This window comes from Lytechinus pictus, chromosome 2 (assembly GCF_037042905.1).
Source record: "Lytechinus pictus isolate F3 Inbred chromosome 2, Lp3.0, whole genome shotgun sequence".
Classification (NCBI taxonomy): Eukaryota; Metazoa; Echinodermata; class Echinoidea; order Temnopleuroida; family Toxopneustidae; genus Lytechinus; species Lytechinus pictus.
The window spans coordinates 57,020,310-57,084,538 of record NC_087246.1 but is presented as its reverse complement, the minus strand read 5'-3'; the positions used below and the strand labels follow the sequence as shown (position 1 = coordinate 57,084,538).

The 64,229-nt window shown below is 36.2% G+C and overlaps 1 protein-coding gene across 1 annotated transcript; it reads left to right on the top strand.

Annotated features, from left to right (window-relative positions):
* The first annotated feature begins 7,949 nt into the window (after positions 1–7,949).
* LOC129277204 (U3 small nucleolar RNA-associated protein 4 homolog) lies at positions 7,950–12,761 on the top strand. The gene is made up of 5 exons (XM_064095702.1): positions 7,950–8,063; positions 8,663–8,941; positions 9,887–9,985; positions 11,635–11,820; positions 12,594–12,761. Exons 1-5 carry the CDS (start codon positions 7,950–7,952, stop codon positions 12,759–12,761), a joined length of 846 nt encoding a protein of 281 aa, XP_063951772.1.
* The last annotated feature ends 51,468 nt before the right edge of the window (positions 12,762–64,229 follow it).

Here is a 64,229-nt window from a genome sequence, read left to right as displayed (position 1 = left end):
ACAACTCTTTGTAAGACGGGGCCCTGATTTCCAACATTTTTTAAGAACAAGTGACTTATTATAGACAACATTTCCTTCTTGATGAATTGTGTGTTTTTGCAATGAAATTGTTTATGATAAAATGAAAAAAAGTGTTGAATTTATTTTCATAGGAGTTAGACCATCAAAAGTGTATTTATCACCTTATTCTAGTGATCGCAGGTTGTGCCGTAATAGAATTCCATTCCCTATTGCACTGCAATAACAACAACCATAAAAGGTGCATAATGATAAGAAAGATACTAATTATGATAGTAGAACATTCTGATATTAAAGTACGCACTGGGAATTTGAGACATATTGTTGTTTTTTATGAAACCATCAAGGTTCAAGAAAAATGTGAGCTTCTTGAGGACTTTGCAAGCCCGTTTAAAAATGAAGTGGTTTTACTTTGAGAGCCTCCTTTAAGGAGTAGTCCACCCTAGAAAAGAAAGTGGATTTGAATGAAAAGAGAAAAATCAAACTAGCATAATACTGAATATGTGATCAAATTGGATGTAAAATAAGAAAGTGATAACATTTTAACATTTCACTTAATTTCACGTAACAGATAACCTTGGTGGTATGGAAATGTGAGAACCTATGATGACATCATCCACTATTTCTTTTATATTTTATTAAGTGAAATATGAAATATTGTAATTTTTTTTTCATAATTGAATTAAGGTTTGATTCCTCCCTTAAAAGGTGTAGTTGCCATTGTTGCCACCGACTGTTGGTCAAAGATAAGTTTCATCATCATCAAATATGTAAAAATTGAATTATTTCATATTTCATATAATAAAATACAATAGAAAGAGTGAGTGACATCATCAACCCGGGGGGGGGGGGGGGCACTCAAATTAGTTTTTGATGGGGGTGTGCCTCACGAAACTCTGAAATGGGGGTCTATTTAAGGAACTGACTAAAAGTGTAAAGAAAGGGGTCTTGGGAACTAGATATATACCGTGTGATGTGAAAAACAGGGTCTACGGAACGGGATCGCGGCACTGTAGGTACATTTCAAAATAGCGCTGTGCATGCGCTAGCCATGCATGGAGCGGCTACTAGTTATATGTAATGAGTTGCACAGCCGTATGTGCATCTCTCGCATGCGGTGCTTGCGCTTGACAATTTTGGCAGGGCTGGGGAACTGAGATGTCTCGTAACGGGGGGTCTTGCAAGCGGGGCTGGAAGGCTTCTAAACTTACTTTTGTCATTCGGAGTATCTAGAGAACTGAAAATTAGGTCTGAAAAAGGGGGTCATCAAAGCGGCAAGTCCCCGTACCACTTATATATGTGAGTGCCCCCCCCCCCCTCCACCGGCGCAACCCTCTTATTTGCATATCTCTTAGTTGTGCATTTAATTGTTTTGTGAAAAGTATTAAGTGGAACTTTAAAATGCTTCAAATTTTCTTACATTATATTGTTATGAAATATTCAGCATTATTCTTGTTTGATTTTTCTCTCTTCTGGGGTGGACTTGCCCTTTAAATACATCCATCTCACAGGAGAGGAAAGTGTAATCATGAATGTAGCGAGTTTATCCTTAGAATTCCTTGTACCTGTAAGGATAGAAAGTGATCAAGACATCAGCCATTGGTTTATCAGGCATCCCCCCACCCTGCAGCAGGCATTCGTGTTGATGGATTGAAGCACCGTAAGCGATTCCACCAAGACAAGACAACAGATAGATTGTGTGTCCTGATAAACAAAAACCCCTGTTCTATTGTGATGTATTCTTTGACGGGCAAGAGATTCGGTAGGAGAGGAGCACTCCTTTCCCTTTTCCTTTCTGTTCCTCTGGATTGCCTCGCTTCCTCCAATTTTCCAAAGAATCGCGCCTCACAGACAATCCCCAGGGACTCCCAGAAGTTACCAGATATGTTTTCATTACCGAGACATTGAGACTTGGGGAAGATCGTTCCATCAGCTGGGTTTTCCTTCCGCTCACACTGTCACTGTCATCCAAATTAGTAACTCAAGAAATTTATAAGAGAGTTTTGCTTGTCTTGTTGAGCATATCAGTGTGATGTTGGTCAATCATGACTATGACTCAGAATAAAAGTCATTATCAGGTGATTTGGATGTTAAATAATGTTTGGTGCGGATACTTTTCAAGGAATCAATGCAATATGAGACCATTTTTCAATCATTTTGATGATAATTGGCCTTAAACTCCCACTACTCTTCATTACCTGTTATCCCAAACTCCCTGGAAAGATGTCATTTTCTTCAGCTCTAGGCTACACAGGCGACAAATGCTTTTTCTTTAGTTTATCTTTTTTTACCATGCCAGATTTGTTGAAGTGAAAATCTTGTCAGGGAGTGAAAATTGCAGATTAATGTAAACCCAAGAAATTACAATTATAGCAGATCCTTCATTCTTAAGATTTCCTAGGGAGCATCAAAATGACAAATCAATGGACAGAAAATTACACAGCGAACATGAGGCTGCTTCTAATTATTTGCTCTACTTTTGTGTTTGTATTTCGTGTCAGCAGTGCGAAAAATATTTTACTTTCAGATCAGGAAGTGCTTTTATTATTAGCTGTTCGTAGGTGAAGAGCGACTTTAAGAACGACTGTTGAACCTTCGTACGCGCTAAGCCATAGCCAATGAATATCTTGGTGTACACCATTTACCACAAGAAATGATCACCAGTCGTTCTTAAAGTCGCTCTTAACTTACGAACAGCTTTATGAAACCCCAACCTGTGTTCACTGGAAAGTCATGGTCAAACACCCCTTCCCTTGATTGTAAAGAATTTTGTATTTGAGTCGTTGCTCACAGCAGCTAGTCAAGTTTGGTCATAAGACAAAGGAACACTTCAATGAAGAGATGAATGAGTTGCCTCAACTACTGCACATTACAACAGCTTCTATTTCAATTCAATTCTTGCTATAGAAAAAATTGCCTAATTCGAGACTGTACCATAGTCGGAAGAATATGAAACAGCACTTAAACAATTAGATTTCTCAAAGTAAATTTAATGTCTAAAATGATGAGTTTGCTTGTTCACTTTTAGCCATAAATCCCTTATATTTGAGAGTTGATATTGTGCATCATGATGGGGCATCTTATCATGCCATGTCTGGACAGTCATTACAGAGGTTTGCTTTGAATCAGATCTACTCAAAAGATTGTTCACTTTCTCATTCTCTCTCAAAAGACTTGAGGCATGATAGTGGATACCCTTCATAGCTGGTTCTTGCGGATGTTCTGAGGAGCATTTCATGAAACAGACTCTTACTGACTGTTGTTATAAGCTACTGAAATCCTTGTATCTGATTGGCGCAGAGAAAATTTGTCAGTTAAAATCACTGACAAGGTGCTTCATGAAACACTCTCATGATATGTTCATTCATCTTGGGTGAAGTCGCTCTGGGAGGAATTAGTCTAGATGCATATAGATAGGGAGTATAAAGCAAACTAGAAGAAGAGCATTACTGACTCAACACCTTCTTCTTTGTATATATATTTGACAAGAGTATTGTGCATCAGGAAATGAAATATGAGAATTTTATCCTGAAATTTTCATTCCTGTGTATCATGCTTGAGATTGTTAATACCAAAGTGAAATACGTATTGTGAAAATGCAGTGAGCCAATATTGTTAATTTTGATGTTGTGATACAGTGAAAGTTATGAAATTCCAAGGAAAGTCCAGTAAAAAAAAAACTGAAGGAGTGAGGAAATATCCTATCAAACCTCTTGACAGTGTTTGGCTTTTTTTCACGTGTTTTCTCCATGGAAACTTACATTTTTCAAAGATTTTTGCTATATATGTTTTGTACATGCCACTGTAGAACATGGAATATTTTAGAAAGTGGAAAACTGGAATCTCTACCCCAAAACCGAACTTTCTCTTTAAACCTGGCTCCATTCTGAACCCTGAATAATGTCATTCTAGCTGGGTAGAGTGGCGTTTGTCATAGCAGATATTATTTCTTCTGATTTCCCAGAAGTCACGACAGATAGACAAGGAATAGATTGCATGATTTCAGGGGTTATGTCTGTAACCAAGATGCTTTTACACCCACCCAACTATAAAAAAAGACCTGGGCAAGGAATAGATTGCATGATTTTAGGGGGTTATGTCTGTGACCAAGGTGCTTTTAACACCTAACTGACTTTAAAGGAAAATAAAGATCTAATCTAGCAGGTAAAGTACTCTTGATATTTCTGAAAGAAAATACATGCAAACTTTTCAAAATTATGAAAACTTTGAGAGATTTTTCCAATATGGTTGCAAATTAGGAGATTGTTTTTATGTGAAGCATGGAGAACGCGTATCCCTTGTATAGTGATATGCACTTTAAAAACTTTGATGTTAATATTGACACCACTTTGTCTTCTTAGATGACCACCAGCATAGGGTGTTGAAATTACACCCAAGATATTGAATAACACAGAAGAGTATAAGAGTAGCAATTAGCCAAAGGTGTTATGATAACACCCACATGTACTGAACAGCATTTAATGCAAGAGTTATGCAGTCTTCTATGAACACCAACTGACACCAGTCTTATGCTGTATGAGAGCCATTAGGCTGCTTTATAAAAGAAACTTTGTCTAGTTCAGGGTGGTGTGAAGATGTCAGATAAATCATTTGGTATTTGAGGCCTTAACCAGGTCTCATAATTTGAAGGTATTTTTGGAACAGGGCTGGTGTTAGTATGCCTATAGTGGACTTAGGGGAGATGAAATCAAGAAACTTTGTCAGGTTCAGGGATGTGTGGATGTGCAGATTGGGTATTTGAGGCCGGAACCAATTCTTGTGGTTTGAGGGTATTTTTGGAACAGGGCTGGTGTGAGAATGCCTAAAAGGGACAGAGGGGAGATGAAATGCATAATGCATGCAGCTCGTAATGGGGGGTTGTTTTACTTGATCACAGTATTTGCCCAGTGAGATCGCCCTATTCATTTACATGCAGACAATTGAATATTTTGTTACTGATGAAATACAGACTGAATATCTAAAAGGGAGGAGATGTCTGACGGTGTCTGTGAATATCAAATGAAAAATCAAATTTAGCATGCAGAGCAGACCATGCATGTGATCGATTTATATAGCCAAGATGGAAAAAAAAGTGAAATGTGGTCTCGAAGGAAAGTGTCATAAAAGCAAAAAAGAACAAAGAGAAACATTTTCACTTCATTGTCAGAAATTTGCCGTAAGTTAATATGTGCAAGAAGTCATTTGGAAGTGAGGAAAGTAAATTCACATTACCATTAGTATTTCAGTGACTGCTATTCCTCTGGTTATTATGATTAATCTTTTTTATAGTTATTTTTGTATGTTCATGCCTACATGTAAATCAATAATTTGATGGTGTATTTAATGAGAGTGGAGAAGTAGGATGGGGGGATTTATCAATCTTAAAGGAGAATGAAACCCTTGAAACCAGCTGAATCCATATCAAAGAGAAAAATCAAAGAAACATATTGTTGAAAGTTTGAGGAAGATTGAAAGACTAATAAGAAAGTTATGAGCATTTGAATATTGAGATCGCTAATGCCATGTAGATCCTCCCATTGGCAATGCGACCAAGATCTGTGATGTCACACACGTACAACTCCCTCATTACTTTAGTACTTATTTCACTTATATTCTCACTTTTATAGAGTCTATCACAAGGTGAGGTGTTCTCTTTATGAGAGGACAAGTACAGAGGTTTCACAACATTATATCATTGATGAATCATTTGTCATATCATTAGAATGAGCAAAAAGAGATGTTTTGGGATATATTTTCAGTGTCCAAAAGGGGAGAATTGTTCATCTGTGACATCATAGATCTTGGTCGCATTGCCAATGGGAGGATCTCCATAGCATTAGTGATCTCGACATTCAAATGCTCATAACTCTTCTATTGCTAGTCTTATTTTACTCAAACTTTTGTTGATTTTATTCTTTGATTTTTCTGCTTTCACAAAAGCTAACTTGCTCCAAGAGTTTCATTCTCCTTTAAAATCAATCTTGAAAATTAAATTTTGTTTGTGGGAACTCTGGATTTTTTAAAACCTATGATCTATAATAGGTATGAATTTTTCTTCACATTTGATTCTTTTAGGGAGTGTTTGATTAATCTTAAATCTTAAAGGGATTCATTAATCTCCCTGATCTGTCTTTATGAACTGGGCATTGAATTCATTCAGCTGGACAGGAAGCTGTGTCTAGACTGGATCTCTGTAGAAGGAAAGCCACACATAAATAATTGCTTTTTGGGAAGATTCTGATATTTTCCAGAACTTCAATATAGCAAGGTTTTCACTCTTCTTTGGTCTAAATTATCTATGTTTGGTACTTATCTTCATAAATAAAGGTTTATTTTATACTTGGATGTAGAGTTGTAATGCTTGCAGATTATTTGCCCCTCGTCACATTGGATATATAAGAAAAAAAGTTGGGTAAAAATTTTATTGGATTGTTTTTCCAGTGTCTCTCAATAGCCGTTTCGAACATGTTCACCTAAGATGCAGAAACTGCCTTTATTTATGTTTCTGATTAAAAATGTTAATATGGAGTGACATTATAAACGAGAAGCTTCTCTATACGCTGTGTGCTATAAATTCCAAAAATATCATTTTCTAAAAAATAAATGAAGATGAATTTACACATATTTGTTGGGAGATACGTCAACAGACACATCATTTTACACCCCCTTCTATAAGAAAAAATTCATATTCATGTTCATCTTCCATTAAAAATTGAAATTGATGGATTTTTTAATCATATAATATACCTGTTTGGGGAGCAGCTCACAAATGACATAAAAAATTAATCATTTTAAAACTAACTCTTTCTCATTCTTTGTTGTATTTTCATCAAACCCTTACCAGTATCATTCTCTATTTTTTCAGCTTTTGATAAAACTAACTTAACGTAAGGGTGAAATTTCCCTTTAAGAATCTTATCCATTTTGTCATACAACATTCGTGCGGCCGTTGAACCGAAATGCACATTACTCTCTCATCACTTTATTACCTATCTTTTACATATCTCTCTTCTGTATTTTGTATTATCATCAATCATTTATGCTCAATTAGGTGCATACTGGAAGATTTGTCTGGCAAAATGCATACAAATCCAACATTAATATTAATTATCAAGATTATCAGTTTTAGCTGAACATAACTGATGCTTTACACCTATCCAATTACAAAAAATACAAGAAACTGTTCAGGAGGGCTGTTGGCAGAGAGTGTTGCATTTTAACTCAAGAAAAAAAAATCAAGCTTAAGTCCCATATGCAAACTTCTAATTGGCTAAGAATCAAGTCTAATTTGATATTTGGAGTTGCGTTTGCTTGCAAACAACCCTATAATTATTTTCTGTTTTTCTACCAAATAAAGGTCTCATGATTGTGAGCCTACAAACGCACTATTCTTGACTCACCGCCCAAAATTAATTTTGAGATTTGATTGAACTTACAGGAGCACGTCCGGAGCTTTAAAGTGAGATAAAACTTGTCAAAAATGATCAACAATAACTAACCCACACTAGTACTTGTTTAAGTGGAGAAAAAAATCAGTGAACGTTAAAACGATAAAGGAAAAAACATGGATTGAGGTTATTGGTTCACTCAAGAATGATATGTATGCACTGTGCAAACTTGATGAAACTTCCACACATTCCACAAAAAAGTGATGTCAGCTCTTCTATCTTATCTTACATGTATATACAATTTGATATTTTGACAGTATGAAGTCAGATGAAGAATTATTCTGTCAGATAAGGTGATTTTATAATTTTTACTTTTGAAGATCAAATAACTATTGTATTTTGGCTATTTACAGGTTAGGGATGGCTGGTCATGTATTTCATTTTTTTATTTCTATTTAAATAATCTATTTTTAGTTATTTACATGGTAAGAGATGTGAAAACTTTAAGGAGTTTGATTTTCCTTTTTATCTTTGATACAGGGCATGGAACAGATCCGATGCAGCACCATCAGCAGCTGTGGAACATGGGTAGCGTATTCAGATGTGGAGAAAATCAGAGTCTATCATATCACGCACAACCCGTTGTCAATAAACAGGGTGAGTTGGTTACATGTAGTCATATATTTGATTTAACCACCAATCAACTTATGTGGGATAAAAACAACATAATAATGATAATAATTTAAAAAGCACCCAATAGAAAGCGGTACTAAGTGCTTCGTATTATTACCCCGGCTTAAGCTTGGCTACCCTGATGGGGTGCCAAAACATTCAAGAAATTTCTTCTACCTATTTACTACACCTGGGTGGAGAGTTGCAAATATAGATAAACGCCTTGCCAAAGGACGCAAGTGGTGGGATATAAACCGTGGTCCCAAGGGCGTAGGCTGGGGGTGCACTGGGTGCTAATCTTTTCTAATAATAATAATACACTGTCCCACATGTGCTTATCTGTTTCATGATTTCACTAAGTTTGGTTAATGTCTTTAAAGAATTTCTCTTGAAATCAGTGTTTACTTCAACTACAAACTTGATTGCATAGTTCAGCCATAGCTTTTATGGACAAGAAGCGCATATGTAGTGTGCTACCTAACCATCCATTCATGTCAAAGAAAACATGCAAGATTGCAAGGCTCCAGGGAAAATGAGATGATAGATATCTTCTTTTAGAACAACCTTGTTATCTTCTCGTCCAGGTGCCTACCATCCCTTCCAACCTGCATCCTGCGCATCATCTAGTCTTTACCTCCGATTCATCCAAGCTGGTCTCTGCATCAGGTAGATCATCGGGTCTTCAGGTCCTCACCGTTGACGGTCCAGATGGAGTGGACTGTCCCCAGCCCCTGGTCCAGTCCGTATCGGTAGCAGAGGTCCAGGGGCCGTACACGGCGCTGACGGTCAGCAGGGATGGAGAGAGGGTTGCTGTTGTGGGGTCAGAGGGCAAGGTGGCTGTCTTACCACTGAATTCTAACAAGGTAAAAACTAGGACCTTGTTCAACTTTGACACTTGGATGATGGTTATTAATCGTCAAAATACATTAGGTCCGAGTCATAATTTTTTTTTACCTGGCCTATAGGAAATATAGTTCTTAAATTGGTTCATTGTCACAGTCTTTGACCCTGTGAATTATGTATTTCATTGGTCCACCATTTTAGAGAGTTGCACCGATGACCTGCAGCAATGGCCAGGCACCAGTTGACCAACTGGTATGACTCGGGCCTATTTATGTATAGTCAAATATCCTATTTCATGGGAGAACAAACACTTATTAAAGCTTTCACATTTGGCAGATTACAAATATCACAAAATAAGGCTTAATATGGATGAACCTATAATCGCTCTCACTCAGACACAATTAAGAAACTTAGCAGAGAGAATTCTGATTTCATGCATAAATCTTGCATAAATTAGCATCGTCAATGAAATTTCACAATATCCTTGAAAAATTAATTTTGCTGTTTTGTGGATCGTGCCAAATTTCTGCGCATTTGTGCAGTTGGACAAGATCCTGAAGATGTGTGATGTCACAGTTGTACAACTCCATTTTTAAGTTTGTGTGTATTTCACTGAAATCCTACCTTTTTTATGGCCTATGCATAGATCACATGTTCTTTTCATGGGAGACATGAAATATAGGTTTCACCTGGGCAAGTTTGCAGAGTATAAAGGGTAGAGTTGTTCATGTTTGACATCATAAATCTTAGGCACATTGCCAATAACTTTGTTAATGTTTGTCCAATTATTCTGAAACTTTCATCTTTTTCTTTGATTTTTCTATTTCTAACTTGTTCCAATACTTTCATTCCCCTTTAATACAAGTTCTTCCACATTCTACTCAGAATGTAGAACTGAATGGGTTTTTTTTCTTCAATTTTTCATGTGTTCATGATCTGGTTATCAATTTGTGTCCCATTTGCAGATCAAATCAGTGGTCCTGCCTCACACCAAGGTCCATCCATGTTGTTTAGAATTCCACCCATCCAATAAGCAACTAGCAGTAGCTTATACTGACAGAAAAGTAAGTAGTCATCGTCTTAACAATCGCATATATGAGGTTTTTATTATCTATTCTCCTATTCAGTGGCACACAATATTCCCTCAATTTAATTAGCTCCAGCCATGATGCATTAAAGGAATGATCCTGCCAGGTATCCATTTAATAAAAAAAAAAATAATTTGTATAGCACACGCATCCACCTTGCTAGGTGCTCAAGGCGCTCCTATATTACCCCGGCTAAGCTAGTCTACCGATTCCAGTGCTCACAGCTTTTTGAGGAGTAAATTCCTGCTGGTACCCATTTACCTCACCTGGGTTGAGTGCAGCACAATGTAGGTAAATTTCTTGCTGAAGGAAAACATGCCATGGCTGGGAATCGACATCATGTCCCTCAGATTGAAAGAGGAGAGGCATAACCACTAGACCACGATGCTCCTCACCTAGGTTGAATGCAGCATGATGTGGATCAATTTCTTGCTGAAGGATATTATACCATGTCTGGGATTCAAACCCTCGACCCTCTGTTTCAAGTGCGAGCGTCAGAACCACCAGAGCACACCGTTCAAAGTGATTTTCTTTGATATGCAACGATCACAAATCAAATGGCAAGTCAATACAAAGCATTTTCATCTCATGAGATTTTTAAAGAATTTCAGATTGATGCTGATTTCTGTCTTATTTAAAGACATCTCACTTAGCATTTTTATCCAAGATATAAATGGTATCTTGGAGTCTATACAATTTTTGTCATAGATCATGATTGGGATCTCTAGTGGCTTGTAATTTCCTGTGGTAAGATTTTGACTCACATTGTGCTGCACTCAACCCTGGTGAGGTAGATGGGAAACTCAGCAGGAATTTATTCCTGAAACGCTTGTGTGCTGTAAAAGGCCTGCCTCGCTTAACTAAGGGTAATAAATATCCAAGTCCCTTTGGAAGCACATATAGAGAAATTATGGTATCTGATATGCACTATTCAAGAAGTGAGTATTAGTACTATTATTGCTTCAGGTGCTTTTTAGCAACATTGTTCTGCAGAATTTTGTAAATTGCAAACATTCTAGGGTAAAATTATGGTCGCTTGAAAGTTTTGTCAGGACAACACTAGGAAGATTATCAAGTCTGATGGTTTGGATTCAGTTCAATCCAGGGGGTCGTTTCATAAAGCTGTCGTAAGTTAAGAGCGACTTTAAGAACGACTGGTGATCCTTTCTTACGCGCAAAACCATCGCTAATGAATCATTTGCCATAAGCAAGGATCACCAGTCGCTCCTAACTTACGAACAGCTTTATGAAACATCCACCTGTATACTAGCAAGGATATACCAGAGCCTATCATAGTTCATCATATAGACTATCTTCATTCTATGTTAGCTGATCAATATTAAAGTTTTTCCTTTGAATGTTAGAGTGATTCGTGTAGTAGGTTTCACGGTACACCATGTATCTTTCTTGGGCATATGTTGGTCCTGAAAAGGATTAGAGTGATTCCTTTGCTCTATCCTCGAGATTGCAGAGTACAACTTCACTCCCTACAAGCGGAGTTCACTCTCTGGAGGAGGTCTGCCTACTAGCAAAAATGTCCCAGAGCCTATCATAGTTCATGTAAACTATCTTCATTCTACATTAGCTGATCAATGTTAAAGTTTTTCCTTTGCTCTATGCTCTAGATTGCGGAGTATGACTTCACCAAGCACGAGTACACACCTTGGAGCAGGGCTGTTCATAAACAAGGGCTCCATCAAGCGTGGATGGTCAAAACCAGCGTCATTCACCAGATGACCTTTGATCCTTTGAACCCTGACAGGCTTCTGGTCCAAGACGGAACCTGGTTGACCGTCATAGACAAGTCCAAGGTAGGCTTTATGTCTCTGTTTCAGTTTATATACACTTGGATTACAACCAGTGGGCTTCTTCTGAGATGGTCTAATTCAACATGGTCTAAACCTATTTGCCCAAATTCATAAAGTTGGTTTTTAAAATCATTGGTTGAACCCATGGTTTATGCAGATTTCCTGTATAGATAACGCTTATTTACTGCGTATATCAAAAAATGTCCAATGCTGATGGGCGCTTTTGTGACATTGCGCCAAATTGACGCCTGTTGCAGGGGTGTGAGAGATCAGATTTTTATCTGATTTCAGATTTTGTTGGTTTTGATTTTCAGCTTAATTTCAGCTTATTTTTGGCTTTCCTCTGTACAAAAGGTATGGGAGCTCTTTCTATTTCAGATTTTTTCAACACTCTTCAGCTTTTTTCAGATCTTTTTATTTGTGACCACTCACACCCCTGCTGTTGCCTTGGTTATCCACACTATTTTATTCATGAGTCCACTGTTTTGAATTAATGAGTCCATTCTTCAAATAGCGGACTCATGAATAAAATAGCGTACCTAACCATGACAACAGGCACTGTGACAAAAGCGCGCATCACCAATGGACATTTTTTTTATATACGCGATAAATAAGCGTAATTTATACAGGAAATCTGCATCAACCATGGGTTCAACTAATGGTTTTAAAACCACCTTTGTGAATTCGGGACAATTTGGTTTCCTATCATTTTGGTCTGATACCATTTGATCTACCCTACACATGGTCTAAACCCCCTTACTCTAATTCTCTTTCAGTCTAATGTCCAGTTGTTCTACTTCATCTACTTATTATTTACTCTGTCAAAGGAAAGTGTAGTGGTTTCACAGTACACAATTCTTTCTTTGGCATATGTTAGTCCTAAAAAAGGACCACCCAAACTTGACATTTCTACAAGTGTGTGCTTGTCATCTTCAGGAAAATGAGCAAAAGTTGTAAAAGCAGGCTATGTATACTCTGTCAAGGTGCCGTATGCCTTGTCTAAGGAAATTCTGACCACAAGCAGTATATTCAACTATCGTAGACTAATTGTGTTAGACCAGGGGGGTGTTTCACAAAGATTTAAGTATGACTTAGGTTGCACTTAAAGGGGAATCCAGCCTTGGCTATAAAATGTTGTGTTGGGAAGGAGAAAAATAAATTAAACAGAATGGTGAAAGTTTGAAAGAAATCGGACAAGCAATAATAAAGTTATAGCTGCTTTAAAATTGAGATCACTAATACTATGTAGATTTCAAATTGGCAACTGGGTAAGTAAATTATGACAAGGGGCAAGGACAACTTTCCCATAGGCCATGTACTTTATTATCAGGGATTTGTGGTTTTCTCCTAAGTACCCGTTCCCCTGGGGCAGTAATCTAAATATAACCCAGGTAGTATATTGTTTTATGTCCTCATGAAAGAGAAATATAATTTGAAATGAAACTTTTTGGAAAAATGACATTTTAGCCATAATATGTATTGGAGTACATGGAAGAGTAGTCCTTGCCTTACATCACTATGACATCATCCCATATGCGGCCAATTTGAAGTCTCCATTGGTATAGTGATTACCAATATTTACAACTTTTAAAAATTCATAACTTTCTTGTTGTTTGTCCGATATTGTTCAAACTTTTACCTATCACCTTGTCTGATTTTTCTTTTCCTTATAAAACAAGTTTTTATTTGGGTTGGATTCCCCTTTAAATGCCGACGCGTACATGATATGCAACGCGGAATCTTATTGATCAATATGCAGTAGTGCGCACCCTTTTAGCATGATCTGACCAATGCTGTTGTGCCTTTTATACCGCGCGCAATTAGACATATAAGTGCGACTCTAGGTCATGTTTGTGAAACACCCCCCCCCCCCCCCGGTGAATATTAGACAAAATGGGTATTGACTAAGTGGAAATTATACGAAATGATAAATAGGCTAAATGGCAATCGGACCAAAGTGTTTGGAGACAATGTAAGGATTAGACCGTGTGGCATAAGACCAAAGAGAAAATAGACAAAGTGGGTACAGACCAATGGACAATTCACCAGCTTTTCATTTCGTTCATTTCGGGTTCATTTAAAAAAAATTCCTTGTTAGAACAGTCAGGAGACTGATACAAACAAAGTAGCCTATACAAAGCAATCATAAATTCCTAATTTAACAAGTGAAGCAAAATAGTTAAATAATACAAATTATAAGGGGTTATTCAATATGCGTATTGCACTTACAGAGTATTGATTAAATATATTATATATAGATGGGAACAGTTTACAAAAAAGGTGGCATCAAAATTTATGGAAAAAGTGTACTATAAGGAGTTGATAAACATAATACAGGCATTGAAATTTAATAAACAAATCTATAAGTTGTAAATAAATTTGAGACAAGGATAGAATAGAAAAATCACAAGGAGAAAGGTTCTATTGAGAAATAGAACAAGTGATCATCATGGTATCATGTTGTTACAAAACTACTGCAAGATCAGGCAAGGACTAGGAAAGACATCCAACATTACTGAAAAACATTACCATTACTGTTATCATTTCCACAGTCATTGTGATTACCTTTATTATCATATATATATTTCAAAATAGCTAGCAAAGAAGAAAAAGGGGGGAAATACATTTAAATGTAAGTAAATAAAATCTGCAGATTTTTTTTTCGAGGCACTTCCAATAAAAACATGATCGTTTATATCAAGAACAATTGCTCTATACCTCCATTTATACAATTATTTCAAATTTTTTTAATTCTACATGCCAAAAAAATGACATTCGGCAGGTGCAAATTGATTTGTCTAAGCATCCTATATCCGCTTACGATTCATCATCATTTCTTCTGTCTAGTCTATTTGAGTGATATATTTCTTAGTTTGTTGAATAATATTGCCAGGAAATATTGGCACACAACACATAAGACTGTTTGGAACTCTGCAAGTAGGCTCATATTGTATAGTTCATCTTAAGCAGTGTCAGTGTATGTGAATTATACTGGAGTTTCATCTAACATTCTTATGAAGTATACCCATCGATATTGTCGATTCTCTGTGAAATTTGAAGCGTAAATTCTGGGATGGCTAGGCCTCCCTCTCGGTGATGTTTTTAATTTTCTTTAAAAAGGCTATTTTACCACTGACAAATTGAGCGATTATGTATTAGGGCCTACAGAAAAAGAGTACAATTTATCCTAAAATTTTCAGTCTATTTTATACTTCTCATACAAAGATTCTTGTAATTTGATTGGTTGAAAGCCATTCAATATTTGATCCATTTTGTGCTGCATGCAAATTTTATTTTCCATTGCCCAATGACCGTGCATTTTTTTATTTTTCCATTGCATGGTTGAGCTCTCTCCTCAGTGTGTACCACTGAGCATGTGTGTGTACATACATTTTGTATGTATGTGTGTGTGATTGCGCGCATCGAAGTAAGCCCATCAACAAGGCTGAACTGTGCGTGCATCCAAGTAAGCGCATCAACAAGGCTGAACTGTGCGCGCTCAAATTCATGAATCAAAGTGCCTCACAAAAGGACAAAAACAATTAACTGCTTTCATACACGGGGAAAATAGTAATATTTTCAGAGAAAATTAATTGTCGGACAAAAATATATATCTTAATTCCATCTGCTTTTGTTGTTTTTCTTCTCTTTTCTTGTCAAATAATAAAATCTAGAAAATTTGTTGTATAAACCAAATGATGCATGTCTTCATTCATCCATTATGACCTATCCACTCTTGTTGAGGCTGTGTTCACCCCATTGCAAGAAGCCATTAGGCTTCTTGCAATGTACTGAACAGAGCCTCAACTCGTGTGAGGATAGATCGCCTAATGAACTCTTGTGCATGCATCATATGTATACTGTGCTTTAGAACAGGTTCTATATTTTCATTTCATATCCTACACATCATAACTGTTTTAGGGCATACACTTTTATTTAATCTAGTACAATGAATTGGAATAGTGATACACATTTGGAGGGATTTACCAAAGCTAAACAAACAGGCTTTAAAGCATTAGTTTATTTTTATTTTTCAAAGTGTAACTTATATATGTACTGTATGGCTTTGATATTACCTTAAAGGACAAGTCCACCCCAACAAAAAGTTGATTTGAATAAAAAGAGAAAAATCCAACAAGCTTAACACTGAAAATTTCATCAAAATCGGATGTAAAATAAGAAAGTTATGACATTTTAAAGTTTCGCTTAATTTCACAAAACAGTATATACTGGCTGGTATGCAAATGAGGAGACTGATGACGTCATCCACTTACTATTTCCTTTGTATTTTATTATATTAAATATTCTAATTTTCTCCTCATTGTCAAGTGAAACAACAATGATTCCTCCCTGAACATGTGGAATTAGCATTGTTTAATACTATAATGGTTCATTCAAGTTGGTCCTTATTGTTAAATCTGTGAAAAATGAAATATCGTATAATTCAAACAATAAAAAACAAAAGAAATAGTGAGTGATGGACATCATCGACTGACTCATTTGCATGTCACTGAGTTGTGCATATCACTGTTTTGTGAAAAATAAGCGAAACTTTAAAATGCCATAACTTTCTTATTTGACATCCGATTTTGATGAATTTTTCAGTGTTATGCTTGTTGGATTTTTCTCTTTTTATTCAAATCAACAATTTCCTGGGGTGGACTTGACCTTTAAAGTGAATGATTGTTGATTTATTCCTGTTAGTCTTGACAATACGATCTATAAGGTCCAACTTGTGTGTGTTTGGTGTGCAAAAATTGTATCCTTTTTTTGGTTTTACATTTAGGCAATTCCATAAAATGTGTACGTCCGACCGCCTATATGTGGGACCTTCATGAAATTTTCTGTCTCAGATTTCTTGTTCTTCTGACAGTCTGTAATGTTCTCAAAGGACCATGACTTGCTAAGATTGTGAAGTGAAGTAAGACTTGAGAAAAATGGGGGTCAGGCGTACAAAAACGTTGATCATTTTATGGAATTGCCCATATTCAATTACTGTTTGTGCAGAATGGCTAAGTACCTGATATTTTGTGATTATTTGGTAGGTGCAGGCAAAAAAAAATTATTATTATTATTTTTTTTTTTTTTGGGGGGGGGCTACATTTCGCAACCTACTTTCTGTATCTTCAACATTAGAAAAGCTTTAACGCCTCAGTGAATAGGGATCTTCCCAGGCTCTTTTTTATTTCTAGGGCTCTTTTAAGCAATCTGGAGTGAAATTGCCCCGAGCCTCCATGTAATTTTTTTCCTTGGGTAGGTGTGAAATGGAAACACCCATTGCGGTAAAGGTACCCGGGTAAAATCTTGTCTGCTGACTGATATCAAGGTCAGACAATTGCCAAGTTTAGCTCACAGGTGTTGCGACACATGACAACAATGCCCCTAATCCCTCATTAAAACCCAGACATGCCGGATCATTCGTCCTGACATTTTTGGAAGCCTTTTATCACAAGGACAGCCCCTTGGTGTCCAAGTCTATCACGGAATGCTTTGTTCAAAGAATGACAAATAAAGATTGTTTGCAGGCGCAAGCAGTGGATCTGATATTTAAACTTTCACGGTAGTTTCATGCAATATAATATTGTGAAGCACAGCACAGTTTCTCACATTTTTTTTCTTAGAAAATTAGTTATGAATGCCTGCATGAATTTTTTTTTTTATAATCTTAATCTGCTGAAAATAAAATGCATAATTGAATTCCATGTATTAGTATGTAACATTTTTGTGAGAAAATGTCAGATTTGGACACAGAATTTGCTCAAATTTATATTCAATAGTAAAAATAGCAGTGTGATGTGCGTTTTGAATTGTTTGCACAAATCCCATTTGTGATTTCTTTTGTGCTGTGGTAATAGCAGTAGTAGTAATAGTCGTAGTAGTAGTGGTGGTGGTGGTGGTGGTGGTGGTGGTGGTGGTGGTGGTGGTGGTGGTGGTGGTGGTGGTGGTGGTGGTGGTGGTAGTGGTAGTGGTAGTGGTAGTGGTAGTAGTAGTAGTAGTAGTAGTAGTAGTAGTAGTTGTACTTGTACTTGTAGTAGTAGTAGCAGCAGCCTTGAAGTAAAAACATATGCAAGAAGCAGTTTTTTATGTTATACTGTGTTGCTATGGTAATGACATGTCAATAAATCAGGGTGAAGTCTTGAGGAGAGTAAACTACTCCCTCAGTTTAAGCCCAATACTCAGGAGACATAGCACATGTATATATTAGTATTGGAGTACAACAGTGTGAGATACAGTTCTCAAATATGTCAGATACTGCATTGCCCTGGTACCTCTTCTTTATCTAGAGCTCTCTCTCTTTAATTTTTTTTTTTTTTTAATTTTCCATTCCTTTAATCTTCTTTCCTTAAAGCCCCCTCACACCTGACTTAATGTAGGCGGACGAAGGGTGACGAATGGGAAAAATGCACGAAATGCATGCGAATTCAACAAATTCAAATAAAATTTCCGTCAATTCCTGCGATCAGTAACTATTGTCGAATTTTATAGATGAACGGTAAGCGAAGAATAAATATGACATGCGAAGGATATCGATTTTTCGGTTCACCTCTTTGAGTAAATTGCAGCCAAAGGCGAGCGAAGGGTTGATATAACCCAATAAGACGAACGAACACTGAGCAATGGTTTGATATGGCGTGCAATTAGAAATGAAGACGAGGGAATAGATCGGGTGTTTTTGTATGTTTGTGTCATCATGTTGCTTTGTTAAGGGTTCTTTCGAGATCGGTCCACTTTGGCAAAAGCGCGATGAGGGACTATGCGCTACAACAGGGCGCGACAAACCCGCTTGCCCGGGGCAAGTGAAAATGACGTGCGGGCAAGCATTTCTCAAAGTCAATTGCCCGATCGGGCAAGTGGTTGTTTTGAAAATGAAAAAGATAAATTGACAGTAAAGTTTAATAATTTTTTGATAAATTGCAATTATCGGCCAATTATCTCTCATACAATGTCATACCAGTAAAAAAACAGTGGAAACATGTCAAATCAGCGCCAATTTACCGACAAAAGGCGACAATTTATCACCAGCGGTCCCGTTCGATGGAGGCTGCCATCTTACTTTCTAAACTACAATGTGCGCATGCGCTACTAATCGACGAAGGAGCTAGCTGGGGAAACCCCTCTCTCGCCCTCTGAGCGCATGTACGGACGTACACGAGCGATCGCGATCGAGCCAGCCGAGTCTCGAGCTAGATCGCGCTGAATGCATGCAAGCTTCGGACTGACTCAGCCAGGACCAGACGTCCCGTATTTTATTCATTTTCTAAAACATTTTAGTTTTTTTTTTTTTTTTAAATATATAAAAAAAACACCAAATATCAATTATCATTAGGATTTTTGTTATATGATTGAATAGTTTTTATTTGCTTGAATTTTGAACTTTTTCCTCTTTCTTTCTTTTCTATCCTTCTATCTTAATTTTTCCTTCTTGCCCTTTTTTGTTACATATCTATTTTTTTTCCTGATCCTTTCTCTCTCTCTCTCTCTCTCTGTTCATTTTCTTTCTTTCCTTCTTTCTCTTACTTGCCTTCTTTATTACATTTCCTTTTATTTTGTTTCCTTCATTCCTTCTCCCTTCCATTCGTTTTTATTTTTCGTTCTATCTCTCCTTCCATTATTTCTTTTTTTTTTCATTCTGGCCTCCCTTCATTCTTTCCTCCCTCTCTTTCCTCCTTTCTTTCTTTCATTATTTATTTCATTTTGTCCTTATTCTTTTCCCTTATACTTTCTTTCCCTTTCTTCCTTCCTGTTTTCTTCTTTCTTTGTTTCTTTCTTTCCAAGAATGAAAGAAAATTTTCTTTCCTTCATTCTTTCTTTCCTCCTCCTTTTTTCTTACTTTCTTTTTGTCTTTCTCTTCTTTGTTTTGACTTTCACACATTTATTCATCTTCCCTTTTCTTTTTTTTTCTTTCTATATTCAATTCAAAGAATGACAGAAACCTTTTTATCTATTTTTATTCTCTCATCCTTCTTTTATTAGAACTTATATTTTTATTATTTCCTTCATTTTCCCCTTCATTTTTTCTTTCTTTCTTCTCAATTCATCTCTTTTCTTTCTCTACTTCATTCTTTCGTTCACCCTCCCTTCCAATTCTGTACTTTTTTCACAAGTCTAACACTGTGTAGCCTTCTTTCTTGATCTTTTTTTTTTTGTCGATTGTCCCGTATTTCATTTTGTGAAATCTGGTCACCCTGGCCAGGACTCGGCTTCAACTTCAAACCAAATAAACAATGAGTCGTCAGACTAAAATAGGCGACTTTTGTCGTCGTGATCGGCGGCCATAACAACTTGAACAAGAGTCAAGAAAAAGAAATGCCAAGGGCAGCGCCAGTAAATCAAGTTCAGCCAGGACCGAAAAGAATAATTAAGAGCAAATGAATATTTGAAAACAAATCGGGCAAGCAAATTTTTTTATCACTTGCCCGACATTATAGAGGCCTGGCTACAATAACACACTAAGGATAAACGAACGATTACCACAGACTAAATAAGAGATGCAAATTCAAACAGATGACCAACGATTTTTCAATTCGTTGGGAAATTTTAAACATGTTCAAAATTTCCGCGCGAATTTGAATAATCGCAGCTGTTAGTTCAGAAGGTGTACGAACCCAAACATAAAGGGTAAATATGATTTACTATCAGTTACCATTGAAAATTATTTTCGCCAGCCATCGCAAGGCATATTTCAGGCAATTAAGTTAGGTGCGAGGGGGCCTTTAAAAGGACAACTCCCATAGACTGCACTGCTATGACACATCATATGCAAAGGTTATTTGCATCAATAAAGAAGAGAGCTGCGGAACTGGAGGAGTGGGGGACTGGGGGCTTTTTTAAATAATCATGTCCAGAAACATAAAAATGACCATCCAACTGTGTGTATGTGTGTGTTTTTAGCATGGTCAGCTTCCCTCGTATTTTGTGGCAAAGCAATAATGCCACAGTCTCTCCCAGCATACTCAAATGCTACTCAGCCAGCCATCCTACCATCCCTGGATCAGTCTACCTCCCTCGCCTGCTGTAAGTCGGGATAGGATCGAGGGTGGATGTCTGTCTGCGGCATCACGTTTGGGATCTGGTAAAACCATTAATTAGTTGAGGAAAATGGGGACAAGGCTGCTGTCCCAATTACGCACCAAATGAGACTGGTTGGTGGCTAATTTGCTCTACCCAGACACTCGTTAGTGACAAGTTGAATGAACCCTCATGGGAACATCTCACCCTATATGCCATTTGTTTCTCTTTTTTCCCCCTTTCTAGCTCCCCCCCCCCCTTTGCTCCTTGCGCCTTGTAAATTTGTCAATTCCTTTTTTACTTGTTATTATTATTGAACCGTCTTTTGTCTGCAAATGTGGTAATGTCATTCACTGAGGGATATTAATTTTCTAGAAACAGACATTCTGCTCCCTCCCTCTCTCTCTCTCTCTTTTCTCGCTGTCTGTACATGCTCCCACCATTTCTACCTCTTTTCTTCTTGTTTACAAGTATAAATTTACATTTATACATGGAAGAAAGCCTTGCTCTGTCATTTCACAAGCAAGCAACCATCACCAACTTTGATAGACTAGGTACCAATTGAATTTGTATACAATTCAATATTAGAAATGTATTTGCCTCTTTAAATTTGCATTACTTTAAAGGTGAATAAGTAAAATATTATGATTATCATTAATTGAGAACATAGCAAATTGGACAAATTTGCCGTTCTGTAGCTGCTTCATGTACTAAATAAAAGCCTATAGATAAAACTAAGCGAACACAATTTGCAAATGTGTAGCAGTTTGTCAAAAGAGCTATAAAATGAGAGAGAAAGGGCTACAAAACGGCTTCTCACAGTGTAGTTTGCCATTTAAAAATTTGTGTGAATAAAATATAGCTTAAAGGGGTATTTTTCTCATTATTTTAACACATAGATGACACTGTCTTGAGAAAAACTAATGAACCACAGTATAAAATCTAGGGTATTAGGAGTAACACTAGTAGTAGACCGGCCAAACGTCAAAAAGGGCTCTTGGTAAGGATTCAACGGCAAAATTTGTTAATGCTTGGCATCCCAGCTAAAAGTCTTGCTAAAATACCCAGGAATAGCGTACGGCTGGATGCCAAGCACACTTTTGCGTGAAAGTGTCATTTTAGCGTGAAATCTGAAAGAATGTCGAAAATCATACATTTTTATATTTTGACGGAATAGGTTAAAAATTTTGATTACCTTTGATATGCGATCCTTTTTATTTGAATTTTCAAATTATAAGTCTGATAAATATACATTTCAAATTTGAATATTACACACACGTATATGGCGCAGTGAAACATAGAACCGCGATTTCCTCAAAATAAAAGTTTGTGAAAACTATCAATAGTTTGACGTTTTTTACACAACTTAAATTCTTCGATTTAAATGCGTTTACCCATTGAATGTATAGTAAATGTCCTAATGTTACAAATATTACAAGAATTTTCAATTAAGATGGAATATATCTCATTTTATGTTATCCGAAAAGGGTTTATGTATATTTTACCAGGTGCGCATTTTGAATTAAAAATTTAACATACCGTACATTATGTACATAATTACATGTATAAAGTACATACTAAGAGTTTTTATACTTTGGAAGTTTGGATAGCAAAATTTGTCATTTCTTGGCATCCCAGCTTAAAGTCTTGCGGAAATACTGAGGAATAACGTACGGGCAGATGCTAAGTGCACTTTTGTGTGAAAGTATCATTTTCACGTAAAATCTGAAAGAATGTCGAAAATCACTTTTTTTTATATTTTGACGGAATATGTTTAAGTTTTTATTACATTTTTTTATTTTGATGTGCGATCCTTTTATTTGAATTTTCAAATTAAAAGTCTAATAAATATACATTTCAAATTGGAATATTACACACACATATATGGCTATATGGAACACAAAATCGTGATTTACTCAAAATATAAGTTTGTGAAAACTATCAATAGTATAGAGTGTTTGTGTTCTGCATCTCAAATTTGTCCATTTTAACGCGTTCATCGAATAAACACATAATTGTTGTCGTGTCACATATAGCGAAAAATTGAAATAAGATGTAAGATATATCATTTTATGTGATCCTTGCATTGCAAGTTAAGATTTTTACCCAGTTCATTTTACTTGATTATAACAAATCTATGTTTACCTTCAATTTTCGCATTTGCTGTTATCCAAGGCTCGACATTAGCGGTGGCCGGTGGCCCGGGGCCACCAGAAATTCACCTCGGGCAACCATTATTGAAAAAATATTAAGTTTTGGTGGCCCAAATCGGGCAACCAATAATTCTCAGAATAGCGCAATTTTTCTCCCCATTTTGCACGCATTTATCAACTTTCTACAGTTCAAATTGCAAGCCAGTTCGTCATGCGCCCTTTTTGTTGATCTACACACAAAGTTGGCCTACCGCTATAGCATTAAGTAGCTTTTATCCAGCCGGCCGCGCCGGCCGGCTGGCTTGAGCTTTGCATATGCTTGAAGCAGCTGTGCGCGCGTTAGCAGCCTATTCAGACTCAGGGAGCTGCAATACGAAATGTTGCTGCTAAGAAATCTTCCACAGAACTGTGAAAATCCAAGTCAAAGTCACATTTTACACCAATGAAATGCCCTTCTACAGACCTTTTTGCAAAAATCTGGTGTATCCTGATTATTTGCAAGCATTAAAAAGAGGAATCATGACCTCTCTTTTGACTCAAAAAGACCGATTTCCAAATGAACATAATACACATAAAAACACATAGGTGAGTACATCACAGTCCCACATGTGCATTTGTATGTATGTTGATACTTGGTTTCTTTCGAAGCTGTGTCTTTTCCGGTCTTTTCTAGCCAAAAATAAACATACAGTTACTTTCATTCTTTCTTGTTTATAAATGACTTCTTAAACAACTCTTGAGAAAGTAAATACTTTGGGAAGGCATTTCATTAATATGAGATGTGAATTTTTCCAACATTTTGGCAAATTTAGGGAAGGAATTTTCTTACACTTTTTTTTGCCCTTTTATTATTTTCTTTCATTTTTTTTGACAGTGGTTAAACCATTTATACCCATTTATTCATTTTTAATGTTTTTCTTTATATTTTTCGGGCCACCAAACTTTAATATCGGGCCACCAAAAAAAAATTATTTGAAGGTTTTGGTGGCCCGAACGGGCCACCACCAAAAAAAGTTAATGTGGAGCCTTGTGTTATCATAGGTCCATGCTCATATATCGTAGTCTGAGACAGATAATACTGTACGTGCACTGTTAAAATTATACATTCAATCTATATTACAATATCTGTGCTGGTCTCTAGTCATTAGCCTTTAGATTTGTTTGTCATGATGGTCGTACGACTGCATTTCCCAACATGACAAGGCATGTGATGAAATGAGATTTGAAAAAAAAGGAGAATTAAAATGTGAACTCTAAGAGCCTACTCTTTGGGTATTTCCTCCACATATGAAAACTTTTAGCTCATTCAAATGGTTATAGACCGATCTATTTATTATTTCTGGTCTAATGAACTCACACTAAAGAAATATTGGGTAAAAGTGCCCCATGAGGGTAATTATGTGTCCAACCCAACATTGGGCATTTCTTTGGGGCATTTTTATTTATCCAGTATGATGAAAAAATTTTGCCCATTCTAAAGTAATTGCAATATTTCCTTATTGGTTAAAATACTGCCCCAAATTGATTGGACACATAATCCTCGTGGTTAAAATATTACCCAATATTTTTTACAGTGCTGATCAATTAAAAGAGACCGTAGTTGCATGAAACAATGCCTTCTAGATTCTAAAATCAGAAAATAGGGCTATGGACACTGACGTATGCCTTTTGATAAAGATGCATGGAAGTGAGGGGGAGGGGGGAAACTTGCCCAAAAAAGTTTCAAGAAAAAGCATAGAACAACAGAAGGAAAAGAATGGAGAGAGTTGGGGAGGGGTCAGTGGATTGTCTCGCTTGTCGATTTTGCTTCTCCAGCCCTGTGTTGTTTATCTCGCTTAATGTCGACGACTCGCTTATTTTCTAAAATTTTCTTTTAGCCCTTTCCTTGATTGCTTCTTATATCTGAACTCCAATATGAGGGTCTTGCTCATATAACTTTACAAACTATAGATAAACGTGTATTTTTTGTTTGCAAATTTATTTATTTATTCATTTATTTAAAATGACCTCAATTGAGCGTAATATTGTAATTTAAAACATTGATTTCTTATTGAACACAAATTCTGCCCTAAATTAAGGCTTTTGTTTAAAAGACTCGGTCACTCAGTACGCTCACCAGCAGTGAAGCTAGGATTTTGTCAGCAGAGGAGCACGGGAGGGGGGCGCTTGATATTTTGCAGGGGGTACCAAAATAGATTTATTCATCAAGTATTTATTATCAAGTACATATTAGCTTTATTCTCACAAACATGATTAGGTTTTTGAAAAGGCCTAATTAAATAATGAGAGCGCAAAGCGCAAGCAGATTTTTGTTGTATATACCATGAAATTTTGAGCTGAAAATTAAACAATACGTAGGTGTAATTATGAACATGATTCGTATCTAATTATCATATTGAAAACATTCAGAAATTTGTAATATTCTGACATGAAAACGGGGCATTTAATACATATTTTTTCAATAAGCACAATCTGATTTTTTTTATATTCCAATCTGTAAACTGGACAATTTAATGACGTTTTGAAATAAAGAACACTATGTATCTATTTAAAAAAAAACAGTACAAGCGCGAGCTGCTTTTTTTTTTTTAATAAGAAAGGAAACATTCTAAGGCGCGATAGCTCAATCGGTAGAGAGGGGATTCCGGTGACCTGGCTTCGATTTCCACTCGGTGCGCTTGTGCCCTTTGGTAAGGCATTTAAATCCACATTAAAGAACACTCAGAGAAGACCTTAAGCTGTCGGTCCTCTGGTTGCTTGCTTACAAGCATCCATGCTTAAATGAGGTAAAAAATTCACCACCAAATCATGAACATTATCAGTATCTGATTAAACGATTGATGCGAGCCCGAACCGTGAGTTGAAAATTTCAAATTAAAAACGGAGCATTTTAAACATTGTCTTTCATGGCAGAAAAGGATATAATTATATTTCACTAAACAAAAATGTCAGCGTGAAGCGCGAGCTAAAATTGGGAGAGACTGAGAGCTAAAAATTGGAAATGGTATCACATTTGTTTAATAATTAACTTGATGCGTATTTACCTAAACAATGCATGCGAGCGCGAGGGGCAAGCAAAAAACTTTGCATTTTCTAACCTGACAATAGCATGTCTATTAACAGATAGCAAGCTGTTTATCTCATTTGTAAAAGAAAAAATGCCAGAGTGAAGCTCAGGTTGAAAATTTATTCGGCATCTTTTTGTAATCCTGAGTAGGGTGCCTATCTCGCTAAACTAAAATAGAAAAAAAAAACCTCTAATATAGAACAGAATATCTTTGGAACCGATTATTTTGAAAACAGGATATTTTCAGCCCCATGTAATCCTTTCGGGCACTACACATGACCTTAGTCAGCGAAGGGGGGCATGGTCCTGGGAAGCGGGGGTGCTGAAGCACCCCCAAGATTTGACTGGGGGTGCTGCGTGTATTATTCTTCATTTGCAGCACCCCCTGGGATTCTAATGTAAATTAATAAATGTTACATAAAAGTGCCCCCCTTTCTCGGGACCAAAGTGACCTTCATTTTTTAGTGAAAGTTTTTTTTTTTTGCTTGTCAAATTTACATCAGCACCCCCAGTTAAAATATCGTTCCCAGGGCCCTGCCCAACCCCCGTGTATTTTTGTTTCTCTTGTACTCTAATCCTATATAGGGACTCTGAGGGCACAATCAGCACAATAGGCACCATCAGCTCAATGAAAGATTCTGAGCTCCAAGAACCAGTGACTAAATAGATATTTCTTTATTCGGATCAAATAGTTTAACAGAATGTTCTCGATTGCATAATACTAGTCCAGGGGCCTGTTGCAGAAAGTGTTGCCTTTAAAAACAACTAAAAATCAACCGCAAGTCACTAACCGTGCATCCCATTGGTTTAAAGTCAATTTCATGTTTGATTAATCACGTTTGATTAAAGATGTCATGCCAATCTTCTTAAACCTTCATTTTCCTTTTAAATTTAAGTATCGGCCCGCAAGTTGTGGGCCGAAAATCTAAAAAAAGGAACTAGATAAATAGTGAATGAAGACGTGATTGGGTGCGTACTTTATTCAACGCAATAACGAAACTTGGACTGAGAGGTTTTCTCATGAAATCTGAAGGAAGGCCCATCTCTCTTTGTTTAATGAATAATATCGTTTGAATCTCAAGCCAGTTGTATGAAAAAATGCTGATTTATGATTACATAAATTATATACAATAGGATTTAGTAATTTCACATTATACTCAGTTAAAGTGCCATTAACATGTTTGTGGGACACGCTGTAGTGTACAATGCTTGGTATGATCATGGAGCTACTCCGTGTCATGATCATCCTCTTTAAAACCGGCGGTGTAGTTTTAACATTACTGTTTTTGAAAAAAGCACACAAACAAATAATTCTTGTTGTGGCCGTATGCTCATGATTGACAACACTCAAAATCTGAAGAACAGAAAGTGGTTGTAAACAAAGTCCTAGATCATTGTGAAAACCAATTCAATTAAATCCACGTTTTATAAATATTTACAGTACAATGCACCCAAAAGTTCATAGCGAAACATTATATCGTCACTATTTTAATTTATCTTCTGTACATCTGCTATTTTAATCTGCTTTTATTGTGTCTAACTTATATGTTAATGTTAAATGTTTTGTACCCCACGGAAGACCAGCGTGACTGCATGTGCCAGTCACGCTGAATGTGAGCGATCCACCGTATTTTATTGTATATAATTGTGCTTTTAATACGGAAATAAATACTACTACTACTACATAATTATCATCATTGGTGTCTGAGCTTACAATCAGAGCAAAGAGTTCTGCAATTGTTCAGTTTTCCCTAGATTGAAAATTGCAATTAAGTAATTTCAGTATACACGGTAGAGCAAGGCATTGATATTCCAACAAGTAAAGTCCAAGAAGCAATTCGGACGGTAGTGTGCTTGTGACAAGAAACATTTCTTGTCACAGGCACACTGGTATCGTTTTAGAGCAATATCGAGTAATGTATTTTGACAATATACTTGTTATTTTCTTAAAAAGTTATTTTTTCCATAAAAATTCAAATATGGCCGTCATAATAGCAAATTCTTAATGGTCATCTGCAATGAAAACGTATAAATTAATTCGCTAGATACTTTAGGTTCTATATTTTTTAATGGTTAAAATGTAATGATACACCGGAAAACGGCTATTTTTGACTCAACTATTTTGGTAACGTCTGTAAAAAAATGTGAAGGTGATTATAAATAATCCACTTTGTCCGTTTATACTTATATGCAGGGCTCCACACTAACCCTTTTTTTCTACTGGTCCAACCTATTCATGTCGGACCAGTAGATACCCAGTTTTTCAATTTTTTACTGGTCCGAACCTAAAATCTACTGGTCCCAAAAAATAAAGAAAACATTAAAAAAAGGCGTGAGTTTATTTTGCTGTCCTTTCTTGTTACCCCCCCCCCCCCCAAAAAAAAAATGAAGGAATGAATGAATGAAAGACAAAATGAAAGAAAGGAAGAAAGAATAAAAGAAAGGAAGGAAGGAAGAAAAAAGCAAAGGTAAAGAAAGGATAGATGTGAAGGAAGGAAAAAAAGAAAGAACTAAAGAAAGAAAGAAGGAAAGGAAGGAAAGAAAGAACAAAAATAAGAAAGAAAGAACGAAAGAAAAAAAGGAAGGAAAGAAAGAAAGAAAGAAAGAAAAAGAAAGAAAGAAAAAAAAAAGAAGGAAAGAAATGATGCAAGCAATAAAGAAAGAAAAAACAAAAGACAGAAAGTAATGAAAAAAGAAAAAGAAAGAAGGAAAGAAGCAATAAAACAAGAAAGAAAGGGTCAAAGGAGAGATGGAAAGAAGGAAAAAAGAAAGAATAAAAGAAACGAAGGAAGAAAAAAGTAAAGAAAAAATGTGAAGGAAGGAAAAAAAAACCAAAGAAGGAAAGGAAGGAAAGAAAGAAAAAAAAAAAAGAATGAAGGAAAGAAGGAAAGAAATGAAGCAAGCAATATAGAAAGAAAGAACAAAATACAAAGTAATGAAAGAAAGAAGGAATAAAAAAAGAAAAAAGGGTAAAAGGAGAGATGGAAAGAAGGAAAACAGAAAGAAAGGATTGAAAGAAGGAAGAAATCAAGAAAAGGGAAAATGATAGAAGGAAAAAGGAATGTTGGGAAGGAATAAAGAAGGAAGGAAGCAAGCAAGCAATATAAAAAATAAAAAATAAAAATGTAAAAGAATAAATGAAAGGAAGAACAAAAAAGAAAGACCAAACTTCAAAGAAAGAAAGGAAAGGAAGCAAGCAGTAAATAAAAGGAAGAAAGAAAAGGTAAAAGGATAGATGGAACAAAGGGGAAAAAGAAAGAACAAAAGACAAAGAAGAAAGGAAGGAATGAAAGAGAGAAAGGGCTGAAAGAAGGAATAAAAACAAGAAAGGGTAAAGAAAGGATGGATGGAATGAGGAAAGAAAGAAAGTAACAAAGAATGAAGGAAAGAAAGGGGAAAAGAAGGAAGGAAATGAAGAAAGAAAGAAGAGATAAATATAGGATTGATGGACTCAAGAATTAAAGAAAGAAGGAAATCAAAAAAGAAAGAAAAAGAAAGAGCATTAGAAATAGAGAAAAATATTAACAGGACAGAAAGAATGAAAGAACAAAAGACAAAGAAAAAGGGAAAATTAAAAAAGAAAGACAGTAAAAGAAGAGAGGGAAGAAACAAAGAAAGATTGAAAAGAAAGAAGAAAAGAAAGATTGAAAGAAAACAAAGGAAGAAAGCTAAAACTATCATCATAAATAAATTATCAGTTTCTTTTTGGCTCAATTAAAATATACTAGTACTAGCTACGAAAGAAACCAAGTGTATCAACACACACACAAATGCATATGTGGGGCTATCATGTATTCAGACGATATCACTCGAAACCCGATCTCTTTGAACTAAAACAGAAGTGAAAATTTCTCCTTTTACTGCTTACAAATGACAGAGTTACCCCAATTTTGGCAAATTTTTAGGAAATATGGACATTATAAGAGCTTTTCATTAGTGTGAAATGAGAATTTTGACAGTTCTGTGAGAGATTTCTGCCAGAGGTTAGCCAAGCTTCGTTCGTGCGGCCAGTAGGAAATTTACCATGTGGGCTGTGTGGCTGGCTAGCCACGTGTACACTGTATGTTACCCTATCAAAAATTGCATGCGATTCATTCTGTGTGTGTTCTGTGTGTGAATGCCAGAATTTAACGGGAGGAAAATGGTTCGCAATTTGAGTCATGGAATATTTTTCATGTTTATGTTGGACTAGCGAATTTGACCATTTCTGAAAAAGTTACTGGCCCAACAATAGTTTTTATTACTGTTTATGTCGGACCCATAAATCTTGCTATTTTTGGAAAAATTACTGGCCCGACAATGATATTTTTTACTGGTCATGTCGGACCAGTAAATCTTGCTATTTCTGAAAATCTACTGGTCCGACAGTGATTTTTACCGGTCTGGGACCGTCGGACCGGCGCTAGTGTCGAGCCCTGTTATATGAAATTCTCTCTTGCAGTGGGTTGAAAATTTTACTTACACGACTAGGCCAATTTATTTGGTGTGGCAGCTAGGTTCTGTCAACCATTGGAATAAATTATGCATGTCCCCTTTCGGATAACATACCATGATATATCTTCCATCTTACTTGAAAATTCTTTAATATTTGTGACATTAGGACGATTGATATACATGTATATTCAATAGATAAATGCATTTATTAAAATGGAAGAATTTAAGTTGTAAAATAGATTCGAATTATTGATAGTTTTCACAAACTTTTATTTTGAGTATCAAAATGACGATTTTATGTTTCATAGTGCCATTACGTGTGTGTAATATTTCAATTTGAAATGCATATTTATTAGACTTATAATTTGAAACTCCAAATAAGAATGATCGCATATCAAAGGTAGTCAAACTTTAACATATTCCGTCAAAATATCAAAATGCATGATTTTCGACATTCTTTCAGATTTTACGCTAAAAATGATATTTTCACGCAAAAGTGCACTTAGCATCCGCCCGGACGTTATTCTTCAGTATTTCCGCAAGACTTTAAAGGAGGGAGTGAACTTTGTGTGGTCTCTCATTGACTGTGTGTTATAGATGCATAGTCTTAAAATATATGTTTTCAGATATCTACTAATACTACAGATAATAAATTGAACTATAATTGTATTTGTATAGAGGAACTAAAATGTTTTGAGAGGAAGGGTAATTGTTCTACTATAACTACTGCAGTATAAATGTATTGAGTAGTTAATTAGGATGTTATCATTCAAGTGGGTCTATATTCTACACTCGCTTTATGGGTCAGGAAACTGGCCAGATATGAATAGTTGAGGACTCGAGATGGCGCTATTGGTTCATATCTGCTTTAAGCTGGGATGCCAAGAAATGGCAAATTTTGCTATCCAAAGTATAAAAACTATTAGTATGTACTTACACATGTAATTCTGTACATAATGTACTGTATGTTCAAGTTTTCATTCAAAATGCGCACATTGTAAAATACACATTGTCTCCTTTCAGATAACATGAAATGAGATATCTTCCATCTTATTTGAAAATTCTTTTAATATTTGTGGCATAAGGACATTTACTTTACATTCGATGGACAAAAGAATTTAAATCAAAGAATTTAAGTTGTGTAAAAAACTTCAAACTATTGATAGTTTTCAAAAACTTTTATTTTGAGGAAATCGCGGTTTTATGTTTCATTGTGCCATATATGTGTGTGTAATATTCAAATTTGAAATGTTTATTTATGAGACTTTTATTTTGAAAAAAAAACAAATAAAAAGAATCGCATATCAAAGGTAATAAAAAATGTTAACATATTCCTTCAAAATATCAAAATGCGTGATTTTCGACATTCTTTCAGATTTTACGCTAAAAATGACACTTTCACGCAAAAGTGCATTTGGCATCCGGCCGTACGCTATTTCTGGGTATTTTTGCAAGACTTTTAGCTGGGATGCCAAGCATTAGCAAGCATTAACAAATTTTGCCATCCAAAGTATAAAAAATCATTTTGGCCGGTCTACTATAGATGATGTTCTTAGAATAAAACACACTCTGGGTTCCGTAACACAAAGGTTAACGATTAATCATAAGCTTGATTTTGATGATTAAATTGTACGTTGTAGTCATTGCAATCAATCTTTTAAAAAGTGATCTATGATTGATTGTACATTGTAGTCAATGGAATCAATCATTAAAAAAAAATTCTATGTTGATTGCTATTAAAGCTTTATGTTTCAGGCCCAGGTGTCAAATATATACCCTGGTGTTTGAACATAACACTAACCCGTGCTGCATAACAAACACAATTTGCCATAATAGCACCATTAGGTGTAGAACTAACACCATGGATTTAACACTGGTGTAGAATGTTTTGTGTAGTCCTTTCTACATGTAAAACACAGGTGGTTTTAGTTTTAACACCACAATTTTTGTGTTGCATATATATGTAACACTTACTTCATATCTACAGTAGAAGGGTCCAAGTTTTTCTTCATCTTATTTCTAGTGGTATTACAATATTTTTTTTTTTTAATAAGTAGTATGTTCTGGAATGAACTTGTAGTTATAGCTTGTTTTCAGGTGTAAAAAAGAAAGATGTTAATTGTGCAGTCAGAAACCAGCAATGATTTATTTATTTTTCTATTCAGGAGGAGGATAAGGACGAAGATGTTGACGATAGTGATGATAATGATGGTGATGGTGGTGATGATGGTGGTGGTGGTGATAATGATGATGATGATGATGATGATAATGATGATGATGATTGTTAAACTAAATGATGGTTTAAGTTTTATCATCGTAATGATGGTGAATATGATGAATACTATTAATAATCATGAATATAAATCCATATGAAACTAAAATTCGATCATTACTTTCTTTCGGTAAATAGTGGCACAAAGCTTGCAGAGTACAAATCTTAACTCATATTTTGTCACAAAAACGTAAATCATCTTTTGAGAGTTTTATCCAAGACGCTGTGAACACTACTACATGATTGTTGGTTATTTGCTTCTTCATATTCTTTTGTTACCATTTCTTTTTCTTATCATTAGCCGTTACCGAGACCAAATGAGAGGCTGTTGGCTCCAAGGGTGGCCAAGAGACGGCATGATGGATCATCCTCAGGGGAGAAAAATCATGGGTTTTCGATATGCAAGAAATACAAAGTAAGTCCCCATTTTTATTGTGAGGGGTATGTGAAGTTTCGTTCTATTTGGTATGCTTTATAAGGTTTTTTGATTAGATGTGTTATTTTGTGGGTTTTTTTAAATTTGATTTGTATAGTTTTAATTGGTCATTATACTTAAATTCTCTTAGACTCAAAGCAATGTGTCTATTGTGTTCTGTGATTTATTCATCATTTTACAGTAATGTGTTTCTGTTGTTTTTTGGCAGTGATTTATCTTCACCCATCTTATGAGTTCTCGTAAGAAAAAAAATCTCAATACATTCCTATTTGTAATGGTTTGAAAAAATATCCCTGGTAACTTTCCATATCATTTCAATACTGCAAAGGGATAGAAATAAAATGTCATTTCCATTTAAATATAAATTTCACTTATGGTAACAAAAAATATGAATTTGAACCAAAATCCAGATCAAACCCAAATCAAAATTTTTCTGAGGTGGACTTGACCGTTAAAGGTCAAGTCCACCTCAGAAAAATGTTGATTTATATCAATAGAGAACAATCAGACAAGTATATTGCTGAAAATTTCATCAAAATATGATGTAAAATAAGAAAGTTATGACATTTTAAAGTTTCACTTATTTTTCACAAAATAGTTATATGCACATTAGTCACATGCAAATGAGAAAATCGATGTCCCTCACTCACAATTTCTTTTTTTTATTATTGTTTGAATTATACAATATATCATTTCTTACAGATTTGACAATAAGGACCAACTTGATTGATTCATAAAATGTTACACAATGGTAAATCCACATGTTCAGGAGAAATAAAACTTTGTTTCACAGGACAATGAGGAGGAAATTAGAATGTTTCATATTTCATGTAATAAAATACAAAAGAAATAGTGTGTGAGTGATGTCATCAGTTCCCTCATTTGCATACCGACCAGGATGTGCATATAATTGTTTTGTGAAATTAAGCAAAATTTAAAAATGTCATAACTTTCTTATTTTAAGTTGGATTTTAATAAAATTTTCAGTGTTATGCTTGTCGGATTTTTATCTTTTTATTCAAATCAAATTTTTGTTGGGGTGAACTTGTCCTTTAAAAATGTCTGGATCTAGTTCATGAAATGTGGACATACAGTGTAAGGGTGAACAAAGTATCACTTATTGTCTTGCACATATCTTAGATCATATGATCAAGGTGTAAGGTCAGTTAGGGTTTAAGAACGTATTTCATTATCAGATGAATGTTTTTTTATAGAATGATTATTCACTAGTTGTTATTTTCAAAGTCATCATTACTGCGATATTGAATCGCGTAATGCAGGTGAGACTGCCAGAGGCAATCCACTTGTTTATCATATTCTTCCAGTTTCACAACACCATTCTTCGGACAACTTTTTGCCTAAGGATCAGAATAATTTTTACTTGGTGAATGGGTTGACAACTGGCATTCCATAAAGTGTGGTGTATTAAAGTTAACCTAGTGTTAACAAAACCATGGCTAGTGCTGTATCCAAACTGAATGGAAGTTTGCTGAACATGGAAGAGTTTCAAACCAAACTGATCGAACACAAAGGCTTGGTTCAGATGTTTGGTATAAATCAGGAATGATTGATTTTGCCAACAGTGAAGACTGAGCGACAGTGACAAAAATTACTTTGACAGGGGACACCATATATTCAACTATAAGATAATAAATATCTTTATTAGTTAGTGATTGTAGACAAAAAAAAAAATTCCTAAACCCACCATAAAAGCCTCTACCTCACCTGTGATTCAATTTTTGTCAATTTTAGAATATTTGTATTTTTTTTCTTCATAAATTGGGAGGAAAATTGTAACCTATTATTGCATTTTTTTTTATTTGAAAAAACTTTATGAAAGGGGCCCCATATCTTTTTATTTACAATTTTTTATTCTTTATTTTTTACACTACCCAACAATGTTAATGCCCTATGAATCAGAATCAGGTATATGAGAGACTAGTAAATTTACTTCTCATTTTCATGAAACAGACAGATCCTTCAGGGGAACCATAATTCTGAATATATCAATTTTCATCAATAAACTCTTTTTATTAGGGCTCATATTTCCATCGATAGGCACATTTGTGATTTAATGGTTCAGATTTAAAAGCAGATCGTGATTAGATTGCGTGTAATAAATCCAGAAAATTGAAACCTGATTACTACGTGTGTGTTGCTGTCTATACTATCTTCTCACATACCTAGTCTATGTTCAATCAACTTCTTCTCTTTTTTCACCCTAGATACCTGGTTTCAAAAGGCCTTTTGGTTCAAACCATGATTGCATTTAATGAAGAATTTAGTTGTCAGGAAAAAATGTGTGTGTGTGACATCAGATTTACTTTGGAAAAAAAAGAGGTTTAACTGTTCCAAAAAAAAGTAATTACAAATCTTTCACTTTACTTGTTGAAAGTTATTTTATACATGTAAATCTTTGCATTGTCAAATTATAAAGTGGAATAAAACCGGTTACATGGCTTATTTTGTATTCAGGAATTTCATAACACAAAGCGTTAGAATTGGAAATTAAAAATATCAGTACTTTATCATTCCTGAAGATCATGTTTCATGGATATTCAGTATCATGCTACAATTTAAAAATGTCTCCTAAGAAAATGTGAACATTTCAGGATGCTTTGGGCGATGATGATGGTGAAATTGCCTGTCATCCTCATGTATTTCCTAATCCTATGCTGGTGCAAAATACTTTAAACAAGCTGTCGTTACTAAGATTTTTCTTAATACTTTAGAATCCTTCAAGTGCTCTTGAGAAAGCAGATAATTACTAACGAACTATTAGGTTGAAAAGTGCAGCACAAAAATCACATTTACATGGAATACATTGCAAGCTTAATGTTCATATATTTATCACACTGTATATATCTTGAGATGTATGATTAAAATTTTGTCCATCTTGTTAAACTTTTTTGCCCCTAACAAACATGGCATACGTTGTAGGCTTCTCGTTAGCTGTCAAGCAGCAAATCTTACACAAGCAATTGACAGTCGTTTTCGATTAGATCGCCTGAAAAGAGAGAAATGAAGGCCCTTTTCTATATTGGGCTTGATAATGTCATGAGCTGCTACAGCTATCAACATTCACCTCCCCCCCCCCCCCCCCCCCCCCCCGCGCAGTGACTCATTCGTCATAGATGATTATTGAGCAGATTGGTAAGAAGCAAAAAGTTACGGCAAACAATGGATGCCAGGAAGAAGGTCTTAAAGACCCAGACCAGATCAAAAAAAGAAATTGACAAATCATATACCAATCAAAAGCTTGTAAACTACGTAACACAGAAATTCAATCTTTATGCATTTTCATTGCTTACCAACTGAGTATTTTGCTTGTAAAGAGCAGTTCCAATTATCCGGCTTTAAAAATATGCTTTCCTTTATGTGCTTTCACCGGCCTCAAGACAATGACGTCATGTTGTATTACTAGCGTTGTGATTCCATAGAGTTGTACACACAAAAACTGGATGATTTTTCTGCTTTTCAGATAAAACATTTTATCTTGTTCACTTTATATCACCTAGAGATATAATAAATAGCTTTACCTGTAAGCTTGATTTGATGTAATCTGCACTGGAAGTTTTCCTAATGGAATGCTTTATAGTGACCATCCTTTCTAGAGTCACCCAAAGATCTGCCACAAATAATATTCAAGAATATTCAGAAAATCACATACAGCAGAATAATATTTACATCATAATTGCTCATTGTGCAAAAAAAAAAATTGATGAGCCCCTTCAATTAAAGAAATAGCCCAAATCGCCCGAATGTGAAAAAGAAATTATATAAACAGGTCTCAACATGTTAAACCTTTCAAGACCCCTATCACTCTTTCGATTCATGTAAATTAACTGATAAACAGCAAGTTGAAAGTATCAGTTTACAATACACAACATGGTACATTGAACAATGATATATATCATTTCTGATACATCAATTTTCAAAGGAAAAAAAAAATTAGCAATAGCAGAAATGTTGCCAATTTGAGGAAGACATGCCGGTCAAATGGGGCTTCCAATAATTGATTATATTGAATGAGTTAACAGACCTGGTCTAGGTCAGTCCCAGACAGTGGGTGGACCAGACGTAATGAAGTTAGAGTTTGCAATAATTGAGTAGAGACCAGATCGAAGGTCAGTGTACTATTATGGACTTGTCCCAGGCCACATCGAAGCTTGGAATGAATTTAGTCTATTTGAAGCTGCAAGTGCTTAATGCTTGGTTGAACTATATATGGACCTTCAATTCTCATTAATTCAAAAAGACGATTATACTTATGTATTTGGATAGGTGGGGATTAGAGGTTTAAGGTTTTTTTCTCTTCTTTCTCTATTTTTATAAGGTACTTTTCCTGTAATAAAGGAACAGCATTGTAGCAATGTTTTTATCTTTTGACTCTTACAATTGTTTTATTTGACAGAAAATACAATATAAATAAAAACACATCTTTAAAAAATATGACATTTCTTCAATTCACATGTGAAGTCTTATCTGACTTGTCAAAGTTCTCTCTTTTATTTGTAGCACTCGTCATTTCTAGAGGAAGTACCCCCTCTATCAAAACCGTCCTTTCATGTCAACCCCTCCTACCCAAACTCCCTCTCTCTTCCTGTTTCTCCCTGTCGGACTATCTTTGATACTCTTCCCATTTCCTCCTACCTATATCCATAGCAAATTGCAAGTAACCTTTTTTTCAGATAATTCTGCCTGGGTCTTTGCCCTCGTCCATCTGCCTTGCATGCACTTTCCCTTCTGTCGATGTCATTTGCCGGATTCCATTCCCAGTGTCATCGTTCTCTTTGATTACTCCCCCCCCCCCCTTTGTCTCTCCCTCTCTCTTCTCTCCCTCATTCTTTCCATGTCTGTCTCTCTCATGCTTTATCTCTTCTTTCATCTGTCTGTCTGTCTCCTGTGGCGGATCTAGCTTTTTGATAAGAGGGGGGGTTTGACGAGTTGGTTTAACCAAATAACGATGAACTGCGACGTAATGCATCCTACCCCCTCCCCCCATAGATCTGCCACTCTTCTACTTGCAAGACTCTTGTAAACAGGGAAGGGGTTTTGGAGTTTGATCCCACACTCCTTTTTTTTAATTATTTTTAGGGAGCCTGAGGTGGGGGTTTAAACCCCTAAACCTGCACCCCCCATGGATCCGCCACTCTTCTACTTGCAAGACTCTTGTAAACAGGGAAGGGGTATTGGAGTTTGATCCCACACTCCTTTTTTTGAATTATTTTTAGGGAGCCTGAGGTGGGGGTTTAAACCCCTAAACCTGCACCCCCCATGGATCCGCCACTCCTCTACTTGCAAGACTCTTGTAAACAGGGAAAGGGTGTTGGAGTTTGATCCCACACTCCTTTTTTTGAATTATTTTTAGGGAGCCTGAGGTGGGGGTTTGAACCCCTAAACCTGCACCCCCCATGGATCCGCCACTCCTCTACTTGCAAGACTCTTGTAAACAGGGAAAGGGTGTTGGAGTTTGATCCCACACTCCTTTTTTTGAATTATTTTTAGGGAGCCCAAGGTGGGGGTTTAAACCCCTAAACCTGCACCCCCCATGGATCCGCCACTCCTCTACTTGCAAGACTCTTGTAAACAGGGAAAGGGTGTTGGAGTTTGATCCCACACTCCTTTTTTTAAATTATTTTTAGGGAGCCTGAGGTGGGGGTTTGAACCCCTAAACCTGCACCCCCCCCTATAGATCTGCCACTCTTCTACTTGCAAGTCTCTTGTAAACAGGGAAGGGGTATTGGAGTTTGATCCCACACTCCTTTTTTTTAATTATTTTTAGGGAGCCTGAGGTGGGGTTTAAACCCTTAAACCTGCCCCCCCCCCCCCCCCCATAGATCCGCCACTCTTCTACTTGCAAGACTCTTGTAAACAGGGAAGGGGTTTTGGAGTTTGATCCCACACTCCTTTTTTTAAATTATTTTTAGGGAGCCTGAGGTGGGGGTTTAAACCCCTAAACCTGCACCCCCCCCCCCCCCTATAGATCTGCCACTCTTCTACTTGCAAGTCTCTTGTAAACAGGGAAGGGGTTTTGGAGTTTGATCCCACACTCCTTTTTTAAAATTATTTTTAGGGAGCCTGAGGTGGGGGTTTAAACCCCTAAACCTGCCCCCCCCTAGATCTGCCACTCTTCTACTTGCAAGACTCTTGTAAACAGGGAAGGGGTATTGGAGTTTGATCCCACACTCCTTTTTTTAAATTATTTTTAGGGAGCCCAAGGTGGGGGTTTAAACCCCTAAACCTGCCCCCCCCCCATAGATCCACCACTCTTCTACTTGCAAGTCTCTTGTAAACAGGGAAGGGGTATTGGAGTTTGATCCCACACTCCTTTTTTTAAATTATTTTTAGGGAGCCTGAGGTGGGGGTTTAAACCCCTAAACCTGCCCCCCCCCCATAGATCCACCACTCTTCTACTTGCAAGTCTCTTGTAAACAGGGAAGGGGTATTGGAGTTTGATCCCACACTCCTTTTTACAATTATTTTAGGGAGCCCAAGGTGGGGGTTCAAACCCCTACACCCCCTCCCCCGATCCACCACTGGTCTCTTGCACACTCTCCATCTCTCTTTCTCACCCTCTCTCTCTCTCTCTTTCTCCCCCCCCCCCTTTCTACTTTTTACTAATCTGTCCCCTTTTCTTTTGTATCTCTTTTCCTCTTATGTTTTTAGACTTCATCCTTTTCATTCAATATTCGATATTCTCTCCTTTTTCCCCTTTCCTCTTTTTCTCCTGTTATTTTTTTCCTTTCATCTGATTCCCCCCCCCCCCCCTCCTCTGTCATAATTCCCTCCGCACCTCTGATTAGGAAACTAGATAAGCCGTACTTTAAATGCTATATGTTAATATTATTTAAATAATGTAATTTTTTCTTTACTTTTATATCTTTGGCTCTTGTACTCATTTTGATTTAAACTTGATATCTTTCAGTTGGTCTCTCTATCTCTCTCTCTCTCTCTTTCTTCCCCTTCTCATTCTCAACCTATTACTGGTTCACTCACCCCAGTCGAAGCTTGCTTTTCATCGCAGCTTGGATTTAGACAAAACGATGCAAAACAAGACCCAACACAAATTGTGCAATATCACTGAACCTGTTTGTGGTAGCATCTGATGGGTATGACCGGCATTACCTCGTTGGCTCGGCTCAGACAGTGTAACGAACTGCAATATCAATCTTTTTTTTTCTCTGACTCTTCTCCACCTCCATCTCTTTTTAACTTTCTTCTAGTCTTTCCATCTCTCTCTCTCTCTCTCTCTTTCTCTTGTCTTTTCCATGGCCAAAAATTAAACGGATGTGAAATTTCATGTCATATCGTTCGTTCTTTTCCTACCTATCCTGTCTTTTTCAGGCGAGTTGGCCCGGCCTCTTTCGCGCTCTTTCCCCAGCAAAGCACAGGCGATATGAGATTTCTTGTTTCATTGCATGCTTGCCAAGCATGTTTCCTTTACGACATGGGCCAATGTGATTGAGCCCTTGTCCAGGCTGATAGGTAGTTGATCTATGGGACTCTGATGGTGCTATGCTAGAAAGGTGGTTAACCCTCGGCGTGCAGATATTCCGATTCGGTACTGTGTCTTTTTCCTTCCCACAACAGAGTGTTGCCATTGTGACTTGTCAGTGATAAGTGTATCATGACAGTTAAGGGATAATGGAAGTATGAAACCTATTGAACAAGTTAGCTTGTGTGAAAGCAGGAAAAAAAGATCAACTAAAGTTTTGAGTGACATTGGATAAACAGTAGGAAAGTTATGGTAATTTTAATGTCAACTACTCTAATGCTATGGATATCTTCCCATTTTATGTGATGTCACACATGTTCAACTCTTCCCGTTGAACAGTGGAAATATTCACCAAAATATCTCTCTTTTTTTTTCTTAATATTGATGGGACAAATAATTCATCCATGATGCAATCTGAAACTTGTATGACGTGTCCTCTTTCGATAGACTAGATAAGAGAAAATAAAAGCAAAATATGTGCTAAAGTAATTGTGAGGTTGTACAAATGTGACATCACAGATGTTTGTTGCATTGCCAATAAGAGGATCTACATAGCATTCGTGATCTCAATATTCAAATGCTCATAACTTTCTAATTATTCACTCAGACTTCCATCGATATGTTTCTTTGAAGTTCCTCTTTTTACAGAATTTTCCAGTTTCAAGGGTTTTATTCTCCTTTAATGTCATGCAAAGAAAATTTCCTCACTTTTTTTCTCCGTCTGGAATGATGAAAGCATTTTCCTGAAAGATGATTCAGTTACAATTTCAGAGTGCCATTTCTTAAAACAGTTTCTAAACTCATGCATAACTCTGCAAACAACTTGACTGCATCTTATCTGTCAGAGTTACTTGTAAAATATGAACCTGTTCGAAATCTTAGATCACTTCATAAGGATTTATATAACGTACCTGTTGTTAAGACAAAGTACCCAACAAACTGATATTATTGATTTTTTAGATACAATTGAAATCCCCAAATTAGCTGAGAATGACAAAACTTTTTTAGAACAATCAATTTCTAATGGGGAAGTTTATGAAACCATAAAGTCAATGAAACGTAACAAATCTTCTGGTTTTGATGGATTGCCAATAAAATTTTATATGACATTTTGGCCTGATATTTGTGACTTACTTTTAAATTCATTTAATTATTCAATGGAGAGTGGCATGATGTCGAATTCTCAAAGAAATGGTATAATAACGTTGATTCCAAAGAAGGATAAAGATGTTAATTATTTGAAATACTATAGACCAATTTCGCTTTTAACTGTTGACTACAAAATTTTTACCAAGACTCTTGCAAACCGCTTGAAAAAATGTTTAAACCCCTTAATTCACCAAGATCAGTCTGGTTTTCTAAAAGGAAGAAATATTGGTTTTAATATTAGGTTGATTTTAGATTTGATTGAATATACTGAGGCAAATAATATCCCTGGAGCTATTTTACTCCTTGATATACAGAAAGCATTTGACAGTGTAAACCACGACTTTTTGATAGAAGTTTTGAATCGCTTTAATATAGGAACAAAATTCATTAAGTGGGTAAAAACCATTTATTGCGAGAGGAAAAGTTATGTTATGAATAATGGATTTTTAACTAAGGTAATTAATATGGAAAGAGGCATATTCCAAGGGTGCCCAATTACCCCCCTTTCTTTTTTTACTTGTAATTGAAACAATGGCTTTAGCTGTGAAACAAAATGACATTATCAAAGGTATTCCAATCCAAAATGAAGAAGTGAAAATTTCATTGATGGCGGATGATTCAACTTGTTTTTTGGATGGTTCCTTGGAATCTTTTAATATTTTATTTCAAGTGCTTGATAAATTTGCTAGTAGTTCAGGGTGTAGGTTTAACTTATCTAAGTCAGAAGCTATCTGGATAGGAAGGAAAAAAGGTTGTCAAGATTTCCCATTTGCTGAAAGAGGTCTAACATGGAGAGATAATTCTTTCAAAACATTGGGTATTCAATTCTCGTTGAAATTTAATTCACTGTATAGTCTTAACTATGTTCCTAAACTGAGGCAGATAGAGAATATATTGAATTGTTGGCGCTCAAGAAATTTGTCTTTTGTTGGAAAAATCTGTGTTATTAAAACTTTATTAATGCCTCAGTTGCTGTATTTACTATCTGTTTTGTGTATTAAAATTCCAAGCAAATTTTTTAAAGATCTAAATACTTTATTTTACAGATTTATTTGGAATGGAGGCAAGGACAGAGTAAAGAGGAAATATTTTTGTAATGACTTTTCTGCCTGTGGGCTCAAGATGGTTGATCCCTATACATTTTCATTGGCTCAGAAAATGATTTGGGTAAAATTTTTGTTAAATGATAATTACAATAGTGGATGGAAATTAATTGAAGTTTCCTTTTTAGACAAATTTAATGCAATGAGGGACATTTTGTGGAAGGCCCATGCACCTGAACAAATTTTGAATAATTTAAATTGTTCCCTACTTGCAGACTCAATCCGGACCTGGTACTTGTTTAGAGATAAAGCTTCCAGAAAAGAGTTTGGTTATGATTATTTGTATTTGAGTTATTCACATTGTATTTGGTTTAATAGAAATGTCAGTTCCAAATCTAAACAATTTTTCTTTTATGAAAATTGGTTTAATAAGGGCATAGTTTTTATAAGTGATCTCTTTAATCCACCCCATCCAGGTTACAAGTTATTTGAAGAGTTAGTTCTCGACTTTGAAATTTCAGCAAAAGATAGAAGAAAATATAATTTTCTATTACAAAATATTCCTGGTCCATGGTTAGATTGGCATAATAATCCAGATTTAGATATCCATTCCGAAGTTGTAGATAAATTATTAGAGAAAAGGAAAGTTAGCAGTTATGCATACTCGATATTTTTCGATCAATGTCTCCCAGATAATTGTATTTCCTTTTGGGAAGAGTCGTGCCCTTCTAACGACAAAGTAGACTGGGAGAAAATACATATGCTGAATTTTAAGAGTACTATTGATAGCCGCCTCAGATCATTTTATTTCAAGGTGTTTCATAAGACAATTGCCCTTAATGCATTTTTATTTAAAATCAAGAGAAAAGATTCCCCAAACTGTTCATTCTGTAAAAGAGACCCTGAAACAATTGTACATATATTTTGTGATTGTCCGGTGGTTAACATTGTATGGGATGATCTTTTATCTATAATAAACCAAAAACAACATTCAAATATTATCCTTTCCCCCTTTGTAAAGGTTTTTGGTATTCAAGGTGATAATTTTCTAACATTCATTTTCCTTGCTTTCAAATACTATGTTCACTTTTGTAAATTTAATAACAAAAACCCCAATATTGTGGAATTCAAAGCTCGTATCAAAGGTATTAAGGATATTGAATATGTTTTGGCGAAGAAAAATGGTAAATTACCTGTACATTTTAAAAAGTGGAGATTTGATATCTAATTTGTTTTATGTATCTGTCTTGACAAGTATATACCTACATGTACGTAAGTGCTGCTCTGTTTAATCATGTGATTTATTTTTTAATCAATAAAGATTGAGAGAAAAAAAACAAAAAAAAAAAAAAGTTTTATGGCGAACGGGGATTGCGCATGCAGCGCCGGAACTCTGGAATAGTATCCCACACAATTTAAGGCAAGTTGATACAATTGGGCAATTTAAATCTGCATTGAAAACATATTTATTTAACTGAAAAGAATATTAAAGCATTACCAGTAGCTTTCCTTCATCTTTTTTTGTTTTTCTTTTTTCCTAAAGCGCATTGAGACCTTTGTAAGGTGTAATGGGCTATATAAAAGCTGTTCTATTATATTATTTAATGCTATTAAATCAGATTCCCATTCACTGAAGTTGAAAAAATGATATTTTTTAATTTGTGAAAATTTAAAAATCTGTTCTATTGACAAGCACTTAAATGCAAAGTTTATCATCTGTCTCAATTAGTTTAAGGTTAAGTACATCCAATCCCACTTTGTTAAAAACATCGAAGAAATTCATGATGTCTCATTTAGCACATGATCATGTTCCTTTTGTTCTTAAAGTCATACTCAACTTTATAAACAGCTTGATGAAACTGTATCCTGTATCTTTTATGCCGAAAGTAATGTCATCCTAAATCCACAACACTGAGAGACAAACAATTTTCTTCAATGTAATAATTAAATAAGAGGTGTTAAGAAAAAAATTCAGTTCAATTATTAGTCCAAGTTGTTATCTATGCATGGTCAGTTTTTGCGAATGAAATCTATTTTTCTTGGTCATACAAACACTGATATCTGATAAGAATTCTAAAACTATATATCAGATGCTGAGGATATCAGTAGAAAATATAGGCAAAAAATATAACAATAATTACTTTTTAGAAATTCTTTTGGACTCAATAATTTGATAAGCAACCCAGTTCTCCCAAATGCAGCTTCGTGAAAGAGATAATAATATTTGGAAGGAAATTGTTCCAATTGCTCTATATTTATTTTTTATTTTTGTTTTATTTTGCAGGTCATTCCATTTGTGAAATGAGAAAATAGATTGAGATGAAAGAATCATTTGAATTGCTAGAGAAAGAGATTTTTTTTTCTTGCTTTTTGTAGATCATTCCATTCTTGAAATGAGAAAATAGATTCAGAATTTATTCAAAATAAGAAATGAATTTTAGAGGAGAAAGATTGTTGTACTTTGTTTAGCATGCAAAAATCAATGTATGTCAACTGTGTCGATATGTCATTGCCTCCAGTCACTGACATAGACCCCAGAAGCATCAGCATACATAAATATTCATGAATATTCATGAGAATAGTGCTCCTTCATTTTAGCAAAGAGAGACGTTCAATGACCCCAGCAAAAAAAAATGAAGAAAAATTGAAGCATATTTGACATGATCCAATTGAAATAGCACTCCATCACAAGCAGACAGAACTTTGCTAATGAAAAGATAGAAGACGGGTTGTGCAGCGGATAAATTTGGCTGAATCCCGAATTTGGGGAAGCTGCATGAAAAGACGTTACAACTGACGCTGTAAGACTAAGGTGGAGAGAGAGAAATATGCACTCAATTTTCATTCCTATCTCGCTTGATCATTCTCAAGGCTGAATTTATTCCTCGTTCAGCGCGGCGAACCCCGACATCCCGAAATATGAAATACTCTAAAGATTTTTAGCTCGTTTACTCTTGCCATTTCGGGATGAAATTGGGATTCCTTTTCTTTCTCATCCTCTCCAAAATCTCAACCTCACCCTCTGTCTCTTTGACGAGGACGAGAGATGCGCTCCCAAGATAGTGTATTTTTACAATTATGGTTTTTGAGTGGCCTAGATTCCACCTTGCCAGAGCCCTACCAGACAAAACAATTTGCTGTTCTCATTTTCGACGGGGAGAAGAAAAATTGCTGAGAGCTAAAAATGCAATCGAAACAGAGTTCAACGTCTTGGTGGATAGAGACGAGATATGAATTGTTGGATGAAACAATTTTTCTATGCCCTTGATTACCTCATCCTATTTTTTACTCTCTCCCCATCCCTCTCTCTCTCTCTCTCTATTTCTCTCTTTCTTTCTCTTTGTTGCATTGTCTTTAGCCATAGGATATCTTCTTTGTGTTAAATGTTTGTCTTTCGTAAAGTTTATTTATGCGTTTAGTGACTTAGATATATTCGTGTGATGTGCTTAGTTTCATGGAATTCATTTAACTTCAAGCAAGAAAATCATGAAATCTTGCTTGGTAATCTTAATTTCATAGCTCTACTTGGTTGCAGGTTTGGAAATATAGTATTATATGAAAGTTTTTGTATAGATCTAGATAAAGAAATGGTAGATATTCATAGTTTTTGATAACACTGAATTTCTCATGTATTTCTTTACTTAGCGGTCCATCCATCTGGAAGAAATTTCACCAGTGGACTTACTGACCCATGTTTAGATGAAATTACTGATTAATGAAAGTAAATAAAAGTGTCCTAATTAGGATGTTAAATTAGTTCACTTTTTCATAGGGTTATAATACCAAACAAAACAGGCTTGCTGATATTTTTTACTGTCAGTTTATTACACAAGCTTTAAGAGGGCCATTAAAATTCACCTCTACTTTATGATGTGATATGATTGCTTTTTATACCCTTTTGATCTATAAAAGATGTACCTGAAATGATGAAAACTTGTTCTCATCTCTAAATACCAGATGCTTTTTAAATGCATTTACACTTGCCTGAACCATATGAAGTTCCATCATTTATCTTTTAATAGTTAAGACTACAGCTCTCTACAATAAGAATGTGTGCTTTGTTCTTGCCTCATATTAAAAATGTTAAATTCTTGTAATTTCCATTCACATTGCTGGAAAATCTCAGTAAAATTTATTATAATGTTTAAAAGTACTGACTAAATCGCATTCATTTATTTTCGGGGGACATTACTGTGCTGTCTCACTGCCCTAATCCTTGTTATTTTTCCGGTCCAACTAAAGCACATTTAGTTACCTGGGAATGTTGTAGGAGCTACTCTTTCACTTCGCTCGACTGAGCTAGGTGAGACAAATATTTGATTGTTCAAGGCAATCTGAAACAAATCTACAGTGTGGCAGTTAGAGCAATTAAAAATGTCTGGGTATTGATGAGTGTTACGGTCTCAATTTCACAAAATTAGTGAGCCATTAATGACAATCAGTGGCACAAGTGCAATCTCAACCAGACAAATTAATTTTTTTTTTGAAAAATTGATGAAAAAACGGAAGCAAGTGCAGAGCCAGCTGGGGGGGGGGGGGGGGGAGTGAAAGAAGGCTGAAAAGTAGTATAATAAGGGGGAGATGAACAAGAAGCTTTTGGCTGTGTTCAACTCTGAATGTTATAACTATTTCCTGATTTAACAGTATGTTCCCCTTAGAGACATGGGCCCATATTCTGAGCTTGGGTTCAATTCAAACTCTGGCTTAACAGTTGTGGTACAACTATGGATAGCCAATTGTGACACACAACTCACCAACAATAGGGGTTCAATTTGTCAGCAAAATTGGAATTCAATTAATTCATTACTGTCTGGAAATAACAATCAATATAGATTTTTTTTACCATTAAGACATTGGGGGAAAACACAATAAAGATGAGAACTTATATCAATTTTTTTTTTCATTTTGGCTTCCCATAATTTTAGCACATAGTTTTTTGGTGGTGATTTTTTTTTTTTTAACCTGATTGCTAAGAAAGCATGAATGCTTGTAAGCAAGCAACCAGAGGACCGACGGCTTAAGGTCCCCTCCGAAGGACCTGGTACTGAGGATTAATGCCTTACCAAAGGGCACTAGCGCACCAAGTGGGAATCGAACCCGGGTCACCGGAATACGAGTCCCCCGCTCTACCGACTGAGCTATCGCGCCTCCATGTACTAAGTTGAACAGGACCTAATAATTTAGGCCATGGTTATTAAAGACATTTATTAGTTTAACCAACAAGTGATTTTGTTATAATGGTCATTAAAATAAATGTCTTTCAATACAAACACAGGAAACAATAGAAAATATGATTCAAGTGCATAAGAAAATCGATTGAACACAACACAGACTTTGATTTAACTATGACAGCCTGTTTGGATATGCATTGCATGCAATTTATGACGACCTTTACTTCCAGGGTCGAAAATCTGTTGTGGGTGGACTTTAAATAAGGGAAAATCAGCTTTGTTTGAATGCTGCTCACAGTCATAGGCCCGTATTCTGAAGTCAGGTTTAAAGTTGTGGTTTAAGTATGGATAGGCAATTATTACATAAATCACTAAAAGTAGAGATATCATATTTCAGCTCATTTTGCTCTCAAATCATTCATAATTGTCTAGGAAGTATAAATAGATGATTGTCTTCACCATCGATGAATCAGGAAAGAGCACATTTAACATAAGAAACATACAACTAAATAAAACTTTTGACACTTTTGGCTTCCCATAATTTTAGCACAGAGTTAGACCATGGTCTAAGTTAAACCTGACTTCAGAATACGGGCCATTATCTTTTGTGTGTGTGGTTTGATTTGTGATATCATCATAAGAGAATAATCAGAACACACCCTTATTCTCCCAAAGTGTACCCCGGCATATCAGTCAGTCTATGAGTGGAGAACAAACAGTTTTCAACACCTGTCAAAAACGTGCTGCCGATTATTCCGCCGTGGAGAGAGAGAGATCGGCACGGAACGTGACGAGACGAGGAACAACTCGCCGGTGTGCGATCATACGTGCCATTTCGCACCTTTTCATTTTTTGTCGGGAAGGGGGGGGAGGGGTTGTTGCTGCTCTTAATAATGTCTGTTTCTATGACTGCCCCAATTGATATAATTATAGAACCAGCTGTTCATCTGTCAATCTACATTGGTATCTCCATTTATTGTTTGTTTATGTGTCTGGTTCCCTCCCTGCATGTCGGTTAATTATTCTTTCTGAAGCAAATCGATATCACCATTTTCAAATTTCTAAAGTGTTCTGTTTTGGGGAATTTGTTAGATAATTTGCTTAAATTTTTTTTAAATTTTCATTTTTTTTTTTTGGGGGGGGGAGTTTAATAGACAATTGGCTGTAAAATTTCCATGATATTTCCTATCCTGGAACATGTATTGTTCTATAATGGTTGAAAGAACACATCAAATAATTCATATTTGTTTATTTTTTACTTTCAACAGTTTTCAGGTAAAAAGAAAATTATTTGAGACACTCTTGTCCTGCACCCCGGATTTTCCACGAAAACAACATCTTTGAAAAATTTTCAGTCTTCATTACCGTATGATATATTTCTCTTGATTAAATTGAAATTCATTAAGTTAATTTAATAACATACATGTATTCCTTTCTATAATTGTGGAGACAAATGGAATTCAAAACAAAGATATATGTACTTAATCTGAATATACTTTTTAATCACTGCAGGAATTAGTTGCTTGCATGATGTTATTAATTCAAATATTATCAAATCATTATTATATGATAATCATCTTAGTATGTACTTGAATGTTGGGAAAAGTAGGTTATTCATTGGGGAGAATATATCAATTATTTTGTGCTTACAAGTACAAATACATGTATTCCAACAAGTTATCTCAGTATGACATTGGCTGTGAATGGCTTGCAGTATTTCTCATAGAAACTCACACAGAAATCACAACCTTTAGTCAATCTTTGTTGTATACTGCCCTCTTTTGTCAGAAATGAGAGAAAATGAATGATATCACTAGTAATATTTTAGATTTGATCAGTGCAATGCAAAATGGTTGCTGTATAAATACATTGATCTCCTTTTTATCATATCCATTAGTAGACTTTATAGTTCATTTAATCCAGCGTTGCATACCACCACCAACTAAGCTTGATGCCAGCGGCACAACAATGTCCTTTAATTCTCCACGCCTCTTTCTTTTCTGAATCTCCCTGTTTTCTTCATTGATGGTCTTTCTTTTTATTTTCTTTGTTCATTTCTTTCCTTCCTTAATATGCATGCCCACACATTGAAAGGGAGCATACTCTTGTTTACCATAGTTAATTCTTTGATGGTAAACTGCTGTCAATTTTGCATATGGGTTTAGGAGACCTTAAGAATGCCAAATTAGGTGACAGTAGATGTAATTGAAAAAAGACATGAAATAACAACACACTCACTGGATAATGATTTTGTGAGTTTGATAGGGTATTTGTTCACTGAAAGATTTTGGTGTTAACACTGACACCAATTGGTCTCCCTAGAAAACCACACCCTGAGGTTAAAATTACACCCTAGACTTTGAACATAACACCAAAGAGTATAAAGGTAACAACCAAGGTGTTATAATAGCACCCATGGGTGTTGAACTAACACCAAAAATTTAACACCAGAGTGAAATGACTGGTGCCATCTATGCACACCAATCAACACCAAAGTTTTTGCTGTGTGTATATTCATATCTACTACAGATAACTGACCTAGCACCAGTTCCCTCTGGTGATAGACCAAAACAAATTTGCTTGAAATTAATAACCCTAAACCAACCAAACGACAAGTATCTTTTTATGAGTTTTAAGAATTCATATCTAGTCAATGTAACCTACCTAGCACCATTCCCTCTGACAATGAATTAACTCTGAAAACCCTTCAACCTATCAATAACAAGAACCTTTATATATCTAACAGAGGTACCTGACCTAACACCAGGTTCCTCTCATAATCAATGCACTGATTGGTGTTGAAATTTGAAGTCTTCGATTCTCTCAGGCTTGCCATGATTTGAACGTTTTAACCCAAATGGTGTTTTAGAAAAAGGTTCTTTCCCCCCCTCCCCTTTGTTAGCATATTTTTTTCTGTTTTAAAGGGGAAAAAATGTTTGCACTATGAATCACTGATAGCCCATTTTTGCATGCACTTCTTTTATGTCAATGTACGTTGATGATTTTATGGAAAGTGATTTTTAATCATCCTGACACCTGCATTGAAATATTTCATAATGGATTCCTTTCATTGCTCCATTCTCTCCGTCCCCATTTAATAGCTGTCTGAGAAAGGGGCAGCGGAAGACAGCTCTAGTGATTGCTGGCCCACGATTGTTACTCTGCCGTGTCGGCCGGCAATCAAGTGAAGTGTGAGAGGAGAATTAGCGCATAATGCCGTGATCTACTTTCCCATTCAATAAGCCGTTTATTCTGCTCCCATTCCCGAGGTAATAAGTCAAGTCCAGCCATTAAAGGGCCGGTCTCATTCTGGTGCTCGTAACTATTATCCAGTATCTGGTCTGCACTTCTCATTCTCTATATATACTATATATGTTATTGGTTGAGTAGAATTGGAATGCCTCGCACAGTGCCCCCATAATCAATCATAGAATACAATTTATCCAAACTTTTATAGCATGTTTGTAAGCTTAAATACAAGCCGGCACAAATGGTTATTGTGCTATGACGTATGAAATATAAATGCATTATATTTTTCTATATTTGATATTGGACATTTCATATCCTTAAGCAAGGAGATATTGTAGAAAACCTATATTAACTCAAGTCCTGGACACGGTGGTATTAATGGTCACTGATCCGTGCCTTCCATATTTTGCATTGAAAAAAACCAATACGGCTTTTAAAGGACAACCATTGTTGTCTATCTACAGAGTTTATTGGACTGATATCTACTCATGCCGACCAAACCCAATTCATTATGTCCCTGGTTGCTCTAGATTTGTCTCTCCTTCACACCTGTCCTCTGTCTAGGTACTTTCGCACCTGACCAGATGGGCAAAGTTATGAGAACTTTCACCTGCATTTTTCCAAGGTCGAAGTATATCAGGTCCGAGAGGAAATTATGAGAACTTTTGATGCAAGGCAGGAAGAATGCATGTCATAGGGATACAAAAAATAATCTTGTCGTAGCCTCATGAGTGAGTAATTAGATGATTCAATGCAGGTATAAATGGGCAAAATTAAGAATCTTCTTTTGGGGGTGTGGGGTAGCGTGGAAAAGTAACTCAAATTTTACCAGTATTTTAGTTTGGGTGGGTGTTGATATACTTTCATGTCTACATTAAAACCATTAAACATTTCTGTCACCAAATGTGCTGTTCATCTATCATTCATTATTCTTTCCTCGTAATGTATTATTCATATTTAATTCCCAACTCAAGGTCCAAGAAATCATATAAGACTGGTCTTCAAATGGAACCGTTAGAAATGACTTTGTTGCAATTTACTTTTATTTTGTGTATGGGGTTTAGAAATCTATCTCTACCTCTTTACTAGCCCCCTCCCCCCAATTGCTAGAGGGGTAAGGATTCACATATACTATTTTTTATTTCTAGACGGGATCTTTTATCAATAAGCCTATATGTTGGCATTTTGTAATTTGAATATTAGTATAAAAAATATATCAAATTACACAGTGCTGTCATTTTAAATGTAAAAATTTATATCGAGCATGAAAAATCGAATTCAATAGGTGTTAGTATTGTGTGATTCTGCTTTCCAATTTTTGTATGAAGTATCAGCTATTTTTCAGAATTTAATAAGTTTGATTGTAGTAAACATTATGTCCCTATGCTCCTTATCCTTCAATACTACATCACTATGAGACAGCGACATCAGGGAAGCCTTTCACGAAGACACTTGTCAGTGATTTTCACTGTTTAATGTGCTCTGAGCCAATCAGATGCAAGGATTTTCAATAACATACAGAAGCTGTCGATGAAAAATCACTGACAATTCTCGTCATGAAATGCTCAGCAGAGGAGCCAGGATAGATAGCAGCTTCACCAGACGAGATCTCCGTACCCTTGTGGCCCATTGTCTGATCTGTCTGGAACCTCCATTGACTGAGAGAGCCTCCCCCATCAATGTCAATCAGAGGGCTGGGTTGGCCGCAACTTCAAGGGGGGAAGTAGGAAAGGAGGGGTTTAGGTTGGATTAAGCTTAATTGACACCATAACCCACAACCACTTACCTCTGTACTTACTCATCACCCCCATCTATCACTCATCACCTCTGCTTCTCATGTCAAAGACGATGCAGAATACCTCACGTTTGTCAAGTTTTGTCTTCAAGAAAGGCAAGTTTCCAAGAGACTTTTGCTGGCTTGCAGGTAGTCTGCTCATGAAAATTTATATCTCTGTTACCTTTAAAGCACCCTCACTCAACCCTTGCCCCAACTCGCCTGTAAATTTTCTACTTGGTCTCCCCCCACTCCCACATGGTCTAACCCTAGTTCCTCTGATAACCATTTAGTCTAATTGCCATGAAGCCAATTTACTGTTTTTGTTTATATGACACCTCGATAGATCCTTATCATTTGGTCGGTTGTTTGATATCGATCATTCAGCGTATTTTAAAATGACGTCATCGTGAAATTTGGATCCTTACGATTTTGTCCATTGCACGCTCACGATCGCTGAGACCACCGGCGCTACACGAAAACACACAATGCGTGTATTGTATGTATGCAACAATCAACCTACCATGGTCGCACTGAATTCACTTTTGCATTCAAATTTATAAATGTCAAATGACAAGAATCTATTTTTAGGTTTCATATAAAACAAATAATGTTCATTTCTTTCATGCAATGGACAGTATACTTCGAGGTGAAAGATGAAATGAATGATCCATTCATCATTTTATCTTTCACCTCATGGTGTACTCTGTCCATTACACTCATAAGCATTCATTATCTGCATACTAAATACCAGTTATTTTATGCCCGCTTTGTCTGATATCCACTTGGTCTAACATTAGTATGATTGGAAGCAAAATAATAAACAGGTGAACGGAAACTAGACCATCTGGACATTACACTATAATACCTTTTTTACACAGGATTTTCTTAACCCCGGACTATCGCTAACCCCGTACTATCCTTAACCCCGTACTATTTTTTTTCCTTTTCACACATGCCAAATTGTTATCGCTAACCCCGGATAAGAAATGCTTGCTTTTCACACACGAAACTCGCTAACCCCGGAATAGTGGTTTTTGTCGATCATTCGTAGTACAAGTACTTCACTCGTACCTTTTTACACACGCTAAAATGTCCTTAACCCCGTACTATAGGTGGGGCTAAATTGCCATTTAGCCCCACCTATAGTACGGGGTTAAGCTTAGCCCACTTTCGTTTTACACTAGCGATCTTAACCCCGTACTATCGCTCTTAGCACCGCAATTGCTGGGATAACCCTGCTTTTTTGCAGGGCCAAATAATCCCGTACTAAAGGTGGGGTTAGCCCACTTTGCAAAAATGCTGTGTAAAAAGAAAGTGGGCTAAGCTTAACCCCGTACTATAGGTTGGGCTATGGCAATTTAGCCCCACCTATAGTACGGGGTTAAGGAAATTTTAGCGTGTGTAAAAAGGGTATTAGACAGAGTGAATAGTGGACTAAACGGTAAAATTATCAAATTGATCGTAAACAAAGTAGGTTTAGCCATGATGATGTTCAACAATCTGATCATACATAAGACCATCTGCTACTAGTAATGGACCAAATGGATACAGACCAGTGACTCGTCAGGGGGGGCAGTCTGCCCCCCGTAGGTACGCTAGTGATACAGACCAACTTGTCATGGAAAAGATGATATCCTGTACCTGCTCCTTTGTTTAAAGGAAGATAATACTTTTTATTACCCCCTGTCCCATCACCATTGGTTTTTGTCTCGCCTGCATAGCAGAGCGAGACTATAGGCGCCGCTTTTCCGACGGCGGCGGCGGCGGCGTCAACATCAAATCTTAACCTAAGGTTAAGTTTTTGAAATGACATCATAACTTAGAAAGTATATGGACCTAGTTCATGAAACTTGGAAATAAGGTTAATCAAGTATTACTAAACATCCTGCCTGAGTTTCAGGTCACATGACCAAGGTCAAAGGTCATTTAGGGTCAATGAACTTAGACCATGTTGGGAAAATTATTTTCAAAATCTTAACCGAAGGTTAAGTTTTTGAAATGACATCATAACTTAGAAAGTATATGGACCTAGTTCATGAAACTTGGGCATAAGGTTAATCAAGTATAAGTGAACATCCTGCTCGAGTTTCAGGTCACGTGACCAAGGTCAAATGTCATTTAGGGTCAATGAACTTTGGTCAAGTTGGGGGTATTTGTTGAATTACTATCATAACTTTGAAAATTTATGGATCTAGTCCATGAAACTTGGACATAAGGTTAATCAAGTATTAGTGAACATCCTGCCTGAGTTTCAGGTCACATGACCAAGGTCAATGGTCATTTAGGGTCAATGAACTTTGGCCAAGTTGGGGGTATTTGTTGAATTACCATCATAACTTTGAAAATTTATGGATTTAGTTCATGAAACTTGGACATTAGGTTAATCAAGTACCACTGAATATCCTGTGCGAGTTTCAGGTCACATGACCATGGTCAATGGTCATTTAAGGTCAATGAACTTTGGCCGTGTTGGGGGTATTTGTTGAATTACCATCCTAACTCTGAAGTTTATGGATCTAGTTAATAAAACTTGGGATATAAGAGTAATCAAGCATCACTGAACATCCCCTGTGAGTTTCAGGTCACAAAACCAAGTCAAAGGTCAGTTAAGGTCAATAAACTTAGGCCATGTTGGGGTAATTGTTGAAGTGCCATCATAACTTTGAAAGTTTATGGATAGAGTGAATGAAATGTGGACATGGGTGTAGTTGACAGTCTTAAGTCTCCGTTCAAATGTCATTTATGGTCAATGAACGTGGTATTATGTCATTATATGAATGATGTTTTTGTGAATGATTATTTTAGAGTAGTTTTCAAAGTTAGCACTGCTGCTATATTAAATTGCGTAATGCAGGCGAGACTGCCAGAGGCGTTCCACTTGTTAATTAAAGATGGGGCCACTTGCTAATGCTGAAACATATTAAACTATTCCCTTTATTTTGTCTGTCAAGAGTAGTCTCTGACTTAGGTCTTTGATGATCTGTCGGTGGTCCCAACTCCATCTCACATTTTGAACTCACCCTGCCATTTCTGGAGGGGGGGTGTAACAGGAAGAGATACACTTAATATCAATAATTGATTGTATTTTTTGCACATGGCTTGCCATAGACTCTGGGTTACGTCTGATTATACATTTGATCATATATTTTATGTAACAGGGCACATCTGGAAAATTTTCCCAAGAAGGACATTGTTTGTAATGAAGGTGCAATTGTTACGATGTTTTTTGCAGGATTGATCTAGAGATACTGACTCAATTTTGGATATTTGGTTAAATAGCATGCTATTTGAAAAATATCCAGCTAATTTGCAATTGGAAATGCACTTGGGTTTAAATGATTTGGGGATGTGTTCATTAACCATCACTTGCTTTTCAAACAAGAAATTCTTGAGTGGGCATGCTCTGTAGCACAAATTCTACACTCAAGCTAGCCTAGAGTACACCCACTCATACCATCTTCACACTGGTTTTCAAATATATCCCGGTGCTGTCGGGGGACACCGACACCGCTATATAAACCCGCTATAAATTCATTCACAGTAGAAAAGTTATCCCGGCACAGTCCTGGGATGAATTTCATGTATCCATTCACACTGCAGCAGGTGATTTTTATGACCTCCGTAACAAGACATGTGTAGGCTTGTGACCCCGTGAGTGACCCGACTCTGATGCAACACAAATACTTGAGGGCAAGGACTCGAACTCACATCCTTCCGATTGAAAGACGAGAGTCATAACCACTAGACCACGATGCCCCCACATTATAGTAAACATATCACAAGTGGTTTATCCCGGTAGTTTGTCCTGCTAATGTGTTTGTAGTTTGTTGGGGAGTTAAAGCGAGGCAAGGTTATTCCGGGGTAGTTTTTGCAGGTCCGAGAATTCACACTGAAGGCAACACCGCTACAGTCTCGGGACAGTCCGTGTACTGTAGCGGTGTTTGTGGCCAGTGTGAAGAGGGTATCGGACTAATCTTGAAACTGTTTTTGCAATCTGCCAAATGGCTGATCATGTTAGATTCTCGAGATTGAGAAACCATGATGAATAAGCCATAAAACATTTTACCCCCCCCCCCCCCGTATATCCTCATATATATATATATGCTTTTTACCATAAATACAAGGAGTTTAAATCTGTTGTTCCTTATTTGGAATGAAGAAGAGTAAGTGACATAAGAGGTTTTGATAAGACCATTCTGACATTCCCCTATAAACAGAACTCATGACCCACTGAAGGACCCAACAAATCTGTCTTGATGAAAAGTAGTATTCAGGCTAACCTTCACTTTCCCCTTCATTGCCCCTATCATGAGATGATGCTTCCTACCTCCTGTACGTGCTCATCAAGCCTCAAGCTGGAAAGGGCAAGTCATTTCCAGAAGACCCTTTGCAGGTTCGCCAGGTAGTTTGCCCATCAAGATCAGACTTGTCTCTTATGACTAGCATCCTCTAGATTAAAGCCTTAAAACATCACTTTTTAAATCTCTGAATTGTCACCATGGCCTTTCATGTCAAAGATGGTATTAATTATTGTGAGCTTGTCAAGTCTGTCTCATTTAGAAGGAAGGCAAACTTTGTAAATAGGTGTCAATGGGTGGATCTTCATCAGAAAGAAGCGGTTGCTTTCATCCGCTTCAAGATGGATCGGCATAGAAGACTAGATTGTTCATTCTGTGGCTTGGTCTTTATCTATATGACCATAAACAGCATACAAGAAAAGATTAAGGCTTTGAAATATCAACACAAAACAATTTTCCCAATTTCCCCTTTAAGATGATGTCTCTTCCGTAGCAACCAAAATACCTCACCTATTCCTGGTTGTTTAAACTTTATTGCCATTTTGGTATATCTGTACAGGACCCCAAGTCTAAGAAATTGCCGGGGTTTAGATCTGAAATATTAGAATGGTTTCAACAATCTCTAGTTGGTTATTAACTACCATGTTAGTATCTGTACAGGACCCCAAAAGTCTAGAAAACGGCTTGGGATTAGTTTTATTATATTAAAATAGGCTTTCAACAATCTCTGGTTGGTTATTGACTACAACTTTAGTATCTGTACAGGGCCCCATATCTAGAAAACAGCTTGGGTTTACTTTAGTTCTATAGTATTAAAATGGTTTCAACAAAGTCTTGGTTATTGACTACAATGTTACTGTCTGTACAGGACCCCAAAAGTCTACGAAATGGCTGGGGTTTAGTTCCATAATATTAAAATGGTTTCAATAGTCTCTGGTTGGTTATTGACTACAATGCGAGTATCAGTACAAGACCCCATATCTAGGAAACGGCCGGGGTGTAGTTGTGTGATATCAAAATGGTTTCAACAAAGTCTTGGTTATTGACTACAATGTTAGTGTCTGTACAGGGCCCCATATCTAGGAAACAGCTTGGGTTTAGTTCTATAATATTAAAATGGTTTCAACAAAGTCTTGGTTATTGACTACAATGTTAGTGTCTGTACAGGGCCCCATATCTAGGAAACAGCTTGGGTTTAGTTCTATAATATTAAAATGGTTTCAACAAAGTCTTGGTTATTGACTACAATGTTAGTGTCTGTACAGGACCCCAAAAGTCTCGGAAATGGCTGGGGTTTAGTTCTATAATATTGAAATGGTTTCAATAGTCTCTGGTTGGTTTATATTGACTACAATGCGAGTATCTGTACAAGACCCCATATCTAGGAAACGGCCGGGGTGTAGTTGTGTGATATAAGAATGGTCTCAACAGTCTAAATTGCAAAAGCTGAAACAATCAGCCTCATAACCATCCCATATAGTTCGATTAGGCAGATACTTCATACTGATATTTCTTGACAAATTTTTTATTGTCAGGTTAAGATAGAATACAATCAATGTGTGAGTCACTTTGTATGTCATCCATTGCCCTGCCTACCAAATGAAAAATCACAAATTTGTTTTGACAGATATCTAACCAACAAATTCAATGGTTTGCATGATGACATCAAAGCTTTGATGACAGGTACTCCGGTGCTAATCTTCATTTTTATGGACGCTGGTAGATTAACTTGTGTTTATTGAACGAAGGGGAAAAAGCTTGATATTCGATAAAATTGATCGTAAAAATTGACAACTTTTTATAGGTTAAAACAAAAAAAATCATGACATAAGATAACATTGAGTATGAAAAATTGACATATATTTTTGTTACCTATAATACGGTTTCAATTTTTTAGTGATCGCAGATTCTAGATGCGATATTACCGGTCTTTTGGGGAGGGAGTGTGAGTAATTACTTTCTGCTAGCCTGAGATCTCGCTTACAATAGCACTAAGACGCTTAGTAGACACTAGGCACAAAGATGCACAGAGTCACAAGTGACAGGGGAACTGTGCGTATGAATTAATTAAAGGACCCACAGCTTCGCAAGCACAATTAGCAAAAGAACTTCAGACAGAAAATGCACTAAGAATGATTTTACACTCTGCGAGCTAGACAAATAATCTAACCTAACAAACACCTAAATACTGTAAATCTACAGTAGGGCAATCAGAGAATCAAAACATGAGATTTAGATGTGATTTTGGGGAGTGTACATGGCTGATTTCAAAAACATGTCCAGTATCCGAGACAGACAGCGTATGAATTGAGAGGAATTGTATTGCGTGGTATGCATGGACAGCAATGGGTTCATGTGGGCACTGTGCACAACGAATTTGCGTATATATATATATTTGATCAGCTTTATTAGTTAATGAATGAACTGTTATAACATGGAGATACATCTGATTATTTAAGTAAATCAGTTTTTATGAAGCATTAATGTAGGAATGATTACTGTGAAATACAAAACAAGTGCAGAGATGGCAAATCTGGCTAGCTTATTTCATATTTAGAACTTAACTGTTAATCCAATATGTAAATCTTTGAAAGGCCATTGTTATGTTTCTTCCAAATTTTAATGACATTTTCAGTATTTTACTCCCATTTATTCAATTCATATTATTTTCAGCCTAGATTACCTCTTTGTTGATGGTCCACTCATGACTGAAGATTAAAATTTATCATAATTGTACAATTCCCTGAAATATCTTTCCCTTAGCAAATTGCTAGCTGCATGTACCCTTTAACTTTTGTTTGTGTCATACTTTTGTCTAGATTGAGTCCAAGATTACAAATATCCAAGTGATTACAAGCAAAGCTTCATGGGAAATGATACATTCTCAGAACACTTGATTGTAACAAATTTGCCAGCAACCAAACAATTAGCCACTAATTTGCTGAACAATAGCTTCCAAGTGAAATGAGATTTACCCACATTTCCCTCGATCTCAATTTCTCGGGCAGGAATCCAAGCATGAAGCATGAAGAAAATTGTGCTTCCCCTCTGCGTTGGCCTTGCTTTGAACTAAATTTATGAAAGGGACAAGTAGATTTATTGTCTTAGAGGTGTTCTGGCTCAGTGGATAAGTCTACAGACTTTGAACCATAGGATTGGTGGTTCAAATCGAACTGCAACCATTCACATCCTTGGGCAAAACATTTTTCTACATATCCCACTCCTTACCCAGGTGTAGTAAATGAGTATCCACTACCCAGTAGCTAGGACTTCCTTGAATGCTCAAGCGTCTGATCGGGGTAGCCATGCTAAAGCCAGGTTAATAGTATGCAGTGCTTAAAAAGACTTTATTAACTGTTGTAGTAGTAGTAGTAGTAGTAGTAGTAGTAGTAGTAGTAGTAGTAGTAGCAGTAGTCTTGTCTTCACTGTAGACATGGTATAATTTAACAAAGTGTAAAATTTGAGTCTGTGCTGTGCTTGCAAATAGCAGACTAATGTTAAAAGGAAGAATAATCCTTGTCTAAAATAGATAAAGTTGCTTCTGACTTTTCATTTGAACTCTGATTTTTTTTTTAAAGATATGTTTACAGTGTTCCATTGTGTCTTTAACAATGTTTCTGGCTGATGCACTAAAATCAGTTACAGACAGGATTTGCCTTTATTATGGTAAATGGTGTCTGCTGAAACTTTTGCTTCCTCATGACTTTTGAAAATATTTGCCCATTATGAAAAAAAGGAAATCACCTATCCTCTCACGAACATGTCCTCAGTCCTTGGAGGAAGGTGGATGGCAAAAGAGAAAGTTTCCAGGAAACCGATTTGAAGGGAACATTTCCAGAGCAGAATCTGCAAACTTGACATCGTCAGGGGAGATGAGGGGAGTCATATTGCATTGATACTTTTATTGACATATTAGCAGGACAAATGACTAATAAACTTGCATTGTCACGCGACAAGGGCTCTGAGTTTTAAAGGTTCAACCTTTCGGTACCTTGGTTTCTGCTTTATGCCAGGGATATGGCTTGAAAGAAGCTAGTGTTCCCTTGTGCCGGTCTTACAAGCAGTGTTAGGTTTATATAGTGTTATGCCTTGCTTTAGCTTTGACCGGCATAGCAACACATGCAGAATGCACATTTCAGGAAAGAATGTTTAGATAACCATTGCGCATGAATTACATTTATTTTTGGAGAACGTTGACTTAATATTAGTATACTTCAGTATTCTTCAAGTTTCTTAAATTAGAAAAAGCTCATCATCCTAGCCTGATATAGCAACATTACTCTTGCTAGGAGAGAGTACTTAAAGAGTTGAATGAAATAATATTACAATTCATTTTGTCCTTTAAATCAGCTACTCTGTCTAGACTCAATTTTGTTTAATATTTGATTGTAGAAGAATATAATGATTTCCTGGTATGTCAAGTTCTTTTTTCATCTCCTCTTGTTAATCTCTTTCTTTTTATCCACTCTTTTTTTATCAGATATTGGCTAAAATTCATTTCCCATCCATGTATGATATTTCATTTCCTGCAAACTTTCTTGTAATTGCATCTTTAAGTTTAAGGCAAACGGTTTAAGTTGTATATTTAGAAGCGTACAATTATCTTGTGGGCGGAATGATCTTGAATTGATTCCAAGTCGCGTGACTCGGAAGTACAGATGAATGTTACCTTTATTACTTGTACAAAATAAAAAGTGCACTCTGTCCAATGCATTTTGATGTCAATTTTTTTTCAAAATTCATGGAGATGGAATAAAAATTCAAACATTTTGCAACTCTCTTCTTTCCTCCTTCCCCTGTTTTTACTTTTTCAAACCAATTTCATTGTTTTCCGTCATATCTAGGTTAATTAATCCAAGAAAATTTACCCCATTGGTAGTTGCGGTTCATCGTAGTAGTAGATTGCTAATTTATTTGGTGCATGTTAGCATTAAACAGCTGGAGAATGAGCCTAACACTGGAGAGAGCCTAGCACTGCAGACAAGCACTAAGGGTGTGTTCAATGTTGATTTTCCAATTTAAACAGCAACATGTATCATGATTGAAAACCCAATTACAAAATACAGAACACCAACAAACACGATCAAAAATATAAAGCTAATTATATGTCGATCATCTTTAGATATCCTGCTCTCATTAGCTTAGTTTGACCCATCACAAGAAAGGTCAATTCTGGCACATACTTGTGTAGGCTTCCACTGCAAGAGAAAAATTTAAAGACATTTCAAAACTCAATCGTGTTCAGTTTCCGATTCGCAATGCTGAAGGTCGTAAAATCATAGCTGTTTAAAAAAATTTCCTCTTAATCACGATCTGAAAGACGTTTACTCTTATGACTGGGAATGGGAGACATTGAACACACCCTTTATTTCTCATTGTATCCACGTTTTGTAAAATGGGTTTTCAATCGTGATTCATGTTGCCGTTTAAATTTTAAAATCAACATTGAACAAACCCTCAGTAATGTTAAAATCGATTGGCCTACGAATTGCTAAGGCTGGTACACTGGGAATGCCATGTTTAGTATGCAAAAGATCCTAGGTTAAAAAACTACTCATGCCCTCTCTTTCTCTCTTCCTAATAGTTGATGATATTTGTGTTTATAGACCTAATGAATTTGCGACATTGCATCGCCATCTCAGAGGTAGTCTGCAGGCACAGACCCTGATTGAAACTTTGATCAGCAAGTGTGGCTCCACGCAAAGACTAGCGCATACAAAACTTGCTGTTTCAATTCACAAGGCATGAGTAGGCTGCACATTCAGACCTTTAACTCGATTGAAGGGTTTGCACAGTAGACTATCTTAGAGGCTGGAGCCATTGCCTTGCATATCATATGTGATCTGCAGCTGGCGCATCTCTGACAACCCCTTTTATATATCGTCGGCGGTCTTCCGAACCGTCGTATCACACATACGACGGTGCAAACCCATTTCAGAGAAAATCAACTTCAAAGTTTACTACAATTTTCACACTTAGTTCCTCAGCCTTACAACATATTCGTTGCTAGAAAAATACATGGTTGGAAAGACCAAGACAATTGCTTGACAATGGTAGCCTTACTTTTACACAAAAGCAAGGATCAGAGAAAGTATCGCAAAAGAGCTACATGCTTGTAATTTCGGTTTGAGCGGTTTAGATTTCACCCGTTCAAAAACGCCATAGGGAATACAACAACCCTGACCACAATTTCAATGCGTGCGCTCAGTCAAAACGTTGTATCGCTTTTCATGTGCAAAGTCAATGCAGTGCAGATGGCCATTACGACAGTTTGGCTGACCGAGCGCATTGAAATCGCGGTCAGTCCAAACATTGTATCGCTCTGTTACAGTACACGTTTCCAATGGGATTTGTGCATTTTATTTTTTTTTAATGTATGACATCGCCGTGAAAATCCTCTCATATCTCAGAAAATAAAATAAATTGCTGGCTAGAAATTAAGTTAATAATATAGTAGGACTTGTACTTTAATATTCTACAAAAATCTCAAAACCGCCGACGATATATTCCTATATCCTCTGAGGGAGGGCAGTATGACATTATGTCACACGTACAAGGTCTATTCTGTTAATTGAAAGTTATCTCTGGTATTAATGGCATTTATTTTATATGCTAATATGCCTCAATCCAGCCATGCACCAAAATATGCAATCTTTGTAATCCTTTCTATCTAATCCATATTATTCTATGGAAGTGAGGAGAATAAAAGAATTCTTATTACCAGTACATCGTTGGGTTATCATGCTTGATTTTAAATTGAGTTGAACCAGAATAGCAATCTGTTGGATGAGGCCCCTGATATCATAAGCATATTTTCCTGCAAATCTTGTAAAATTTACTGCCGTGCCGTCTTGCT

What these genes read in the sequence shown, in the direction of transcription:
- LOC129277204 (XM_064095702.1), top strand. Translation starts at nt 7,950, where the DNA reads ATGGAACAGATCCGATGCAGCACCATCAGCAGCTGTGGAACATGGGTA. An exon ending in ACCCGTTGTCAATAAACAGG is followed by an intron (nt 8,064 to 8,662) that starts GTGAGTTGGTTA and finishes CTTCTCGTCCAG; the next exon opens with GTGCCTACCATCCCTTCCAA. An exon ending in TAGCTTATACTGACAGAAAA is followed by an intron (nt 9,986 to 11,634) that starts GTAAGTAGTCAT and finishes TCTATGCTCTAG; the next exon opens with ATTGCGGAGTATGACTTCAC.